The sequence below is a fragment of the Pelobates fuscus genome, chromosome 4 (assembly GCF_036172605.1).
Source record: "Pelobates fuscus isolate aPelFus1 chromosome 4, aPelFus1.pri, whole genome shotgun sequence".
NCBI lineage: Eukaryota > Metazoa > Chordata > Amphibia > Anura > Pelobatidae > Pelobates > Pelobates fuscus.
Genome location: NC_086320.1, coordinates 93515624 through 93583555, shown reverse-complemented (window position 1 = coordinate 93583555; position 67932 = coordinate 93515624). Strand labels below are relative to the sequence as shown.

Genomic DNA, 67932 nt, shown 5'->3' with positions numbered 1-67932 from the left:
GCCCTACTACAGACCCTGGGCCTACCGCAGGACTCACTCGAACAGGGGGGACCCCCTACCCCCATCTCTACCACCTGTAGATGGGACCCAGCGAGGATTACGCCATTCTTCCCCACAGGCGCAACACCGGACTCATATGCTACGGTTACCACCTAAAGGCTGCAGACACCCCTAGCGGCTTGCTGGAGGGCCCCAGGACGCCTCATTTCGTAGGGACACTAGAGACCTATAACAGGACTCACCCACAGATGGACAGTTCAGTCACCCTACAACAGGGAACACGGCCAACCACACACCCACGCCCGGACCATCACAAGGGCATAGGTTGATAACATCAGAACAACTATCCGCAGCTCTGCGATTCACACTGCAAGCCCTCGCATATCAGAGAACTCGGACTAACCCCTGCTGAACTCACTCACCTGTTTTCCAAGTATTGGTTTAAATAGAACTTTCGATACTACCTTTCTCCTCATTATATTATTTTACTAAACTATTTAAGACCTGCCTTCCCTATGGAGCATCTAGGAGGTCCCTGGACCTAAAGAGGTTTAAAATGTTTATTCTTGTGCAAAGCCTTATTAACACATGTGCATACTAGCAATACACCACACTAGGATACGAACCTGCAGGCGATACACTATGCCTACACATATATACCCACCGATGCAACACTGTTAATCTGCCTAGCACGTCCTTTGAATGTTAAATTAGCTTAGAATATTGAAACACTAACGCTCACCCCTTTAACCTGGAAGGAGTTATAATGTAAATTGTAAAAGGTCCTGCTCTAGATGTTAGTGGCCTACCAGCTACTTACTAGAATGTTAAACGTTTACCACACACAAGTGGAAGTTACCAGGTTAGCTTATTGAAACTCACTAATTTGGGCTACGTGAGCCCCCGTATAAAACGTATGTTCCGTTTAGCTTGTTTGTTGGTTGCAATTTCGGCTGTTACGCGGCACATGCGCTCCTCCCACACTTAATTTTTGACACCCCTGATACCACTGAAGTGCTGTATCGCTAACAATCTGTAGTAACCTGGGATAACCAAACCATACTGCAGCAAGCATGTGGTATCTCAACCAGGCTAGCCTGTTTTAACGCAACCCCACCTCATTTCCAACACACATAATCGCGCCTTACTACACTGACATACGGTACTACGCTATATATACGACCTATGCTTACCCGGTCTAACCAAACTATACCACGACACACACGGTATGACCCAACTCATCCTGTGGTTAGCGTAGCATGATAAACCCAGCCCGAGTCTCACTCACAATATTATCATAATGCGCAGTTCTCAACTAACCCACATTAAGGCACATCGATCAATATACATCCCACACGCAAGCCAAATGCATCCACGCAACACAGCGCACCCCAGCGCACCAACTATTTTAACACCGCTTATGTATCGAGCCCAAAGTTAACACATGAGGAACACAGTTCCCTCTTGATTTTCTCTCTTTTTTGTGTAACAGACCTTACTATTTAGCAATAGTGACTATTTAGCGCAGATTACCACAGTAACTTTATCTGCAACGTGTAACACAACGTCGAACCATGCTTGTTCTTACAATCGTATGTAAAAATGTGCACTGTAAATGCTTAGTAACCTCTCTTCTGAGGTCGATTTTTTGGTTATTACTTATTTGGTTTGGTTATTATAGTTATTGCATATTTTAGTTTAGTCACCACTGTACTCTAGCAACTGACAATCTAGCTCGAGCCCTAACCTAGCATAGCCAGCAAACATGTACCGCCTGTTTAGACGGACAAAAGCCAGGCTTAACCAACCCACTAGATTACCTAACAAGTCCCCTAATGTATGGAATCATCTTCATTATGCCTATACATGTCTTGTCTCTCATCTCCATCGAATAAGCTTTCCTGATATACTCTATGCACTCGCTTACTTAAACAAAACGAGAAACCAACCTGTTGAACTACAACTCACCTTAACTTCTAAACTGTGCCTGATCAATGTTTATGAATACTCACTGAACCAACTTGTTAACATAAAAATTGTGCAGAATATTACTCATGCCAGCCAACTGTTGAATGTCTGTCTGTTTGCTTGTCAAAGCTGTTGGGGCATGTCAAGCCCACTTAATGTATTTTCATGCACGCTAAAATAAAGAATTTAAAAAAAAAAAAGCGGAAAGACTGGAAATGATAATTCCCAAGATTATCTATAGAGATCAAACATGATTTGTCGCAGGAAGAGATATAGCTGAGAACACTCGGAAAATTTGAAATATAATAGATCATCTAAAAATTCAAAAAACACATCAGCCTTCATAGCACTTGATGCTGAGAAGGCTTACGACAGGATGAACTGGAAATTCCTGGGTTTGGTGATGGAGAACTTTGTATTAAATCCATTTTTATTGAGGTCGATATAAGGAACAGTTTACCCATGCAGGGGTTGTAATGCATGTTTCACAGGCGACATGAAATGCAGAATCGGTATATCAGTGGCATTTTGACATTTGCCTTCGCAGAGGCTTATAATGTGTGATCTCTGTTATTGTTGAGATCGGCATATTTAACCAGTTTCTCACGCAGGGGAGTGTTCGTATGTCTAGTACTTATTTTAAGGTCCAGTTACAGCTCATTTTTCAACATATTCATGTTGATAATTAGGCTCTTTGTCGATGACGTGGGTTAGGGCGTGCATCAGTTTTTTCGTGTAGTGTTGAGTGGTGTATCAGTCTGTTGTGTGGTTATTCTGGCAGGTGATTAGATTTGGGTGGCATGAGTGTTTGTCGTGTCTCAGGGTTTACTGGGTGTCGCCAGTGGATCATCCTCTGTCTTGTTAGTGTGTGAGGCGTAGGGGTTAAGTCTATGGGGTAGGTCGGTCTGTTCTGTCAGGGGATGTTCTGTGGTATCTTGTGGTTTAAGATAGCAGGCAGGGAGGAGTGGGTATTGAGTGTTAGGGGTGGGTGAGTTAGAAGATGGAGGAAAGGAGGGAAGGGAGGAGGAGGGCAGGGAGTGAGAAAAAGGAAGAGAAAGAGAAGGAAGAAAAAAGAGAAAAAAAAGGTGGGGGGAGAGGGGTCCTGCTTGGGCATAGCCCCCAGTCACTGCCCCAGCTCACCACGCCCCGCGAGCCCCCCGCTGGCGTGGTCCATTGGAGTTCTCCTGTTCTGCTCTCAGGTTGTTTAGCTGGCAGCCAGATGTTGTACGAATTTGTCCAAGGAGATGTATCTCAGCCAGTGGTAACATCGTTGTGTGTATCTTTCTCTATTTTTTGCAGCGGCTGCCTTAAGGTCTTCATATTTTCGTGTGTCCTCCACCCATTGCTTGATGGGGGGGGGGGGGGGGGGGGGATACATGGTTGTCTCCAGTACATGAGTATGGTTGCTTTTGCAGCATTGAGGAGTCTCAGGGTCACTGACCTTTTTATAGGCAGGTGTCAGCGTTGAAGTATGGTGGAGGAAATATGAGGCTGGTGTTTCATGTTCATGTGTTTATCCGTCACCTCTGCTATCACTCGGCTAACTGTCCCCCAGAATGGCCCAATGAGGGCACAGTCCCACCAAATGTGGAGGAAGGTGCGTCTCTCTTCTACGCAGCGCCAACAGGTGTCTGGTATATTATGATTGTGGGTATGTAGGATAGCTGGGGTGATGTACAATCTTGTGAGGACTTTGTATGCGTTTTCTTGTAGTTACTGTGTTCACTCGGCCCAGCCAGGAAATATAATGTCTGTAGTTCTTCTACTGTTGCATTGAGGATGGGAGTGTAATTGTGAGTGTTTAGATCCTTCGGGTCTGGTGTGAGCCATATTCCTAGGTATTTCATCCAGGTGCCACACCAACGAAATGGGAAGCGTTGTTGGATCGTCTGTCGCTGAGTGGGGTTGGTGTTGAGGCTTAGGATTTCTGATTTGGTGTAGTTGATTTGCAAATTGGATATGCGGCCATAGGTTTCAAATTCTGCTGTGATTGCTTGCAGGGTGGCGGTCGGGTCCCTCACTATGAATAGGAGGTCATCTGCATAGGCGACGACTTTGTGGTGCATCTGACTAACTCTAGTCTGCAGATGTGTTTGTTTTTTCTGTTGTTTTTCAGGAAGGGCTCCAGTGTGAGCGCGAAAAGCAGGGGCGAGAGTGGGCAGCCTTGACGGGTTCCATTGTGTATCTGAAACAGGTCGGAGAGAGCACCGTTGATCCGTAGTCGTGCTGTCGGGCAGGTGTATAGCGCCTGTATCCAGGTGATGTATTTTGGCCCAATGCCTAGGTCTCGAAGTGTTCCGAACATAAGGTCCCAATCCATTCGGTCAAATGGAGTTCAGAGCTGTCAGTAATATCGGGAGGAGGTCTGGTGAGAAGGTCTTGTAGTATAGGAGGGGTAGGCCATTGGGTCCTGGCGATTTGCCCGTTTGTGCTTTTTTGATAGCAAGGGCAATTTTGTCTGTCGTGATGGGGACCTCAAGCGTTACGCGTTCATGGTCCTGGATTCGTGGTTGTCTGGATGTTGCAAGATAGGTTTGTATTTCGTCTCGCCTGCGGACTGGTACATCCTCCGGATGTGCTTGGGCCTTGGCGTATGTGGTATAGTTCCTTGTAGTAGCAGAAGAATGTGGCAGAGATTTGTTCCGGGAGGTGGCGAACTTGTTGGGTGTTGTCCTTAATTTTGGGGATGTATAGTTGGGTTTTGCGTCGCTTCAGGAGGTTAGCGAGGAGTCTCACGCATTTGTTTCCGTGTTCATATAGCAGATGTTGGAAATGTTGATATGAGCGTTGTACGGATCTGTTTAGGTGGGTGGTAAGTTGGTTGCGTTTTATGAGGAGGTCGCGGTGCGTGGCGGCTTCCTGCGTTCGTTTGTGTAGATTTTCTAGTACAGCAATTTGTTTGCTCAGGTCCACAACTGTTCGCGTGTTTTCTTTCTTGCGCTTCAAACATATCGCAATAAAATGGCCCTGAATCACCGCCTTGTGGGCCTCCCAGCAGGTCAGGGGTGTCGTGTCTCCTGTCTAGTTTGTGGCGAAGTAGTCTTGTATGGTCTTCCTGGCATTGTTGATGCTGGCTAGGTCGGCTAGGATAGATTCATTTAGGCGCCATGAGGTATGGCGGGGTCAGAACAAGGGTAATTTAAGCCATAGACGAACGGGGTTATGGTCCGACTAGGACATTGGTAGAATTTCTGATTCCACGAGGAGTGTGAGGTGATGATGTGGTAATAAAAAGTAGTCCAGCCTCGAATAAGAGGTGTCTGTTGAGGAGTAGAAGGTATAGTTGCGGGCCGTTGGGTTTAGTGCCCTCCAGCTGTCTGTAAGTTGTTGGTGGTGTAGTGGTTGGAGTGTTTTTGCGTGCCTGTTGTTCGGGGTCGTCGCGGTGTTTGAGGTGGTATCATGTTGGTGTAGCGGCAGGTTGAGGCCTCCGCCTATGATCAGGGTGCCCTCTGCGAATTTTATCAGGCTTGTTAATGTTGTGTGGGACAATTGGTATTGTTTTGTGTTTGAGGCGTAGATGTTCGCAAATGTGCTTTTCTGATCGTGGATGGTGCCATGTTTGCAGCTAAGAGTGTCTAGTTCCGTGTAGAGTATCCATCTGGCGAATAGTATCCCCACCCCGAGGGTGCGGCGAGTCGGGTTATTGCTAAAGAAACCCATTGGATAATTGCGGTCTCTGATGGAAGGTGCTCGGTTCTCTTGGAAGTGCGTCTCTTGTATGAACGCTACAGATGTCCTGTGTCTTTTGAGGTCTCAGAGAGCAGACGGGAGCGTTTTTCGCAAATGTTAATGCCGTGTACATTGTATGTGAGGATGTCTAGGTCCTCCCAGGGGCGGCAAACAGAGGCGGGGTGGGGTCGTGTGGTGGGGTCGACTGGGGTTGTAGTGCATTTGTTGCGTAGGGCTGGATGCGTAGGAATATAGGCATTTGTGTGGTATGTTGGGTCGGATCTGGGGTGGTAATGGGCTCTTGGGCTAAGGTTGCCTGTCGAGCGTCGGTATAAACATCGCATGGTACCATCGTGTCAACAATATCATTTCCCTCCTCCTCCTCCTCCTCCCCCGTCGCGTCTCTCCTGGATCTGAGTTGTCTGCAGGCGGTACATCTGTAGGTGGGGGCGGTAGCAATTACAAATATGCATTGCAGTACAGTAACCATTGCCTGTGAGATTAAGCATTGAAGCTGCGTTAGTTTGCGTATTATGGCCATGTCTCCAGTGTGTTGTTTTTTTTCCCCTCTCCCCTCCTCCACCAATATCTGTGGTCATCTCCTCTTCTCCCTTAGATGTCTTGCTCCCTCCCCACAAGTCCCCTCTCTCTCTCGGTCACCTGTTCCCTGCCTCTGTCCCATGCTCCCCTTCTGTTCTCCCTTGTCCCTACCTTATCCCCCCATCTCACAAACTGCGTTTTTTATTATTTTCATTTTCTATTTATTTTTCCCCTTGCTTTATATCCCCAATCTACCCCCCTCATTCCATGTGGTCTCTCTGTAGTTTATCCCCCCCCCCACCTCCTTATTGGGTATTGTGCAGGATCCCCTGTGTGAGTGTTCATGTGTTACCCAGTTGTGTCTCTCCCTCCCTCTCTCCTCCCCCCCTTGTGTGCCCTGATTTGTTATGCGATAGAGCATGGCGTGATGGATTTCGTGGAGCGTTATTTATTGTTCCAATGTGTAGGGTTTGGTGCGTCTCAGACTGTCCGTTTCCATCAGACAGGGGATGTCTCACAGTGGGTGAGACGTGGTGGGGTTTGAGGTCTGCTGTATTTTAATGGATTTCCACATCCCCCTCTTGATCATTAGCCCCCCTCCCAAATAAAAGTGAGCCCCCCCCATAGCGGTGTTTGCACGTGTCATTTTTTTTACTTGTGACCTCAAATGAAAGACTATCCCTAGGTGAAGTGTAGTGGGGTGTGGCTTCCCAGGTGCTTTGATGAAGTCCCATGTCTCCATTTTGGTCCTTAACCCCCCCTCCGCAACGCGTGCTGGCATCTGTTATAGGTCCCCAAATGGGAAGACGTCACTCACAGGTGTTTTTGTTGCATGCTGTAGCCGGGGTATAGTTCCCCTCTTCGGGTTGCGGTGTTCAGCCTCATCTTTTACTTCTCGTGACTGGTTGGGCTGCGAGAGCCATTGGCGTTGGTTCCGGTTGCGGCCCGGTGGTGGTGGGCCATTGAGTTGCTGAAGGAACTGGTGTGCCAGCCAGCTCAGCACCTGTACAGGAGGAGGGCTTAGCAAGCGTTGAAATCCTGGGACATCGGCTGGGGCCTTGATTGTGTAACGCTGTCTGTCCCTGGCTGGCTGACAGTGAAAACTGGTATCCCAAGCGGTACGGGATTCCGACCACTTTCCGTGCCGTTACCAGGCTCTCCGTGGGAGAGATCCTGGTATATCACCATGTCTTGGCTATGTGTATTGTGCCTAGGCGGTGGGCAGTGCGTAGTATGTACTCTTTCAGGGTGAAATTTTCTAGGCAGCATACTATATATCTGGGGTGGTCTCCCGGTGCAGGTGGCAGGCACAGCGTGCTCTGACTAGGCCCAGTCTGGGGAGCTGTTGGCCTCCCAGCACGTAGCTAAAGATTGTTAGCTAGTATGTTTTCCGCCGGGCCACCCTCTCTCACTCCCCTGACTCGGAGGTTTAATCTGCGGCCCCTGTTATCCAGGTCATCCACCTAGGTGATTAAGTCTGGTGGAGGTGAGCATTTTTGTGCGGTTTTAGCGTGGGCCACAAGGAGCTGAGCCGTTATGCAGCCATCTTCACCGGCAGCCGGACACGCCCCCGTGCTAGAGAACTTTGGCCTGACTGTTTTTTTCAAGGAGAGCACAATGTGACTTTATACAAATCCGCAAGCTAGAGTCATCTGTCCAGGTATGGTGTCAAAATGGTTTGATGTCCGAAATAGCACCAGACAAGGATGCCCCCAGGTGCAACTCCTGTACATATTAATCATAGAATCACTAGCAGCCTTAATTAGACAAAATGGTAAGATTGATGTTATATATGAACAATATAAAATCACTCTATACGCAGATGATGTTTTACTAACCCTATCCAATCCAGTAGAATCCATCGCCCAAGTATTAAACTTAATTTCAGAATATAAATTGAAAGAACCCACATAATACAGTGTTCTTTACATATTGCACTATTGTTTGCTATTTGCTCTTATTTTTGAGGTTCTACAACTTCCCTAAAAATTCCAAGTATTGGCAAGTTATTACAAATGTTTTTGCATTGCTACTTTTATTGGCGATATTTGCACTTTACTGGCACCTTAGTTTGATTAATGTATGCATTATCCTATGTGTAACACGGAATGCACTTTTGGATTAGCACTTCATATATTTAAATCTATTTTGATGCACAAGTCTTTAGAAATTTGTGACAAACTGGAAAAGATTGTATTATTGATTTATGCGCTACACCTTTAAGTTGATAATTCCCTACAATAACTAAAAAAAAAATAATAAAAAAAAACAACACACAGAACTTGCTTGTATGTTTTGAATTAATAGGATCCAAAATATGCAACTGTGACATGTCTCAAATTTAACATGCATTTTTGCCACAAAAAACAACAGTTGTATATGACGGTATTCTTGTGTGGGATGTGGGTAATTCAGAGTAAAGGCTCAAAGTGCATATGTTAAAATAGAATACCACAGTATTTTCCAAATTTTACTGGTAATAAAATAGGCTCATGAAAAGGAGGCATAAAATACCACATATGGCACCCATTGGAATGTTACCTTTGCAAATTATATGTTAATTTTAATTGATTGCCTGCTACATATTTTTTAATCAATTTAAAGCAACCCTGTTGTGATTTTTCATTTAGCCACTTGAACTTAAGTGGAAAAAAACCCCTAGGGTCTAAACAGCTCATATACCCAGGCAATCCCTAATTCCTGGATTGCTAGGTGTGCCTTGAAGAGAGGGTTGAGGAGCACTGCTGCACAGTACAATAAGCAGGGAAGGGGTTAAAAAAATTAAAGCCTGCTGCAGCTGAAAGAAGGGTCCAAAAATATATTTTGGCCCTTTAAAATATATCAATAGTACCAAGGTACTAATCACCATAATCAGATTGATGACAGTTTATATTGCAATCAGCACTGAAAGGGTTACTATACATTTATATTATTTTTAACACTAACATTTTAACATTTAACACTTTGACACAGTTAAGGCCATGTTCTCTGCATCTCTCACCTCAGATCAAAGTAAGGAGAAGAGAGGGGCAGAGAATGTCTCAGCCAATGTTACAAATTATCTTAGCCTATCACCGCGATCACATGCTGTAGATTGCGGTCACTGGCTGCACAGGGCTTGCTTTTTTGATGGAGGCTGTGTAAGTTAGTCACTCAAAGTGCATCTAGGGCTGCATAAACAAATTTAGTTGGTGATTTAACTCCTAAACGGCAGAGAATTGACCAATTGACAACTACACCATAATCTACACACCAACACTGCTTCATAAAGCTAACAGTGTTTTAAATGCTTAGAATATCGCTTCAATTCTGCAAGCATGTGTACAGCACTGTTGGATAAAATATCTAGCGCATCTGGCATGTGTCCATCTGAGGCATCATGGGATTGCAGGAATGTGGAAGTGCAGTGGGTGTTAATGCATGCAATAGTGTTTTAGTGTGGTGAAGAAACAAGGAACTGTCACTTTTTTGGAAGGGAGAGTTCCGCTGTGACATTTATACATACAGTAAAAAAATTTTTACAAATTGGGGGAAAAAAAAATATGACAAACTTCCTTTAAGTACCTTTTTTTATTTTATTTGGACAATGTATAAATGGCTAAAGTAAGTTGGCTCTCAAAAAAAACAAAACATTATTTCACAATATTTTTGAACAAGCTCAAAGCATGGCTTTAATGTTGTCTTGAAACAGGATTTTTCCCCCCTCCACCATAAATGTACCAGTCACTCTAGAGGGAGAAAAAGCACACACAAAGATAGTCTACCATAAATAACTAACAATGTTACAAATAAAAAGTAAATCAAAGTCTCCCATTACCGTTAAAGAATAAACAATTTAAAAAGTAGAAAAGCAACCAAGATGTTAATCATGCAATTGTAAATGTAAAATATGGCTTGATCATAATTTTCGGTCTTGGAATAACCATATGAATAAATACAAGGGGAAAAAACAAAAACGAACAACATTTGATGACATGAACACTAAATTAAAGAAAATTGCTGTTTACTTTCAGGTTAATTACCCCCTGGCATGAAATAAACGAAGAAAGAATGGTTAAAAAGATGATTATCTTTTGTAATATAAAATACAGTTTTCTAAAGAAATGTAGTTTAGCAATTTACTAATAAATGAAAAGGAAAAAGCAGCAAGTTCACAGCCATGCTTCAAATATTCTAAATTGTCGGTGATTGTTATTTGAATAGCAGGTCTACTTGGGATTAAGCAGGGTTTTCATTAACGATAAAGCTATGTGCAATATATGGTCCATGTCTTTTCTCTTCTCTACTTACTGCCTGAGATAACTGGCTCGACTGCCTGTGGTCTTCGTGAGAAAAAAAAAAAAATCTAAAGCAGGGCTGCGTACAGTGTTGACATTCACAAGTTTGCAAAATGCTCTTCTCTTAGGTTTACCATCACGAGAATATTAGAAGTCATTTACAGAGGACTACCACCAAAGTCTTGTGCTTCAAGAATGCAGAACAATCCAGGATTCAAAAGGGATTTTATCATGGAATTATTTTGTACCATAAAGCATAGTCTTGTCACAAAATCCAACTTACGCTTCCAAATAGTGATATTAATCCCTTTTTGTAAAAAGAAACGCTCACCTATCCATCTCCCTACTGAAAGTCCCAGTCTGATAGTTTCTAGTATGTCTTGCACATTTTTGCATGTTATTTTCTGGTACCTACAAAATTAAGAAGCTCATCACAACGAATTATACCCAGCAATGCAGTTAATCACATACCCCTGAGTAATCTTCAGCTTTGAAAGCAGGTAAGCTTGGTCATTATCTAGGCTACTCTGACATACCAATGCTCTAGAAGCAAAATCATTCATAAACCATGCTTCAAGAGGTGTAGTTCTAACCTGCAGTTTAATTGGATTATAATGTCTCACGGTTGAAGGAGACAAGAATGCCTCCTATTTCTCTAGAACATGCTAACTGATATTCCATCAGTGGAAAAGGAATTTTCAAGTAAAGAGTGTGTATGTTTGAAAGAACATATGTTCAAAGAAATATAACAACTGGAGACATAGCACAGAAGCCAAATTTCCAGGGATATTGAGAAAACCTACGACCAATGCAAAACTATATGCTGGACACGTTTTCCAGAAAAAGTAAATATAACATGAGTAAAAGTAATACAAAATGAGCCTTGAACTTCGTTAATGTGCTCATGTACAGCAATATTTTACCATGCTAAGTTAATGATATCTCTGCTATATGGTGCTAAAGGCCTATCTGTAATAAAAGGTTTAGTAGCCCTTGCATTGTAGGGAAGATTTCAACCCATAGATCACTATATTTGATATTACGTGCAGTCAGCGGTCTTGTACAGCCTCTGTTAAACAGATACATCATAATGATGTTCTTATCTCCCCTGTGAATGACTTTCCAATTATTAATATGCTTTCTTGCTTAAGGGTTTAGAGTACAGTGATTGCTGCTGGTGTACTTTTCAGGAAGGCATTTGGGAGGTGGTCAATTGACAGGAGGTAATTGTTTCTCGATAAATTGCTTGATGTCGGACATCTCCTGTTGAAAAACAAGACAGTTTAAATAAACGTGATGCATAAATACAAGTTAATGCATAACATCATTTGCTTAGCAGTTGCAATCATTACTGTTGGGTAGATGTCAATTTGCCTTTGTTATTCCACGGAGTCTGTAGCTGCACTTTTGCAAAAACATGGTACATTTCCATGTAGATCTGTTCATTCATATAACCTGGGGATGGAACAAGATCACTGCTTGACATTTTGTGACCTGTTTATCTACAAGCATTTACTTGACATCCTAAAAACAGCGGAGAAAATAAATGCCTAATTTTACTTTAGCATCCACTGTTCTCTTTACTACTCACTTTATAACTTTGCTAAGAAAATGTGTCCAACTATTACTCTGTTAAATAGCAAGAAAGCCAAGGAAAGCCTTGGTCTTCTGTGCAGTATCTGATAATTACAACAGACCTGATTTTTTTTAAAGGAACAATCCAGGCATCATAACTTTATTGGAACGAATATGTTATGGTGCAAGGAGGCTTACCTCAAGGAGTTGAACTGTTAACGAATATTTTAACCCAAAGACTTGAACATGGCACCAGTCAGCTATTCCTAGCTACTTCTGTTGCAGTCTAAGGCTTTAATAGAGAAGCCACTGAGAATGTCAGCTGATGAATCTGATTTGCATTTAATTATGCTTTTGTTTTCATTGGTGGTATATCAAAAAAACAAGTTGCAAAACCTGCAGCAAGTTGAAGTGCTTTAGGGGATTAAAAGTGTCCCTTTTAGGAAAACTGGAAACACTTTGGAAAAATAAACACAGATGGCATAGAATCAAAAGAGGTCTCTATATGTGACAGTTTGCTTATGTTTTCCTTTGCAAATATTATATGTGGGGGAATCACCCCATCAGCTGAATCATTCTTCTCTGAATGCCTTTTACAAACAAATAGAAAAAGTACTCATGCATTACAGGCTCAAAAACAGGCCAGTGCAATATATTTTTACATAAACAATTCACTGATCTAGATTAAGGTTCCTTAATTATCCGCTGTAGCTTCTCCATAAGGTTTCACAGAGACACTGTTTTTTTATTTGACCCCTGTTTATTTCACAAACAACATAATTTGATAAGGTGGTGATTGTGATTAGCTTGAACTAGCTTTAACTAGTTGCATAATATTACAGTATTAGGTTTGTTGGCAGTACTAACAAAGGTTCATAAAAAAGACTTGATGGCAATTGGCATAATATACAAGCTTAGGCTTAAATACAGTTCATCCTTTCTTTATGCTTATCCTTTCCTTTATCAGCATAAAGAACAAATGGCTCAGACAAGAATAAACATTTTTTTTAAGTGAGGGCTTGACAAATGCATGGAGTTAATGAGCCTTTGTGTTTTGTATTTTTGTTTTTAATAAGATTGACAGTATCTAACAATTTTGATATGGAACAGGACATCTTGCAGAGGACATGTTTGATTTTTTTTAAATTCAGTTTGTGCAAAATTGTAAGAAAACTGGAGAATTAGAATTCAGGTGAAAGTATACCTTAAATTTGTGCACAAAAGTTAGAATGAAATGAACCGAGACACATCGATGGAAAGTCTACAAAATCACTAAAACCTGACCTAGGTGTCTCTCCCAAGTATATAGACTATGAAATACTCAAAGAATTGTGTTGGGGTTATAAAATGAGAACAAATTTCAACACAGGTAGATTGTATTTCTCCATGTGATATTGTTGTGTATTACAATACCCTAGTTTACCAACTGTTGTCAGGTTGATATATTGGTCATAGATCTACATTTCCCAGGAGGGAATAGAAGTTTATCAAGGATAAGAGTTAGAGGTGAACCTCTGAAGCAGAATGAATCTTTGTATTGAAATCATAAAGCTCACCTGGGTGCATGAGCTATGTGTCAATCCTGAATAGGTTTTGAAATTAACATTAACTGGGTTTATTATGGTCTTCAGTTTCTGTGAGGTTAAAGAGCCAAACATGAGGGGAACCAGTGGATCACTTTCTCCGTGACATTGTAAAACAGATGTATCTTTGTTGGCACTATTCACAGCAGCCTTGGAGATAAAAATGAAAATTTACACATTTCAATGAGACAACATTTATGTGTTATGCAGATGCTCAATATTTAAGATTACTATTTTTCCCACACTCAGGTAAATTAAATATCACATAGAATAAACACCACTAAAAAATATATATATTTAGATAATTTGTGATTATACTTTGAAAAACAGTATAATACACAAATAAAATCAGGTGCAATTAGTTTCAGGTTTACATTAGAGTGGATCAATTACCACTGGGTTTGCAATTATTTTTTTTTCTTCTAATGAGGCACAGCACACCCCAAGACTTGTGGTATGCATTTTGTGGGAAAATACTAAGCACAAACATTGCCTCTCGCATTAGAGTAAGAGGGATGAATTTTAATCTACCAATTTGCAGCCTATTAAAACACTGGAAAGTGTTCAAAATACCCCAGTTGGGTTTCCCCATCTGGACCTCCAACGTGATCACATTCTTCCTGTACAAATCAGAGCGGGCTCTGCTTGAACCAAATGACAGACAGACAGACACACTAAATTGGAAACAATGACATTTTGATTGAACAAAATGCCTTATAAATAATAAAAATAACAATATCCTGCTCCTACAATGAAGAATAACCTTGGTTCTTGAGGTGTTACAAAAAGCAGGACTTATCTGAACAAGTTTACATAATAAGGGGAGTGTAGAGACCAAGTGATACAATACACAAAATACAGTGAAAACCATTTAAAACTATCTTTAATCTTCATGAAGCCTATAAAAATACCTGACTTTGGCAAAATAATGGGGTACAATGTTGTTGTGACAGGCCTATCCCAAATATTAATCATATGTATACATCCATATAAGTTTCATTTTCAATCTTGACATTATTACAATAATGTTCAGTTCCATTTAGGAGGAACAAAGAATGTATATTTTACCCTCTCCCCCGCCTCATCCAAATGACAACTATCCCCATTCAGATCACAGATATAAACCCATCATGCACAAATACCTGAGGAAAAGAAGACCTCAATGGAAGCCAACAACTCAGTGCGATAATACCTGCTAACTTCTGCGTTGAAGTAAGAGCAGTGTACAGTGACAATGCTCCTCCCTATTCAAGAAAAAAGTAGTTTTATTCACACAAATATAGGTAATGTATAGTATATCAATGTATCTAAATTAATTAAACATAACTACGGGAGCTTATTATAGGTTACGACGCAAGGAGTCTTTGGGTGCAGTACTAGTATTTCAGCAATCAAAGGCTTCAAAAGCGGAGGTGAATAGAAATATTCAGAGAGACCATTTATTTGTTAAATTACTCAAAAATTGTTACAAACGGGTGAGGCTACAGTGCTTTGTTAACCATTTTAGCCTCATTACACAATGCTAAGCTGTAGTGGTGCACCGAGATTCCTGTAAACAGCAACTAGTAGATAGGAGAGTGCGCTGGATCTTGTGTATTGTATAATATGGCCCCCAGCAGCACCCCATTTAAGCATGTTCAGGTGAGTGCAACCATCCCCCCATGTTTATATAAAAAATTATATATATATATATATATATATATATATATATATATATATATATATATATATATATATATATATATATATATATATATATATATATATATATATATATATATATATATTTGGGAATCTAGCCATCTCCTTGGTTTTGCACCCCTCCCTTTTACAGGTGCCTCATTCCCAGGTCCCTATTTAGCCTTGTACTGCAGAGAGCCTCAGATGGAATTTTTTCCCCAAGTAAGTGGGTTAATCTCATAAGAGCAGACATTAGACTGTGAGAGAAGAACCTGCCAAAGATGGGGTACATTGACGTTGTGGCAGGCTTATGCAATGTATGATCATATAATGTAACTAAATCCCCATTAATTTTTTTGCCTAGATTAGGTGTTTTTAAAAAAAACTTTTAAAAACTAATAAAATCTGTCAACATTGAAGTTGCTGTTTAGTAGATAGGAGAATGCGCTGGATCTTGTGTATTGTTTATTGTATAATATGGCCCCCAGCAGCACCCCATTTAAGCATGTTCAGGTGAGTGCAACCATCCCCCATGATAGATTTTTTATATATATATATATATATATATATATATATATATATATATATATATATATATATATATATATATATATATATATACACATACATATATACACATACACACACACACACACACACACACACACACATACATACACATACGTATACATTTATGTAATATTATGTAACTACGTATATATTTATGTAATATTTTTACATAATTAGGTCATTTTATTAATTACAATTTGCAGGACCTGCCTGACAACCCAAGCAGAAAGTCCAGAGAATTTAATTTGCTAGAACTATATTTAACCCTGTAACTTTCCAAGACACCATAAAACCTGTACATAGGGGGTAATGTTTTACACGTGAGACATCGCTGAATACAAATGTGTTTATTTTATTGCAGTAAAAGCAAACATTATTATGACATTCACAGTTAAAATGCCATGCAGAACTAAAAAAAATTGCTTAAACATTTTTTATATTTTATTCATATTAAATTGTTTCATAGCTAAATATTTGATGTTTATGTTTGATGTTTAATGAAAGCCCTATTTCTCCTGAATAAAATTATATACAATAAGTGTAGGTGCACTTAATATAAAAGAGGTGAATTACGGTTTACCAGACATATAGTCAAATTCCAAGTTTTGTTTACGTTTTATTTTGATCAAAATTACATTTACATTTGGCTCAGTCCTTAAGGGGTTAATTCTTTGCCAACTAGGAGTTCAATCAATTGTTTTTGTTTACGCAGCTCTAACCACATCTGTAGCTGTGACTTACACAGCCTCCATAAAAATAGTTTTTTTTAACCAGATCTTAAAGCACGCTGTGCTTACGTTAAAAGTGATCTCCTGCTCGGTCGTTTGAACTTTAACACACAGGGGAGGTTCCTGCAGGTTAATAACCTAGCAGGAGATAAATTCTAAATAAAACACACTGTGCAATAAAGGAAGTTTAAAAATTAAATCTCTTTACAGGAGTCTTGGTGAGAAGAAGTGTAGTTAGGGATGCATAAACAAAAATTATTTAAGCCCTAAATGGCATGGAATTGAGCAGTGAGGGGGCAGAGGAAAGATCTATACACCCAAACTTCTTAAGTAAGCCAATGTTGTTTGGGTGCTCTGAGTGTTCCTTTAAGGATTTAGCAGCCAACATTGTTATCTGGTTCAAACCTGGCACATCCAGGACACAAATTGCATACACACACACACACAATACTAAATACCACATTCTAAAACGCCTAGAATATAGAGATTTTTACCACTGTGGGTGCCCAAGTATTTGTACTCAGCCCCTACAATTGCAGTTTATAGCTGAAAGTCAACAACGAGTTGCAATTGAAAACAAAACCTGTTCAATATACTTTTCAGAAATGTGACTGACAAGCTGTTTATATCAAAGGTTTTCTAAGGGCCACCACTTTTTATTTATTTTATGCCAGGTGCATGTTAACGCAAATCCACTGACCAAAATCAAAGATTTATTTTCCTTTTTAACTTGTACAGAAAAAGAAAAAAAGATTTAGGGGCAGTCAATATGCCTTTGCAATACTGTATGTAGCAAAGATAATCCACAACCTGCAGGTATCATTAAAAGTAGCAGATTAGAAGAGTAAATCCAACAGAACAACTGACGTGCAGAAAATGAATACGGTTAATTGCAAATCAAACTGTGTGCCTTCATCCATGCCTAGCAAGTCATAAATGCATTTCATGCTCACTGCTTCTGATTATTGAAGCATTAAGTGTGTGTAAAAATCAAATTGTAAAAAAATGCAAATATACAAAAAAAATTATATAAATACAAATCTATTGTAAAGTACTTTCTAATGTAGTACCTTTATCTACCAGCCTGACTACAGTAGGAACAGAGAATACCTCTATCTATTGTCACAGGCTGTCATTAGGAATATTGAGTGTAAGTTAACTATATGGGGTGGTCCTCCAAAGTAAAGTTAAAAAAACAGACACACTATATACTTATTATAAATGTCACTTTCACAGTGTATCACATGCATGTGTCTAAGCAGAGGGCTTTAGAAATCTGTGATGGATCAGATTGATAAATATGAGTTTACATAAGGTATCCCATATAGCTGAAACACACACACACACACACACACATATATATATATATATTCACAAAAAATTGGCTGGACAAAATAAGTCAAACACCACACTAAAAGTAAAATGGAGTTAAAATTTTAAGCATACGCATAAATGATAGCTCACCTGAGAAAAGCCTCCCAAAATGATTCTATCTGAAGGAATCCCATTCCTTACTTCTTGGTCTATTAAAGCTTTAACTAAAAAAAATAAAATATAGTTTGATATGAATGAACAGGCTTAATTTATGCTCTACAAACAATATCATAAAACAATTTTCAGGACAAGATGATGGGGAACCCTTCAACTTCTACATTCCACATCTTTTGATGGAAAATGCTGCGCAGCACCAGTGCAGTGAGGAATCCTTTCTTTCCTATGGGAAAACATTGAATTGGCTGACATCAAGACTGATGATCTCAGCCATTGAGGTGGAGCCAGTCATGCAGAGACCAGTGTGGTGTGAGAAAAAAAAAAAAAAAACACAAGTATAAACTCCTTTTTAGCTCAATCGGAGCGGGGCCAGGGACCTAAACTGCCACACCAGTTTGTATTCCTGAAACTATATTGTTCCTTTAAGTCGTAACAAACATTTCAAACTCTTGCCTTTACTTAAAATTAAAGTGACACTCCAGGCACCCAGACCACTTCTGCCGATTGGAGTGGTCTGGGTGCCAACTCCCATCCCTCTTAATCCTGCAAGTGTAATTATTGCAATTTTTACTGCAATAATTACCTTGCAGGGTTAAGTCCTCCTCTAGTGGCTGTCTAACGAAAGGTGTTTTAAACGATGCTGGACGTACTCACGCTATGCATGAGGACCTCCAGCGTCGCTGGAATCCCCGTAGGGAAGCAATGAATAACGCTTTCCTATGGGGAGGTCTAATGCGCGCGGCCGTTGCCAGTGGGGGAGGAGCGTGGGCGGAGCCTGACCCAGCGCCAAGGGACATTGGCGCTGGATTCAGGTAAGCAACATGGGATTGGGGGGGGGGGGGGGGAGGGGGGGGATAGGGCACTGCAGTGCTTGGAAAACTTTTTTTTTTTCCTGGCACTGGAGAGTCCCTTTAAAGCTTTAGTTGTAAACTACATTTAATAAATAAAATGTAATCAAATGATGCCTACTGTTCTCTGCTGCTTGCTTGATGCCTGCACCATCTTCATGAGAATCTGGAGACAACCCAAATATGTCAAACCTAAAAACATCACAAACACAGTTAATTAAGACATAATGCCCTGAGTAAAAATTGCAGACAGGTACAATTAAGCCATCTTCATCCATACCAGTCTATTACAACAGTGAGCATGTCAACTAACTGAAGCCATAGCATTACCAAACAGAACTGTGTGTGCTTAAAGCCTTAAGGAGCTGTAATTCTAATACTCTAGCGTGAACAGAGAACGCCAAGGCTGCTTTGCCCTGTGGACAGTATGAATTTTTAATTATCAGGTAATTTAAAAATTAATTAGGAGGAAGTAGATATATGCAAGTCTCCTGATAGATTTGCTCTTCCTGCTGCAGCACTACAAGGAAATGAAACAAAATAAAAAAAAAAGCTTTAGAAAACAGTATTATAATAGGCTTTGATTATAATCATGTTTGAGGAGATCTTGTGTCTCTCTCCTATGATAAGTAGGTCACTCCTCATTAGTCAAGAAAACAGACATCACATTTCGTGTATGTCATGTAGAGGTACCGTATTTTTTTTTACCAAAAATATATTCAATCTGTTCCCTCTGACTAACGGGCATTGCATTTTTACATAAAAATACCAAAATAGCTATATAGTAGCAAACAATACTCATTAATAGAAAACAAAAATAAGGTTACATTTACATGTAAGGAAATGGGGGGGTGGGGGGGGTGTAACAAAATACATTTACTGTTAATACATATTCCACATCTGAACCCAATAGGGCCTTTTCAACAGTGTCTGCATTAAGTGTTTAATCCTAGAAGGCTTTACACCAGTGATCTCAAACTCAATTTTCACACATACACAGACACAAACATCCATCCTCCACAGCACACAGAGCCATATAGCCCAGCACTGACTCCACACCTGCACATACAGCATTAACCCTATGCGGTACTTTAATAATTCTGAGCCTAGTGCATTAGCTTTGCACAGACACACAAATCACAGACATACATACTCCCATAAACAGTCACACACATAGTTGTGTAACAGATTTTCAGTTGCCAGTCCTGTAAGGAGAAAGAGCCCTCCATGTCAGGACTCCTGGCTGCTCTACATTAGGGGGCAGCAATGAGCAGCTGATTTATTATCCCCTCCTCCCCCCAATTATTTCCATTTATGAAATAAATGTTTGCTTCGTGAAAATCTCTGGGTACTTTTAAAGCCTCTGAGTAAACATATAAAAGCAATAAACATAAACCAGAGTAAATTTAGTTTACTTTTAGCCTTTTATTGGAAAGGATATTGACAATTACAAACTGCTGATTTAGTTTATTTTACTTTTATATTGCATAAAATGTCTATCGCTTTATTTGTTAAATTCAATGACATATGGCAACTATTAGTAAGCTAGCCAAAAGAAAGGATCACTGGTACTTGGCCTACATTCACTGAGGGATGCTGTAAAATAAGCTCTTACAAAACAGTGCTAAAAGCTACAGCGCTCAGAGTGTTGCTTGAATTCAGTAGCTGTGAAGTTATACACTGCATTAAAGTCCAGTCAGTTCATTGGGAGCATAGGCCATCTCTTAGAAGACAGAAAAAAAAAAAAAGATGCAAATAAATTACATTAAAATATATATATATATATATATATTTAATTTCAGTGCTGCTGAAAAATAGTCTTATCCCCCCCCCCCCCCAAATAACCAGTAGGCATCCACATTACAACAATTATAACCCATTGCAAGTATTAAAATGAAACAGAAATATGTAAATTGAAGGGACACTATAGTCACCTGAACAACTACAGCTTATTGTATTTGTTCTGGTGAGTGGAATCATTCCCTACAGGCTTTTTTCAGTAAACACTGTCTTTTCAGAGAAAATGTAGTGTCTACGTTACAGTCTAGTGATAACTCCACCGGCCACTCCTTAGATGGCTACTAGACTGCAGTCTTGAATACAAGTAAGATTTTAATATATTTAGGGAAGCAAGAGGGGACCAGGGAGATGGTGGTTTTAACACTATAGGGTCAGGAATACATGTTTGTGTTCCTGACCCTATTGTGCTCCTTTAAAAAAATAAAAGGTTAAAAAGAGAAGTGGGAAACAATGATGTGATCATTTAGTCACGATGTCACCAACACATTGCCCTAATTAGAACATCTAAAATGCTCATTTTTAAAACTGTAAAAGGGACAATCTTAGCACCATAACCACTTAATCTAATGCAAGTGTTTATGACACCTGGAGTCATGTTGCACCATCCCATTGTTCAGGGTTAACCCATTTTTGGACACCTCAACACAAAAAGAGGGGACCCAGGGGACTCAAGGAACCACAACAACTTCACTGGGAAAATGAAGCCTACAGTTCCCCCTTTAACTATAATTTTGCATTTTTGATAACCAATCACAACATGGCCACATGACGTGGTGGAATCCATACATATTTTCAGGTAGTCACATTATTTAGCCTTAGAAGTTTTAGAAAAATGCAAATGAGCACCAATGAGATCATAAAGCATGCTATCACAGGGTAAGTCATGAACCTCCGAATTTTAGGGAATTAAATCTGAATGACAAAAGTTTTTGAAAAATGTATCTGTCTTCGCTTTAGTGACATTTTAGCAATTCAGATTTTATCTGCCTCAGTTTGGAGTTTAGTGAATAACCCTATCAGTTTTGAATGTAAAATAGATCTGTACAGGGTACTCGTCATGGCTTGTTATACTTTCCATAACTAGAATCTGCTTTCGATCTCAGCTATATAAAAAAAAACAAAAAAAAAAACTCGCTGATAAAAATCGCACTATCCCTCCCTCACGGCAGACTGTCGGCATCGACTCTAGGTTCAGGTTCACATTAAAAGTATGACAGCACATCAATACTCACCAGGAAGGCATTGCCATGTTCATATTTAGGGAGACTGGCATGACGGGCCTAAAAGGAAAAGAAAAATGTAAAAATGCAAATCATCAAGCACCCATGTAATTTAAAAAAGCACGCAATGGTAATGTGTGTTTTTTAATTTGCTCTTATTATCTATACATGAAAAAGTTTCCTTTTTGTAGAAACAAACAAAACAAATCTTACCATGAGAGGGACAGCTTGATTTACTTATTGGTCAGGAACAAACTGTATAGATTTGTTAACCCATCATACAGAAACTCACACTGGCACTAAATCATTGAGACAAGCAAAACATTCAAAGACTTAAGCAAGCTTGCAAAGAAACATTCCCAGACCCACAGTGCCGTTTTTTCAGCACCCTCGCCTAAGTTAGCTCATACCATTTCAATCTGAATCGTCATATTTTATCTATCCCTTTTATATCACAATTCCATTCACGTCTGCCTCTGAAAAGAGAAAATAGGAGTACAACACATTCACGTCTGCCTCTGAATATAGAAAAAAGGAGTACAATACATTTTGCTGGTCCTTGTATAACTTGATTACTTTCTCTATGAATGCAGAGACTCATAATTAGCGGAGATGAAGAAATGTGAATTCTCTGCTCACCTTAGCTGTGTGCAGTCATTAAGATGGCAGATTCAGAGATTCTGGAAATTTTCTGTCATGATCATCCTTCACTTAAGGAGGCATGACGGAACATTTCTGACAGGCAGTACATTTCCAGCAGGGACTTTTTCCCTGCTGGTAACATGACTATTGATTCCTGGGCCCCTTACTGTCACCTGGGGCCAGAGTTAGCGCTGCAAACAGGCATTTAAACTCCATAGAGAACACTGCAGGTGAGCGATCAAGCTCAGCTACAGTCATATTAGTGGATATGGTGCTTGGGAGACCACCAAGGTCTGAACAAGCCATGGAGGGTCAGCCTCTATGACTCAATGCCATTCTGATCAGTGCTGGGCTATGTCAGTTGCCCAGCACAGATCGCATGCATTGAGCATACTATCAGTATTCGAGATAGAAGACTACCATGTTGATAATAGCCAGTATATGGCAGCTATGTACCACTCTGTTATAATTTAGAATTCCCATTACTAATATCAGTACTAATACTAGCAGAGGGAAACCTTTTTGATTAAATTATAGGATTATGATTCAGTTTAGAATAAGTATTAGGTTTATTATTACGTTCATGTTTAATATTAGCCTTAGAATTAATTGAAGTATTGGGATTATGTTTTAGATTAGGGCTTGCATTATGGTTCAGATTAGGATGAGCACAGCAATACCTCTGCTGGTGTCAGCAGAGGGAATTCTAACACTATTGCAAAGGTTAGGATTAAGGTTATAATTAGGATTAGACATGGGATTAGGTTATGGGACTAGGTTAAGGTGAGGTTTTTCATTAGGTTTAGGGTTAGATTTGGGATTCATACTATGATTAGGAATTTAGATCGGAATTAAGATTGTCATATATACATATGGGGTATTATTCTACTCTGGAAATGTTGTGGCGTATACCTAAATTGATTCTATGACAGTGGGACACGTGAGATTTAAAAAAAAAAAAAAATATAATAATATATATATATATATATATATATATATATATATATATGAATCAATAATACTATGCGCATGTACAAATTGAAAAAAAAAAAACGAATACCAAAAAAAGGTGAACAAATGTCACTACAATAGAAAATATATTATAAGTAAGCGTTCCCATGGTGTCCACTTTTGCAAATGGTATGCATTCATAACATAATTTAAATGTATGAACTACTAAAAACAGACCCATTAAATTCATTTTTAAAAATTCCAATTGTAAAAACTGAAGTGAAAATTGCAGTTAAATACAAACCGCAAAGAATTTAAAATTGCATATGTCCTTAAGTGCAAAATAAGCTTCTGAAGCAGTTTCCTTAAGGGTGTATTCCCCCACATTGCTATAATACTTTTAGATAAACTCCAATATGATCTATTGCCAAAGTCAAGAAATCAGCCAAACACCTATGCTCAAATTAAATACACCATAATAATATCTCAGTTTAAAACACAAACAGCTGTCCCATTCAATTTCACAAGAAGTGACCATAAAATGCACAGGTTTAACATATAGAGACAATTAATCTCACAGACCCCACATTGTACAGATAACTCCGGTATATCCAATAACAAAAAAAATCATACAATTCATCATACAATATAATTTTTTTTTAAACGGCCACCGGTATATGTATCTATGAGAGGTGGGGAGGGTGAAGGGGACAACTGTTACTCTGCTTAGAAAAGTTCAGCCACCAAAACCCTGTGACATGGCAGGAAGAGCATTAGTTAGAGAAGCAGCTATGTGGCCAATAGTAATGTTGGATAGATTTAGAAAGGAAATGAGAGAAATCCTCTATAGCAGTGCACAGTTGACTAATTTTGTCCTGGTGTCATGTTGTTTGTCAGCCCGTTCAACACTGCTTGCACCAATGCCTGCCGTTGCAGTGGTGAAAGTACAGGGTTTGCCAAGACTGTGAATGTGACCGGGTCTTCTTTGTTCCAACTGTCATGGGGGCCCAAGAGCTGGCCACCTTAGGACCCTGTGGCGGGTGGATGTGAGCAATAATCTTCTTGCTTTGCTATGATGTCAGGATCCAGGATATGATGTCACTCTGGCCCCTACATCACTAAACAGCATGAGATGGAACAAAACAAGAAGAGGTTGAAGATTACAGATCATAGCAGTTCCACTGAGCCCCACAGAAAGGATCTACTCAGCTCTCCCAAAGGTAGGGAGACTGGGTGGACCTAAATTAAAATAAAACAAATAATGGGTGAATGTGTGTTAGACAGTCAATGTGTGTGTGTGTGTGTCAATCAGTGAGTATTGGTATTTTAATTAAAAAAAAAAAAAAATTAAAAAAAAAAAATAGAAGGCATGTTCATGGCCACAAAAAGCCAAGTGAAAAAACTGATACATTGCATGAAACACCTGGTGTGTCACATCAGAATATATAAGTTTAATGTCCATGATAATTGGTTCTAGTCTTCTTCATGTGTACATTTAAAGGAACACTATAGTATCAGGAATACAAATATGTATTCCTGGCACTATAGGGTTTAATTATTCAGGTTACTGGCCCCCCTCAGATCACATGGGAAAGGTGTTTTTACTCACCTTTGTTCAAATAACACGTTTGTTTAAAAAAAAAAAAAAAAAAAAAACATGGCTCCTAACTTTTTTAGCTGGCTCCTAAATGCAAAGCAAATTTGTCGATCTCTGATCTATAAGTTAACTATATCCTACTTAGGCACTCCATAAAGACCAAGTTTTATTGATGCATAAGGAAAAAACAAAATACTGTTGAAAGTTGGAAGACAAAGCAAACATGTGGAAAAGGTTCTCTACATAGTGAGAACAAAATTTTACTTTTTGAAATGCAAAAAGCTACATGTGAATAAAAGCCAGTATTGTATTCATTCTAATAGTGAAAAATTGTGTTGGAAGAATTGTTGTGGAGATGATTTTCAGCTGCAAAGTAAATGTTAATCAGCATAAATGTGTAATATGTGCAAAAGAGAGTAGCAGGGAATTATCTATACATGGCATTGTATGTATTCACATGGTTTCTGGTTTAAAATTCTGCACAGCAACACGGAGCAAACAAAACTTACGCATGTGGGCAGATGTACTTGACATGTGGACTTCTGATACTTGCCATCGATTCTGCCCAGCCATGCCTGTTGAATATAAAGATAATGCACACTTAGAACTATGCAAAAATATCAAGACAACAATTTAAGGCTTAATGTTTTGATGAAGTTGATTACACCACAGATCAATGATGGCAAACAAATAGCTCTCCAGCTTCTGTAAGATATGTAGGATTGCAATTCCTTTTACCTTCAGTACGTTACAAACCACTTTTCTTTTAGGCTTATTGTGCGAGTATTAGAAATCTTGTAATTACATCGCTGCTGGAAAGTTGTTATGTATAGACAAATGTGTGAAATATAGGCGCTAATATTGTACATCGCTGCTGGAAAGTTCCCTGAGGAATAAGTAAACGGGCAGTAGATATTTAAACCTACAGCTTTCTCTACAAAATAAAAAAAAATTTACACTTAGGTACCATGAAAAGCTGATAATGGCCTCACATAATTGTCTAAAACATTCCAGGGTGAAGGAGGGACTTGTTCCGCCTAGGCTGAACTGTAGATTCGCTTGCATATAACAATCCCTGTAGAGGAAATGATACTGCCCATTACATTGATACCGGAGAAACTGACGGAAGCCAAGCACAGAGAGATGGACACAGGTTTCTTCAGGAAGGAAGAGATTCTTTATTGGATCACCGATCGGGACTCAGAGGGACTAATGTCACCAAAATACAGCAAGTTCTGAGCCCCGGACAATAGTGCAGGCTCCTTATATAGGCATATAACTCCTCCCATATTAAGCTCCACCCGCACATTCTCTTGACCAATCATTACAATATAAGAATTAACTTCCTGTTTGACCGCATGGCCTGTCCAGCACAATGGAGGAGGGGAATACTACATCCTGTATTCTTGCACATGCTCCGTACACTACTGATCGTATCTTGCCACGTGCAACTAACTGATCGATACGTCAGCATATGCACGTACACATGCCACGTGGTAATCTCGGCCTACTAAATTTATTTTTACCGAGATTCCACCACATTCCCCCCTTTGATGCCTCTTGATATTTTACAATTACTTGAGGCATCACTTAACCTTGGTTTGCTTACACCGCAAGTTACCTTGAACCAGACCAGACTTATCTTATGATGTGAATCTTTTAACACTCATTTTCCTGCATTGGTTCTCCCTGATCTAAAGCCTTATACTTATATATCGCCATTATCTGTGCAGCAGCCTTCCTCTCTGCTATACTTCCTATCAGGCTTTGCACAGACCTGACTACTAAGGGTATAAGACACGGTAGGAGTAGACACAACAGTAAAATCAGTAGGACTCCACCTACCACTGCCTTAAGCCCTCCAAACCACTCATACCAGCTACCAAACCAACTACTTGGATTGTACCCTTTCCATACCTGAGTAGGCACATGCGCTAGTTTAACCATATGGCTAGTAAGCTCAGCTATTGCTTGCCCTTCGTCGTCTATTTGAAGACAGCAATTGCTTAGGTTAAACTTCCCACATACACCTCCCTCTACTGCCAAAAGGTAATCCAAGGCTAATCTATTCTGATATACTGCTGTCCTCATCCTGGTGTTATGCTTCGCTAGAAGATTGAGCGCCTGTGATGTCTCATTTGTGATAATCTCAACCACCGCCTGTAATCTTATAATACGATTAAGCATATAAATAGGGGTTCTATAACCAAAGGTACCATCCTCAGCCCACGTGGCTGGCCCATAATAATCTATGATACGCTGGGGAGGCCATTCATTATCTTCCCAGGTGCCTATCTCTATGGGTCCCCTTTTCTTCCTATGATTCACATCATACACTTTAACACCTAAAGTCTCACCTGTTTCAATCGGTAACAAGAAGAAGGATGGTTTGAGCATACCCAACACACATGCCCCTTCCCAGTCCTGTGGCAGCTCCGAATAGGCTTTCTTACCACAGATCCAGTACAAATTTGCTGGGGCTCTCCAGGTAGATGTGATGGATAGATCAAACCACACATCCTTTAAATTGGCATATCTAGCAAACGGGTTAGATGGTTCTGAGACATTTGAAGCCGACCACCAAGTTGTATTCTTTGTATCATCATCATAAGCCTTTTGCCCTAGACAAGTTAATTCTCCTACAGAAGTATTATACATTATTCCTTTCCTTGCTATGCAAACATACCCTATGATGGAGGTCTTTAATCTCCACTCAGATTTACCTCTAACACTCATATGATAATCGGCTTGTGTAGATATTAGTTGGTCAACTGCCTCAGAACCGGACATTACCTCCTTTGCTTCCCAAGGCCATTGGTCTCCCATGTTAGTACCTCCACACACATAGCAGTTGGTAACATTAAGACTACCGGCAATACTTTCAGCTAGGTCAATGAACAGGTTTTTAGCATTATGGGGGATCCTATTATCTATGCTCATCTCTTCATAAAAGGAATGGTATACTTGATGAGTCTGGGAGGATACCGTATCAGTCTCTATCCCTATAAACAATAATGTCCCAGGATCTAAACCCGTCCCGTATATCTGAAACCCAAATAAATTTCCATACTTATCTAGGAACTTGTCGGGATTATTAATAAGTATATGGACTGGGTTGCATTCCATAGACTTACAATAAGGGCTAGTCGGCAACTTAGTCACTATCATGTCTTTGTCTACTGTCTGTCCCCAAGTCGCCCACCCCACACAAGACCAATATGGGCAAAAGTTATAGTCTTTATTTGGGCATCTAGGACTCACATATTTATTTTTACTACTGGGACAAATATATTTATCATTAGACCCATACGTCCTCTCCCATCTAAGATCCCCACATACATTCCACGGCTTTCTACCACTCGATATCGCTTTACACGCATCAAATAGCAGAACACCCGAAGAATGTACGGATTCTAACACCGTCTTATTAATTAGGGTCCCCTGAGGATCTCCATTCCTGAGAGTCAACCAAATTGTACGAGGCTGATACTCCGGACTGAAGCACTTAGGTTCTCCTACTCCTAAATGGCACACACTATAGTCTATATTTAAGTATCTACATCTCGATACATCTCCTTTACACTCGTATTGTGAATGCCAAATTAGGGTTTGGGAAATATGGTTACCTGTTCTCGTAGTCTTAATGCATACCTCACAGCTAGGAGTGTCGGTACCTCTACCTTCCTGAATATAAAAACACATGTAAATAAACACAATCAAAAGCAGATCTTTCGCCGTCATCCTCAGTCTTCGTCCGTGCGATGGAACCTCAGCTTCCAGGATGTGAGGGCTGCAGGGAATGGAGTTCTGCTCGTCTTCACAGGTGTCCCTTCGGGACTTTCCTGGCTTATACACTATGTGATGGTAAGCGGACAGGCTTTATTATGGCCTTCTCACTCACACCTGTAACAATAAAATTTGTAATCCACAATAATTCCTCGTTACTCCGACTGAGTAGTGCGTTTCAACCGGATCTTGCAGGGATTCTCTGGATCTGTTGTAACTTGCCAAGAATCAACTGCTGCTGGTTTAACCCTGGAGTGATGTATCCACGGAGTCACTTCTGCTACTTTTATCGCTGTAGGGGTAGACAAAAGAACAACATAAGGACCTCTCCACTTAGGCCCTAACGGTACATTATTCCACTCTTTAATCCACACTTGGTCTCCTGGATGATAACTATGAACAGGGGGATAAATATTCACAGGTAATCTATCTTGTACCCATTTCTGTACCTCCTCCATAGTCTTACCCAACTCTACAACCTGCTGCCGGGTAATTCCTTCTCCCAACTGACTCAAATCCCCCCTTAAGTTACCAAGTACGGGAGGTGGTCGCCCATACATAATTTCAAAAGGAGAGAGGCCCATCCTTCTGGTAGGGGTACTGCGGATTCGCAATAGAGCTATAGGTAAGAGAACGTTCCACTTAAGTTGAGTTTCCTGACACATTTTAGCCAACTGGTTCTTTATAGTTCTATTCATTCTCTCTACCTTACCAGAACTCTGGGGTCTATATGCAGTATGAAGCCTCCACTTTATACCAAGCATATGAGTCAGTTGTTGTAGGCACTGGTGAACAAAAGCTGGACCATTGTCCGATCCTATAGAACAGGGTAGTCCATATCGGGGTATTATTTCTCGTAGCAGGAATCTTACAACTTCTCCTGCTTTCTCTGTACGAGTAGGACATGCTTCTACCCAGCCTGAATAGGTGCACACAATTACCAGCAGGTAACGATGTCCACCCGATTTAGGCATCACTGTAAAGTCTATTTGTAGATCGGACATGGGGAGTCCCCCCATAAACTGGACTCCTGGTGGCTTTACTGGTCCTTGTCTTGCATTATTCTTAGCACACGTTACACATCTGCGTACAATGGCCTGAGTCAAGTTGGACAATCTCGGTATGTAGAAATGTTTCCTGAGAGATTCTTCAGTACTGTCTCTCCCAGAATGTGTCCCGTTATGATAATTTTGGACAATTTCTACTGCTAGTGATGCTGGTATAACTATTCTTCCATCTTCTAGCTGATACCACTTGTTCTCCAAATACTTTCCCGGTTCAGTCTTTAACCACTCCTCTTCTTGAGTTGTATAAACTGGAGTCCATTGAGATAGTGGGGTTGGTATTAGAGCAGCTATATGCCCCACATACTCCTGTCTTCCTGATTCAGCAGCACGCTTAGCTGCACTATCTGCCATCCGATTTCCCTTGGTTACATCACCATCTCCTCTCAGATGCGCTCGACAATGAATAATACCGACTTCTTTCGGCTCCCACACTGCTTCCAATAGTTGTAGGATTTCAGCTGCGTACTTGATTTCTTTGCCTTCTGAATTCAGTAGTCCTCTTTCTTTATACAAAGCTCCGTGGGCATGAGTGGTTAAAAACGCATACTTAGAGTCCGTATAGATATTCACTCTTAAACCTTCAGCCAATTGTAACGCTCGTGTTAGTGCTATTAATTCTGCCTTTTGTGCTGATGTTCCTTTCACCAGTGGCCGAGCTTCTATCACCTTGTCTATTGTTGTCACTGCATATCCTGCATAGCGGATCCCTTCTTTCACATAACTACTGCCGTCGGTATAATATTGAACATCGGGGTTCTGGATGGGAAAATCACGAAGATCTGGTCTACTTGAAAATACTTCATCCATTACTTCCAAACAATCATGTTGACTTTCAGTAGGTTGTGGCAAAAGGGTAGCTGGATTTAAGGTGTTTACAGTCTCTAAATGCACTCTTGGGTTTTCACACAACATTGCTTGATACTTGGTCATACGGCTGTTACTAAACCAATGATTTCCTTTGTAATCCAACAACGTCTGTACTGCATGTGGGACTCGTACATAAAGTTCTTGACCCAGAGTGAGTTTATCGGCTTCAGCTACTAGCAGGGCGGCTGCAGCTACGGCTCTTAGACAAGGTGGAAGTCCGCTGGCCACTGCATCCAATTGCTTAGACATGTAGGCAACAGGTCTTTGCCATGATCCCAAGTACTGTGTCAATACTCCCACAGCCATTCTTCTTTGCTCGTGTACATATAAGTAGAATGGTCGTGTGTGATCAGGTAGACCTAATGCTGGGGCACTCATCAAAGCCTTCTTCACATCTTCAAATGCCGTTTGCTGTTCTTGGGTCCATAAGAAGGGGTCGTGCTCTGTACCTTTGATGGCTGCGTACAGAGGTTTTGCTAGTATCGCATAGCTGGGAATCCATATCCTACAGAAGCCTGCTGCCCCCAAGAATTCTCGCACTTGTCTTCTATTCTTGGGTGTTGGTATTTGGCAGACAGCTTCTTTTCTCTCTGGCCCCATAATCCTTTGACCTTCAGAGATATGGAATCCCAGATACTTGACAGTTGGCAAACACAACTGAGCCTTCTTTCTAGACACCTTGTATCCTGCCTTCCAGAGAATGTGCAGTAGATCGTGCGTTGCTTGCTGACAGATTTCTTTTGTAACTGCTGCTATCAACAAGTCATCTACATACTGTAACAATACACACTCTCCTGGGATGGACTCGAAATCCAATAGATCTTGACTTAGGGCTGAACCAAATAGGGTAGGTGAATTTTTAAACCCTTGGGGCAGTCTTGTCCAAGTCATTTGGCGTTTTGAGCCTGTTACAGCGTTCTCCCATTGGAAAGCGAAAATACATTGACTTTCTGCGGCAATTCGGAGGCAAAAGAAGGCATCTTTGAGATCTAAGACTGTGAAGTAAGTAGCCCCGCCCGGAATTAAAGCAAGCAGGTTATATGGATTGGGTACAACTGGATGTATGCTAACAACCGCATCATTGACTGCTCTTAAGTCCTGCACAGGTCGATACTCATCTGTACCGGGCTTTTGAACAGGCAGCAATGGGGTGTTCCAGGGGGAAGTACAGAATTTTAGGATACCATACCGTATGAATTTATCCAGATAGGATTGGATGTTCTTCTTAGCCTTCTGTGGGATGTGGTATTGTCTTAGGCTTACTGGATAAACCCCAAGTTTTAGTTCAATTTTTATAGGTGGAATATTGCGGGCCAGTCCTGGTGGGTTGTTCTCTGCCCAAACTCCTGGTATGTTAAACAATGTCTCATCACTCCTAGGGTTTTGGCTAGTCAACACTGTATAAAGTCGCCACTCTTCTTCCTTTGGTACGGATAAAGTCATAATACCTGAAGGTCCATTAAACTTTAAAGATGTTGTTCCATTTGGTAGGAACGTAATCTGCGCTTGTAATTTTGATAGCATATCACGTCCCAGCAATTGGACTGGACATTCAGGCATATAAAGGAATTGATGTTTTACTACGTGGCCTCCCAATGTACAGAGTCGACTTTTAAGAACCGGTCTTTCAGCACTTCTTCCAGTTGCTCCTATCACAGTAATAGTCCTTCCAGATGGAGGAGCAACTAGATTAGTCACCACTGAATGTTCAGCACCAGTGTCGATCATGAATGCACTCCTTTTTCCCCCTATTGATACATCGACCATAGGCTCCGCTCGACCAAGGGGGATGGAGCCCGGTCGGTATCAATAGTCCTCCATGACCGTGTCAGCCAATCCTACGAAGTCCCTACCTTCTCTATCGCGGGACCTTTGCGCTGCTGGAATATACCTATCTTCCCTAACACTTCCTCTGTTCCCATTACTCCCTCTATAACCATTACTCCCTCCGGGGCCTCCTCTACCTCTCGCTCTGCCTCTAAAGTTTCCGTAACCTGACCTAGGTCTGTCTCTCTCAGACTGTTCTCTTCGCGGACACTCATTTCTCCAATGCCCTTCTTCCCTACAGTAAGCGCACTGATTTCTACTTAGAGGTTCCTCATTCCACTTACTATCGCCTCTATCTGGGCCCCGTCTATCTACGCCTGCGATTGCTACCGCTAGCATATCAGCCTTTTTACGCATCTTGCGCTCTTCCTCTTTCTTATTTTCTGTATCCCTGTTCATATAGACCTTATTTGCTACCTCCATTAGTTGGGTGATGGACATACCTGCAAACCCCTCTAACTTTTGTAGCTTGCGCTTAATATCTCCGTATGCTTGGCTGACAAAGGCGGAGTTAACCATTCGGGAATTGTCTGCGTCTTCCGGATTAAAGGGGGTGTACAAGCGGTACGCCTCCAATAATCGGTCATAAAAGACACTGGGTGCTTCATCGCTTTTCTGGATCACCTCAACTGTCTTCGACATGTTAATGGCTTTCTTTCCTCCTGCTTTCATGCCAGCAATTATAGCGTCTCTATAGGCTCTGAGTTGAACCATATCAGCACCATTTACGTTCCAATCGGGATCAGTATTGGGATAGTGTGTTGCGGCCCATGCTGCTGGATTAGCTTGGTTCAAAGCACGGGCTCTATCTTCTAATGCTTTAATGGCTGCTTGATTTATTCTTGTCCTTTCCTCATTGTTAAATAAAGTCATTAGTAACTGCTGGCAATCAGCCCATGTCGGATTATGCGTCTGTACTATTGAGGTGAACAGATCAGTCATGGCTTGTGGTTTCTCAGTATACGAGGAATTATGGGTCTTCCAGTTTAAAAGGTCGGTAGTGGTAAATGGGACATATACGAAGACTGGGTCAGCGTGTGCCATTTGACCTGCGGCATCGATATAAGCTGACCCGGGATTTAGGCGAAGAGGCATCTGATAGTGCTTTAACTGTTGGGTACCAGTCAACTGTCGGGTTTGGATGGGGCTACGTAGAGAGGCGTCAGTCATGGGTTCCGGTCGGGGAGAGATAGGGTATGGGGATGTGGGAGGTTGGTTTTGGGAAAAGGTCGTAAATAAAACACTTCGGGCCGAGCTAGATGAAGCTTGACCGGAAGTCTGAAGTGGCGCCAAATCAGGATATTCGTTTTTAATGGGGGTGGGTTCTGGTTCCGGAAGGGGAGATTTAGTACGAGGGGGTGTGGATCCTGTACTGGAGGAGGAAGCGGAAGTGGATGAGGGTAATGAGGGGAGGGGTGCAGGACTTCCTGCGTTTGCGTCACTTCCTCTTAACGGAAAGTAAGGGGGCGGCAAAGGGATCTCGGACTCAGGGGGCGTGTCCAAAATGGGCCTAACACCAGTCCTAGTGGACGAACAAGTCCTAGCTACCATGAGGCGACACTGCTCCTCGTGGCATGTCTGGAGCCATTTTGGCGAGTCATTTACGGCCTGTCTCCAACAGTCAATATAAGGAAACTGGCCGTAAAGTTCAGGCCTACCCGATACAGCCACGTGTAAGCGCTGTACCAGAGTTGGATCCAAACTGCCACGTGGCGGCCATGCCGCAACCAAAGTAGGCCACTCCCTAGTGCACAAAGTAACTAAACGCACAGAAGACATCTTAACCCCAAAATCACAAACCTTGAATCCCTTTTTAAAATTCTTAACCATACATCCTAAGGGATCCGGAATCGTTGACTGCGACGCACCCATATTTAACAATGGAACGTCGTCGACAACGATTACTATACACGCGTACTATTCAACAGTCACACCCGTTTCCTCTGGCAACAGCACCACGTGGTACGGTTACCAAGTGAAACGTACACAATAACAATAAACACTCAGGGAATTCCCGTACACACACAGCTGTTACACCAGTCACTATAGAATCAATATTATGCCCTTTGGCGTAACTATACAGTCACCCACGCTATAATTCTCTATATACGAATTACCCGTCTATAACACACCCCAGTAACATCGTCTTTTACAAATAGCGGTTACAGTACGGTTAGCATAGGTCAAAGCACAAGTTAAGGTCACAATACAATTATTAGTGGTTATGGTGTTAAACATGCAATGGACGACAATGATTAGTACTTATTATACAATGTCAGTAAATATACAGGGTTATGGTACCGTGCACTATAATACAGCAACACACTATTAACACTCTCGCTAGACGGCTGAGCTCGCGCTAACAAGATATACACTTTACTAAACAATCGCTAACACATTTACAATTCCCAACTAAACTATTGGCCAGTACCTTGAATGGACTACCTAAAAACAATCTACATACGTTTTGGTTAGCCACACTGCCCAATCACCACATATATAGCGAGCTAGAGAACCGAATTTACACAGACGCCTCTTAGTCGCACTATACAACGAGCTAGAGGACCGAATTTACACAGACGCCTCTTAGTCGTACTATCAAAAGTCTAGTGGGTTCCAAATTTACACGCCTTCCCACTTAGCCCAGATAGGATGAGAACTAGCGAACCGAATTTACACAGACGCCGCTTAGTCTCCCGGTCCCTCCGACCTAGCGAACAAAATATACACCCTAGAACGCTAGTCTAGACAAGACACCGGTGTCCGGCTAGGGCTATTTTACACCAGAGCGCCCCGCCTGACTAACCAAATCAAACGGTCTGACTAAAGAGCGTTCGATCGAGCGGTGCGCCTTCGCTCCTTCCCTCCGACAGAGGGGGCAGATACAGATTCAAAAACCCCTTTGGGCCTACCGCACAATCGGTATACCCCTAGCGGGTCCTGCCGTCTAAAACAGCAGTTGTTTTACCTCCTCGTTCCTGAACCTGAGTTCACACTCATCGACGGGGACACCCCAGCACTTCTCACGTAGAGGCCGATGATCTCCTGGACAACAGACCAGTGGCGCCGAGACGAAGGGAGGTCCACGCAGAAGTTCAGGGGTGCAGCCGTAGAGAACGTGGGCAAAGATAGACCGTCTCACGCCTCTGCCTCTCAGCTACCGTTGAACGATGAGCTTCCCGGCCAATGCACCAAATGATACCGGAGAAACTGACGGAAGCCAAGCACAGAGAGATGGACACAGGTTTCTTCAGGAAGGAAGAGATTCTTTATTGGATCACCGATCGGGACTCAGAGGGACTAATGTCACCAAAATACAGCAAGTTCTGAGCCCCGGACAATAGTGCAGGCTCCTTATATAGGCATATAACTCCTCCCATATTAAGCTCCACCCGCACATTCTCTTGACCAATCATTACAATATAAGAATTAACTTCCTGTTTGACCGCATGGCCTGTCCAGCACAATGGAGGAGGGGAATACTACATCCTGTATTCTTGCACATGCTCCGTACACTACTGATCGTATCTTGCCACGTGCAACTAACTGATCGATACGTCAGCATATGCACGTACACATGCCACGTGGTAATCTCGGCCTACTAAATTTATTTTTACCGAGATTCCACCACAACATTACTGATGTTTAAAAGGCAAGCCATATTTAACTACTGCTGCAAACAATCAGAATTTATTTTCTTAACTATGTTTATTATTAGCATTTATATAGCACTTCAAAAATCCTTAATACTTTACAACTATTGAAACCAGCTTACAACTAATGACACTTTAAGGTAAAAGGATATGTATCGTTAGATGTCTTGCCTATGGAACTTTTACCAGTGAGGTGATCTAACCAGAATAAAGAGTTTGTTCTTTCATAACTTCTAACAAATGAAACAATTTTGTGACAACATAATCCCCCTACTTAATGCCAAGTCACCATGTTGAGTAGGAGGAGCCTGCATGCCTCACCAAAACCTTACAGACCTGTATGGGAGGTAAGAATCCCACCCACCCTTTAATTTGCCATGTGCTGTGCAGAACAGGGGAGGACATTATGTATGGTTTTGCCTGGAGACCTATTATGATTCTCTGTGCAAACAAAGGTCATAATAAAATACTAAAAAGAATGAGAGTATCCACAAGGTTAAACAAAAAACAACAACAACAAAAAACATACCATTGGCTATAAGGCTCCTATATTTTGTGGTTACTTTACACATCTATGTTACAACCACCTTCTTACCGCCTAAGAAAACAGAAGATCAAAATGACAAGAGTTCTACTTAACTGTTTTCCAAAAACAAGTAAACAATCATGAAGATTCAAGTTCTAAGTCAAATACATAACTAAGTCAGGTGTCAGTGATAATATATATATAAGCGCTATTATTTCTTGATGTATTTGTACCTGATTGTATTACATATATAGAATTAAATGACCATAGAAGAAATTAAATATGTTGACTGGTTAAAAAACAAAATACATAAACAAGGCATATTTGCAAATATGTACACACCCAGTATCTCCCAGGCCATGCAGGAATATGACCTAAAAGAGAAACAAAACAAAATATTAAACATCCAGTTTAACAATATACAATACAAATAGCAAGTGGACAACAACTTTTTAACACAAGGAGAAAATCGGAATTGCCATTTTGAGCTCAAGAATTATTGCCCCTCCCCCCCATTTTGTGACAATTATAAATTACATTTTCTGACCCTTTAGGATTAACAGCAGAAACAGATGCGTAAAAAAAAAAGGTTGAGTGGACCCTAGTCTTTTTTTAGTCTATATTAAATATACACACTAGAGTAGCCCCAGCCCCTCTATATGTGTACTCGCATTTTTCCAGCTTAGAGTACTTCTGCCAGTGGCCAATCTAATGCAACTCACAGGAAAACATTGAATCCAGTTTTATTCAGATAGTGAAGCAAAGGTGCCTCTAGTTATTGTCTTTCTGGCTTACTTCCCCCCCCTCCCCTCCCCCCCCGTAGTCTCTGAACAACGAGACTGCTAAATGAGTGCATTACAAATGTAGGCAATTTACATCTCAAATGCTATAAAGATATCTTGAAACCATACGAGCGGTGTTTGTTAAAGGTAATGTATGGGAAAAGATATGCAGTCTCTGGTCATAAACCTGCAGCAACTATAGCACAACATTTATTAATTGATATATTGATATTGTTGCTGGCTTTTGTTTAGAATCGTTTCATATACCATTTTCAAGGTCACAGCGCAACAAAAATGTCATTGGTTAAGACTAAATTATTAAAGGCCTTATAGAATGGAAGAGCAGATGGCTCACAGATTATTAGACTGAGACCGTTCTGATTGTAGAGCTATGCAAGGCATTGCTGTAACTAATATCAAATTACTATAGAACAGTCTTCAGTATACATTTTATTTTGAGTCTACAGTTGCTTTCATAGATTAATGTGAAGAGCAGAATAGACGGCTCATGGAAAAGCAAAACAACATTATAAGAGTTCTGTCGTTATTGAACGCCTGCAGAGAGGTAGAACAAGATAAGCTTCAGACAAACGTGGGAGCAGACATTGGTAGGAGGCTGACTAATGGGTATCTGATTCTGAACAGTAGGTTTAAAATGGGAATAAGATGCTAGGTGGGTGTTCAAAGGGCACAGAATCCAACTATCAGACACTGATCATTCAATGTGAACAAAGAGGTCTGGTAATGTGTTGACAAGTTTTCAAAAAGGTCCAAGAAAAAATGTATTATTTAAATCTGACTTCTATACTAAGTAAATCATCCTGCATAGATGAATCAGCCGAAATACTACCAACATAGATGTTTTTTGGTCGACAGACACAAAACACAAATAAAACTTAAAAAATGATTTAACCAACACTACTGCAATAATCACAAACTTCTTGCCCAGTTGGAATATTGGATCGTCTTGCTGTTAACTTTTAGGTAAATCACATGCTAATCCATTTATGACCTTGTAAGGGACACTCGCTAAATAAAAAGGTATACAATGGTTCTAATCAATGATAGTGGAATTACTGCTGTTGGGGACTACATCCAACCTTAGGAAAGGTTACAGCCTAGAGACAGAGCACCAGAATGAAACCAATATTGCACAAAAAAAACAAAAAAAAAACATACCAATGCAGGAAATATGAAAAAATAAATAAATTGCAGAATGCGCAGACAGAAACAAATATCCAACTTAGATCTTCTGCAGCTAAGAATTTTATATTCCCTTGATAATTCACCAAAACTTCAATTTATATGTATATATTTTTTTACTGCCAAATTACAATATTTAAACCAGTACACTTCAACATTTAACCCAAAAAAGTGACACCACGTGATTTCTTAAATGTAATGCCCTTGCCAGCACTTGTTTCCCCATTTGTATTGTTGTCTAGTTATTGAATAAGTCCTAAGCTGGCCATGGCCCCAATGGGTTAACCTGCCAGGGGTGGGTGACATATTAGCTGTCTGTCTAGTGAGTTATCCAAACACATGACATTGTACACAAAATGTCACCATTGTCACTGCATGAAGAGGACTGTGAACTTTGTCAGGTACTCCTCAAACTTCCCAACCCAAGCTTTGGGTGTGCTGTGGGGAAGGGGGATCCTGGGAGCCATTACTGAGAGGGACACTCGGGATCCTGCAGAAACTAGCAATATCGGGGAGGGGCAATACAGGATATATAATTCCCATTACTGGGGGGGGGGGAGAGATTACTCACCGCGGCCGTGGCCTTCCTGACAGCAGGCACAATGGCAGGCAGGGGTGCGGACATGTTGTTGCCGCACATACACGGGGTGTACCCAGAATCCTCCTCGCACTCCGCGGGTGTCTCGAGCCTGTAACGGTGACTGTGGGCTGAAGGTGCAGGGAGCGAGAGGGGGCGCGCGCGCACAGCAGTGCCTGCCTATCCTTCGATAACCCAAAGCGCGAGCTCGTGAAGGTGAGGGTGGGCGGAGGGCGTGTCCTTGACACGTCAAGCTCGGGGCACGCCCACCAGACCAGCCTATCGCTTTTTTTTATTATTCTTATTTTTTTTTTTTTAACCAGACCTGGGCTTGGGACTGGAAGGTGGTATTGGGGCACCAGAGTATGAAGGGTATGACGTCAAGTCGAGCCGTCAATTGATTGGTCGAGCGGATACAGGAAGGCGGATTCGATCAGTCAAACCAGTGTAACGTTTGAAGGGCTTCGGGTAGAAGGAAAAGCTGCTACGTGACGTCAGTATGGGGTGTGGCATGCTGGGACACACACCCTACTCACATTATGGGTGTGTGAGCCTGGAAGGCATAGCCCTACCTGTCATCATACACACGGAAAAAGTTTAGATCAGTTTATAAAAAACAGAGAATGTTCCCACCCATAACTAGATAATCATAGTGATATATCTACACTTACTAAGGGATATTCAGAGAAAGACCTATATCTCAGATACAGCATGTTATATACTGTGTATAGCACAGATTTAAAGGGACACTCCAGGGACCCAGACCACTTCTGCCCATTGGAGTGGTCTGGGTGCCAACTCCCACTACCCTTAACCCTGCAAGTGTAATTATTGCAGTTTTTTTTATAAACTGCAATAATTACCTTGCAGGGTTAACTCCACCTCTAGTGGCTGTCTACTTCCTGGTTTCTAGCACCTTGAAATGCATTTTCAATGCTTTCCTATGGGGAGCTCTAATGCGGAATGCCGCGCACGTGCATTAGGTTTCCCCAGCCGGTGGGCGGGATCAGTCTCGCCCACCGGCCGACGCAATGCAGAGCAGAAGCGGCGGCAGAGGAGGAAGCAGCGACGTGGGACATCGTCGCTGCCTCAGGTAAGTTACTGAAGGGGTTTTCACCCTTTCAGCAACCAGGGATTGGGGGGTGGGAGGGAGAGGGGACCTGCAGTGCCAGGAAAATGGATTGTTTTCCTGGCACTGGAGTTTCCCTTTAATAATCACAGCTCTCAATACATGCCGGGTGAACATGTAAATAAGAGTAAATTAAAGGGACACTACAGGCGCCCAGTCCATTAATCTCATTGAAGTGTTCTGGGTGCCGTGTCTGTTCCTTTAACCCTGCAATGCAATTTCAGAGAAGCTGTAGTGTGTTTACATTGCTGGGTTAAGACTGTCCACCAGGCAGACCATAGAGGCGATTCCTGCAGCTTTGTAGAGTGTGACTCCGTAAACCGCCGCTTGACGTGCTCACGCTTTGCATGAGGACATCCAGCATGTTGAAAACCCCATAGGAAAGCATTGAGTCAATACTTTCCTATTGGGAAGGACTAATGCTACTAGTTACATGCGCATGTTAATCCCAGATCGCGTGGATGTTGGCGGAGGAGGACCCCGATCCAGCGCCGCTGGAACCAGGTAAGTGTGTAAAAGGTTTTTTATTTTTTAACCCTTTGCATGGATGAAGAGTTGGGGCAGAGGGACATCATAGTGTTAGGAATATAGTTTTGTGTTGTTGTTTTTAAAGGGACACTATAGGCACCCAGACCACTTCATCTCATTAAAGTTGTCTGATTGCAGTGTCCCTGCCCTTTAACCCTCTGGTGTTTACATTAAAGAGAGAAGCAGACCCAGTGGGTCAGAGAGGATAGGGCGCCCCCTAGTGAATATCTATATATACATATGTACAGAGGATAAAATATAACTTTTAATAGTTAATACATAAAAATGCTTAAGGTAAGGACCCGGAAACAGAAATAAAGTGAAAGTGAAAATATCATACAAAAAATAATAATAATAAAGAAAAAATAAATAAAGAAAAAATAATAATAACTAGATGGGAGGATATAAATAGATGTGAGAGCGTGCTGGGTGGGGATAAAGTAACTTGAGGTGATGTCTCAAGAGTTACTGTATGAAAAAACGCACCCCCCAAAAAACAGCTGTCTATCTCACAACTACACAGTAAACTCTTAGTTAACTCGTGCTGTACACCCTCCGTATATTCCCACTGACAGTATCCAGTACGGAATCTGATGGGGTAGAAACAGTGGCACACTGTAGTATGCCTCTAGAGAGGGGTATTGACGCAACAAAAGAGTAACATTAAGAGTAAGTGTATCAAATAGTGGAGATCTGTCTAAGGATTATACTAGTGTATCTACAATTGATACAGTTGTGGGAGCAATGCCTCTGGGGTTGGGGAACAGGGTTCGGTGAGGAGAGGGTAACCAACGCTGTTGAGACAGTGCTAAAAGGCACTAACCACCCGTTTATGCAGTGGTGTCTTGGAAGGAATATCTCTCTATACCCGCCAAACAACCCCCCATTCGTACCCCACTTGAATAGAGATACTGCATCTCTCGGAGATGGCTGCAGGAACAGAGTCTTGGTGTATAGAGAGCGCTCATTAGCTGTCATGCGGGGTTATCTAGGACCAGATGTGGACCAGCCAACTTGCTGGACTTGGAGAATGGTTTTAAACAAATTTGAATTATAAATTTTAAACACTTGGTAAATTCCCCCTGTACCCTTGTCGCATACAGCACCGGCTCACTATATCAAAACACCAATTCCGTCCCCTAGTCGCCACCCCTCTAAGTCTAAGAGAAACTCTGTATCACTTGTGAGGATCAATACCGATTTGCTCAGCTTGCTATCTAGTTATCCAAACAAACAGACTCGTAGCATATCCTCCCTATCTGCCTGCCTGACACGTGTTTCGGCGCCAATACAAGCGCCTTCTTCTGAGGCTAAACGAAAAATGAAGAACGGGATCCCCTTAAGTATCCCTGAAGGTTAAGTCCCGGCTGTGGGCGTGTGTTAACATTTTTGCGCCCAGACACGCCGAGAACAGATTAACTCCGCCCCTTAACTATGTGTCTATAGCTGATTGGGTAGTAGTGCTGGGACTCATCAGGCCTATTAACACCTTGAGTGCCTGTAGTAATTACAGCATCCAGGAGTGTGATGAATCCTGATGTGTATGCACAGAGGGGGCTACTTCCGGTGAACCGTGCCTGTATTAACAGGTGATAAAGTGTCAGACGGTATAGAAGTGCGGGCCCGGGAAAATACAGTGACCGGGGGCCATAGGGTAGCCTCCAGTCATACCGGTCTTCTATTATATGCTACGAGTCTGTTTGTTTGGATAACTAGATAGCAAGCTGAGCAAATCGGTATTGATCCTCACAAGTGATACAGAGTTTCTCTTAGACTTAGAGGGGTGGCGACTAGGGGACGGAATTGGTGTTTTGATATAGTGAGCCGGTGCTGTATGCGACAAGGGTACAGGGGGAATTTACCAAGTGTTTAAAATTTATAATTCAAATTTGTTTAAAACCATTCTCCAAGTCCAGCAAGTTGGCTGGTCCACATCTGGTCCTAGATAACCCCGCATGACAGCTAGTGAGCGCTCTCTATACACCAAGACTCTGTTCCTGCAGCCATCTCCGAGAGATGCAGTATCTCTATTCAAGTGGGGTACGAATGGGGGGTTGTTTGGCGGGTATAGAGAGATATTCCTTCCAAGACACCACTGCATAAACGGGTGGTTAGTGCCTTTTAGCACTGTCTCAACAGCGTTGGTTACCCTCTCCTCACCGAACCCTGTTCCCCAACCCCAGAGGCATTGCTCCCACAACTGTATCAATTGTAGATACACTAGTATAATCCTTAGACAGATCTCCACTATTTGATACACTTACTCTTAATGTTACTCTTTTGTTGCGTCAATACCCCTCTCTAGAGGCATACTACAGTGTGCCACTGTTTCTACCCCATCAGATTCCGTACTGGATACTGTCAGTGGGAATATACGGAGGGTGTACAGCACGAGTTAACTAAGAGTTTACTGTGTAGTTGTGAGATAGACAGCTGTTTTTTGGGGGGTGCGTTTTTTCATACAGTAACTCTTGAGACATCACCTCAAGTTACTTTATCCCCACCCAGCACGCTCTCACATCTATTTATATCCTCCCATCTAGTTATTATTATTTTTTCTTTATTTATTTTTTCTTTATTATTATTATTTTTTGTATGATATTTTCACTTTCACTTTATTTCTGTTTCCGGGTCCTTACCTTAAGCATTTTTATGTATTAACTATTAAAAGTTATATTTTATCCTCTGTACATATGTATATATAGATATTCACTAGGGGGCGCCCTATCCTCTCTGACCCACTGGGTCTGCTTCTCTATCTATACAAATTTGTAAGGGTTAACCCCTAATTGGTCGCCCCGGGACACATCATAAGTTGCTTCCCAGTCTGGGTAGTCAACTTACTTCCTCCTTATTATTAACAAGGTTTCAATACCTACCTGTGTCCCACTACACAATTCATATCCTGGTGTGTATGGTTCTCACAAATAATGGCTAATTTCTTAAACCAACTCAAAGATCCAAACCAATGGTGCCTTGATGCCGAAAATGTCTTTACAGACAAAGAGAGTGTGTTTCTTTCTCAAGATACTAGCATTGAATCTAAATTCAGACTTGTTTCCAATGCTTGCAAACAACAGATTAGACTGGGTTGGGAAATTTCCTCTATCCACAACTACCTTAATAAATCTATGATTCCTAGAGGTCTTAGAATTCAAGTCCTACCTAATATGCAAATGGAGGATACTGCCCTCCTAAAGGAATGGGAGGATGCAGCTAATCTATGCTCCCGCACCTTCATGAATATTATCTGTAAATTTGAGAGTCAAAGATTGGAACTCATAAATAACAATGTTAAAGAAGCAGTAGAAGCTGTTCAAAAACATAAAGATGATCCATCCTTTGACTCACAAGAATTGAAACTCCAGCATAACCTGAACAAGTATAAAGATACCATTAAAAATCGGAAGCACAAAAAGTTTATAAGGGATAATCTAGACTATAAAAATGGTAGAGTCTATAGAAAATTCAACAGAAAAAACATACGTACTGACTCAGATCAATATTCAACATCAGAATACGAAACTTCTGATACAGACACTGAAAGCCCAAACACTAGCTCTACATCCTCTAATGCCCCTCAAACAAAAGGCATACTGAAAAAAGGGGTGGCTTTTTTAGGCCAAAACCCCCGAGAGGGGGAACCACAAGCACAATACAGGCAGACACGGTACAGGGGGAGGTCACGCAAACGCTATTAAACTCTAGCAACAAAGTCATCAACTTCTCAGATGAGGTACTTACAGAAACCCAGGTCCAGGTCCTTGTAAAGGGGTTATCCTTTGTCCCAGTCCCTCTATTCAACAAGTTTGAATGGATAAAGGATATCCACCTTTTTGGACGGAGACTGGCCCTCCATAAATTCTTCCTCATTGAGAAAGAGAAAAAAGCCAGAGACCTGGGTTTCAATATGAGGGAATGTCAGTGCCTCCAAGATCTAGTAACATTGCTGGATGAGAATGATGACTCTGACTTGCAACCCTACACCGACCTTAGAACCAAGAGTAAATTCACCCCGAACATCAGGGACTATAAGAACATTGATATGTTCGTAGAGTCGTCCTGTAAGATGATACAAGACCTAAGACTGGATAACCTCCAACTTCGTCCACACAGTAACCTTTCAAGGACTGAATGGCAAGCCCTCTGTGAACTACCGGAAAACGACGACATTGTCATTAAGCCGGCAGACAAGGGGGGTAACATAGTGGTACAGAATAAAACACAATATGTACAAATGGCCCTAAATATACTCAAGGACAGTACCACCTATAAACACCTACCATCAGACCCCTCGACCAAATTTCTACGAACACTTAAAAACCTCTTGGACAAAGCCTTCGATGAGGGAATCTTGGGTAAAGATGAATATTCATATATATACGTAAAGTGCCCCACTGTGTCCACCTTCTACTGTCTACCAAAGGTGCATAAACAGTATGACGTCCTGTCTGCTAGACCTATAGTGTCGGGGTCTAACAACTTAACTTGTAAAGCCAGTGTCTATATAGACAAAATTCTTCGTCCTTTTGTAGAGCAATTACCCTCCTATCTCAGGGACACCAAGGACACCTTAAAATATCTAGCTTCAATTAATCTCCCTGCAAATGCCATTCTATGCAGCTTGGACGTAGAAGCACTCTATTCATCTATTCCCCACTCCCTGGGTTTAAGACACACCAAGCACTACTTGCAAACACGTGGTCCGAGACATCAGGCCCACACCTCCTTTGTAATAGACCTATTACAGTTTGTCCTGACCCATAATTTTTTCCTTTTCAACGGACAGTACTACCACCAGGTGCAGGGTACAGCTATGGGGACATCTTGTGCCCCATCGTATGCTAACCTGCACCTGGGTTGGTGGGAGGAGCATGTGGTCTTCAGTAACCCTAACATCGAATACACTAAATTCATCTATATGTGGAAACGCTATATAGATGACGTACTAGTGGTATGGACTGGCACGAGGGATCACTTCTCATCTTTTGTAGAGACCTTGAATTCTAATGACCTTAACCTGAAGTTCACAATGGAGATAGGTGGGTCCTCCTTAAACTTCCTGGACTGTACGTTCACGACCACACCTAAACAAACCATAGAGACGACCTTATTCAGGAAACCAACCTCAACCAACACTATGTTGAGGTGGGAGAGCCATCACCCCACTGCACTGAAGAGAGGTATCCCTGTGGGGCAATATCTCCGGCTCAGGAGGAACTGTTCTAACGTGGAGGAATTTACCATCCAAGCCAAACTCCTCAGACAAAGATTTAAAGAGAGGGGTTACCCCAACCGCTGTCTAAAACAAGCGTACCAGAGGGCTCTACATAGTGACAGATCGGAACTCCTCAGCGACACATTGACACCTGCCACACAAACGCCTATTCGCTGCATCGCTAACTTTGACTCAGGCTGGAACCAGGCCAAGAAGATACTAGGCAGGTTCTGGCCACTTATATCACAGGACCCCCACTTCAAGGGGACAGTCACCCCCTACGTATCTCTAACAGCACGGAGAGGTAGAAATTTAAAAGAGACACTAGTACCTAGCCATTTATCTTCCAAAAAATCTGGACACAACTGGCTTTCAGTGCAGGGTACTTACAAGTGTGGTAAATGCGTTGCATGCAATTACATCTACAAAGACTCTAAACATCTTATGGACTCAAGCGATCAGGTGATCTGCAATGTCAAACAATTTTTCAATTGCAGTACCAAAGGTATAGTCTACCTCCTGATCTGCGAATGTGGCCTCAAATATGTTGGCAAAACGATTCGCCCTTTCAAAAGGCGAATCATGGAACATGTACACTCCGTGAGAAACCTGAGGGATACACCCGTGGCGAGACACATCAGAAACCAACACTCTGGTGACCCCAAGGGTGTTAGGTTTGCTGGCATTGAGCGAGTGACTTTAGGTCACAGAGGTGGAGACTTGGACAACACTCTACTCAAAAGAGAGTGTTATTGGATTTATAGGTTTAAAACCTTGGCCCCCAATGGTCTAAATGAGGGATTTACATTTACCCCCTTTATTGAGAAATAATCACACCAGGATTTTAATAACAAAATGATTATATTACATTTGTACATATTTCCTTTAGGGACTGTATATACTTTCGTTACACTTCATTCATCATTTTTCTATTCACTTTGTTTCATTGTATTTTGTTTCATTTTGCATACTTTATTTATTTTCAATCATCACTGTTCTATTCAAGTTTTACTAACGGGGTCCCTATATCCCAGTGCATAATCTAGTGTGCACTAGAACCCCCTCTGTGTCTACTGACTGACCTTCCTGGGAGTGGATCCCAACATTGTTATCCCATGGATCTGTAGTAGTCGTCTCCTAATAGAAGACCGGTATGACTGGAGGCTACCCTATGGCCCCCGGTCACTGTATTTTCCCGGGCCCGCACTTCTATACCGTCTGACACTTTATCACCTGTTAATACAGGCACGGTTCACCGGAAGTAGCCCCCTCTGTGCATACACATCAGGATTCATCACACTCCTGGATGCTGTAATTACTACAGGCACTCAAGGTGTTAATAGGCCTGATGAGTCCCAGCACTACTACCCAATCAGCTATAGACACATAGTTAAGGGGCGGAGTTAATCTGTTCTCGGCGTGTCTGGGCGCAAAAATGTTAACACACGCCCACAGCCGGGACTTAACCTTCAGGGATACTTAAGGGGATCCCGTTCTTCATTTTTCGTTTAGCCTCAGAAGAAGGCGCTTGTATTGGCGCCGAAACACGTGTCAGGCAGGCAGATAGGGAGGATATGCTACGAGTCTGTTTGTTTGGATAACTAGATAGCAAGCTGAGCAAATCGGTATTGATCCTCACAAGTGATACAGAGTTTCTCTTAGACTTAGAGGGGTGGCGACTAGGGGACGGAATTGGTGTTTTGATATAGTGAGCCGGTGCTGTATGCGACAAGGGTACAGGGGGAATTTACCAAGTGTTTAAAATTTATAATTCAAATTTGTTTAAAACCATTCTCCAAGTCCAGCAAGTTGGCTGGTCCACATCTGGTCCTAGATAACCCCGCATGACAGCTAGTGAGCGCTCTCTATACACCAAGACTCTGTTCCTGCAGCCATCTCCGAGAGATGCAGTATCTCTATTCAAGTGGGGTACGAATGGGGGGTTGTTTGGCGGGTATAGAGAGATATTCCTTCCAAGACACCACTGCATAAACGGGTGGTTAGTGCCTTTTAGCACTGTCTCAACAGCGTTGGTTACCCTCTCCTCACCGAACCCTGTTCCCCAACCCCAGAGGCATTGCTCCCACAACTGTATCAATTGTAGATACACTAGTATAATCCTTAGACAGATCTCCACTATTTGATACACTTACTCTTAATGTTACTCTTTTGTTGCGTCAATACCCCTCTCTAGAGGCATACTACAGTGTGCCACTGTTTCTACCCCATCAGATTCCGTACTGGATACTGTCAGTGGGAATATACGGAGGGTGTACAGCACGAGTTAACTAAGAGTTTACTGTGTAGTTGTGAGATAGACAGCTGTTTTTTGGGGGGTGCGTTTTTTCATACAGTAACTCTTGAGACATCACCTCAAGTTACTTTATCCCCACCCAGCACGCTCTCACATCTATTTATATCCTCCCATCTAGTTATTATTATTTTTTCTTTATTTATTTTTTCTTTATTATTATTATTTTTTGTATGATATTTTCACTTTCACTTTATTTCTGTTTCCGGGTCCTTACCTTAAGCATTTTTATGTATTAACTATTAAAAGTTATATTTTATCCTCTGTACATATGTATATATAGATATTCACTAGGGGGCGCCCTATCCTCTCTGACCCACTGGGTCTGCTTCTCTATCTATACAAATTTGTAAGGGTTAACCCCTAATTGGTCGCCCCGGGACACATCATAAGTTGCTTCCCAGTCTGGGTAGTCAACTTACTTCCTGTTTACATTAAAGGGTTAAGTCAGCCTCTAGTGGCTGTTTTTTTTTTTTAACCCTTTACTTGGCAGGGGGGCTCAGACAATCATTTTATTGCATAGGGAAACTATAGCATAAAGAACACACTTTTGTATTCCTAATGCGATAGTGTTCTGTTAATGGGTAACTCCAACCAAAAGTGTAACCTTTTTTCTATCCTGGTACCCCAGAATACGACAAATAAATAAAAGTGCTAAACTCACTTTAAACCAATGTCCAGTTCTCCCTGCAGCCTGATACTCCCACATGCTAAATTGGGACAGAAGTCAGGGAGAGTCAATTGAGAGGAGAACATGGGCAACATGGTGGGGTGGCCGTGCTGCCATTGGCAAATAAGTGGAGTGGTCATGTGCTTGGAGTAATCTCATGTCTCACAACTGTCCCGCTTTCAGCAGGATAGTCCTAATATAAGGCTCCTGTCCTGCTGTTCCCTGGTGCACACCTGAACAGTGCAGTCCTCAAGGCCTTGCATTGTGCAGCAAGGCCATATCAGCAGTGCTCAAGGTCCTCTATGCAGGGGTCAGCCATGAGGCTGTCTGTGCACTTGGCGTGCTTGGTGCCAGGCACTCACACAAAAGTTGTGTCACTAGCTACGTGCCGTCCCCACCAGGTAAGCTGTCTCCTTTTCCGATTCCTTTTCCGATTCCCCACGCCACGAAGTTGGCTGGTATGCAACCCTTTAAGGGTTCAAGCCCATTTTGAGATGCTCTTCATAACTCACTTTACTATGACATAGATATTATTTACTTTCTTATCTCTCTGGGTAGTATTGTTTTGTATTCCTCATTCTCGAGCCCTCTACCAGAGTCCTGGGAGTCTGAGGGTTCTGCGCAGTATCTTAGCTGTTCCTAGAACTGCACTCTTCTGGACAGAGATCTCAGATGTCCCTGAAATCTGCTGACTACACTCTCCCAGCTTGGGGATTACAACCCTGAGTATTCCTATGACAACTGGGACCAATACTGCCTACACTTACCACATGCTTTCCTGCTCCTCTTTCAGTCCTTGGTATTTGTCCACCATCTCATGTTCCTTCTTGATTGTATGGTTATTGGGTATTTCCACATCCACCACCACTGCAGTTTTCGGTTACTTATTTACCACCACGATGTCTGGTTAGTTGGCCAATACCTGACCTCCTTCTTCCGGCTAGTGTAAATTCTCTGAGTACTAGATTTCATTCATTCATCGTGAGGAGTTTCCAGGTCTTGATATTCACGGTGTCAAGCTCTTCTTTTGGCCAGGTTATTATCCCAGCTAGGTACCTGACGGCTAGTAGGGTGTATGTTATGATGGCATGGATCTTGTTCTTGCCATTAAGCTGGTACATCAAGATCTATTTTACTCTCTGGAGATGCTTAGATGTTGCTGTCCTACTTGCCCCTTCCCACAATGAGTATGGGACAACCGCTAGGGGAGGCAACAAATGGGACGAAGAAACTGGGGGTCCCTCTAAACCATACCTCCCAACTATCCCTGAACCAACTGGTCTGTCTCAAATTCGGGTTGTTATCCTGCCATCCTGGGTTTGTTCCCTGTTCACCCACATCTGGGTGCAATATGAAAATGTCACTAGCATATGTTCATGTATCTTCACAGTGTGGGGCACCCACCCTGGAATATGCTGTAACTTTGATCTAATGGGGCCTGACTGTGACAGTGTTTATACACATTATGGCTTTCTTTTGTAGTCAAATAAACCTGTTACTTGGTAATGTATAAAGATACATACTTTTTTCTTTACTAAATTTAGGTATTTGTTTGGGATGTGCATGGGCAAAAAGTTCGGTTCAGCACATTTCCGAAAATGTCAGCACATGTCTTCGAAATTCGAGACTTCGGCACTTCCAAAAAATTCGGCACTTCGGTTTGGCACTTACGAAATTCGGGACTTCAGCAATTCCCTAACCCTACCCCTAACTTAGGGTTGAGGTTAGGTTAGGGGTAGGGTTAGGTTATGGGGTAGGTTTAGGGGTTGGGGTTAGATTCTTGTCATCATTCCCTTAATTTTCTCTCCCTCTCCTGTTTTGCCACTTTTCAGAAATCCGAAGCACTTTGGCACTTCCGAAATTTGGCACTTCGGGGTTTCGGTTCAGCACTTCCGAAATTCGGACCGAAACTAATTGTACATGTCTATTTGCTTAGCTTTTTATTCCAGCAAATTTTAAATGTATTCTTAATTGTTATTTTGTTAAGGTGATTTTTGCAGCACTAGCTACTGCTGCTGAGCCCTTCTTGAGTGAGCTGACTAATACAGATTTGGATTGACCCATGACTTATCCTTACTCAGAATGTAATACTCAATTGGAGGCTCAGGTCACGCAGTGGCAGACATTGCAGAAATCTGGGCTTCTGAAACTTATCTGTCTGTATTGAGATCTGCCAGAGCTCCCCAAGATGCTCGAAGAGAAATGATGATCATAATATTGAGTCATTTTGAGACTGACTCAAAAAACATATTTATTTGTGGAAACCAAGACATATCATTTTAACTTCTTAGTGACTGCTGATGTACGTCTGAGACACTTTTTCTTATGTGTTTAGTGACTGCTGATGTAAACTGCACCCTACTAGATAAGCTAGGGTCATACCTGCAGGGATGTGGAGATCACAAGAAACCCCCAAAAAAGAATGAGTATTATGGCAAAATAGGACCCTGAATATTATTATTAATAATATTATTTATATAGCGCCAGCAAATTCCGTAGTGCTGTACAATGGGTGGGACTGTTCTGTCTAACCTGAGATTTTTGGAAGGTATGCAGATTACACAGTCTCCACATACAGTACATACACACATTACTCACACAGCCTCTCTATTCACACAACATACATATCCCTTCCATAGTTGATTCATATAGAGCCCCTCACCATAGCACATACACAGCATGTCCATTTACAGCAAACATACCGTACATACATCCCTCGTTGGTGGTTGTTAGTAAAAGCTTTGTTGAGAGCAACTACGCTGGTCAAAATCATAGGACATTGGTAAAAATAAATAAATGAATAAAAGTCCTGTTTCAGCACGCTTTATATATGCTTTGTTTTCTTTGAGAAAGGATTTCTGACATTACCTATTTATTTTTACTGAGGATATCTGGACTGTTCAATAGTGGATAGTGACTTATTTTCTAGGGCCTTCATTAGCTCGCTGCATTAGGGTTGCAGGTGGGGCTAAAGTTCCTTGGAGGGAATCCAAAGGAAATCAAAATAGATTAATATATCCTAATTGCTAAATGCCTAACATGTCTAGAATGTAAATACATTTTTGGTAGTTAACACTAACCCTATACCAATCCCCACACTAAGGTTATACCAACCATACTACTTACCCAATGCTTACTCTAACTCTACCCAGCGATGTACCTTACACGAGGCAAACAAGGCATTTGCCTTGGGTGGCACTATGCAGGGGGCGGCAAAAAAAGCCGCCCCAAACACCTAGGTGGATGCCTTGTTTGCCTCGTGTCCTGGGGGGGCTCAAGAGCGGGTCGGCTTGCTACTTTTAAGCCTCCCGAGGTGGGCGGCAGCTTCTTTTGTGGCGGGCAGCGAGGAAGCATGCTCACCTGAGCTCTTCCTGCTCAGCTCCCTCGCACCTCGCTTAATGAAGCTGGGAGCCAGAATATGATGTCACTCCGGCTCCCGGCATCACTAAGCGGCGCGCGAGGGAGCTGAGCAAGAAGATTAGAGCTCCCTCGCTTCCTAATCTGCCTATCCGCCTCCTACCTGCCCGCACAGCAGCCCCTCTGGACCGCAGGTAAGTAATCCACTGCAGCTCTCCCAGGGAGGCTGGGTGGATTTAAAAAAATAATAATAATCATTTGTGAGTGTTGGGGGAAATGTGTGTCTGTGAGTGAATGTGTGTGTGCGTCTGTTAGTGTGCATCTGTCAGCGAGTGTGAGTCTGTCAGTGTGTGTCTGAGAAATAGTATGTGTCTGTCAGTGTGTAAAATCCGTGAGTGTTTGTGTGTCATTGTTTGTCAGTGTATATGAGAGTGTGTGTCTGTCAGTGTGTGTCTGAGTAATAGTGTGTGTGTGTGTGTCTGTCAGAGTATGTGAAATCAGTGTGTGTATGTCATTGTCAGTGTATATGAGAATGTGTGTCTGTCTGTCAGTGAAAGTGTGTTTTGGTTAAAGAATATGTGTGCCAATGACTATATATTCTAGTGAGTGTATGTCAATGAATGCATCAGTAAGAAAGTGTCTGTCAGTCAAAGTGCGGCCTTGACAGGTAGGGGTGAGAAAAATGTAAATATGGCACAAATTTTAAATACACCACTGACTCTACCCCTATACCTACCCTTAATCTTAACCCTACACTATTCATAACCCTTAATCTAAACCCTACACTATTCCCAACCCTTACTCTAACTCTAAACCTACAACTAACCATAACCTTACCCTAACCCTACCCTAAACCCAACACTAAACCTAAGGAAACCTACTGTTTTCCTTTTTTTTTTTATTGTCAATTCTGATATATAAAAATGACCCAATACAAATAAAGATAGATCCAGAAAAAAAGGTACTATAGATATACACTATAGGTGAAAAGATGCCACTCAATAGGCACACCCCAATTAGCCTATAAAGCAAAATAAGAAAAAAGAAGGTGGGTGCAAACCCACCAAATGAGGGCGCTAATCACTACAGACAAGTGTATAGGTTTGTTAAAAAAATCTAAAATGTATTATGTACACTTCTCAATAAATAAAAATAAATATCAAATTAAATATCAAATTAATAGCAATATTTGCCAATAAGAAATACAAAACAGTGCAATTCTAAGACCAGGGAACAAAGCCCGACACCAACCACTTAGCTCACAAGTGAACAGATGCAACATACAGCCCTTGGTCGCGACTCCTAGGGCTGAAATATACTTGCGGCTCACAATACAATACAAACGTGGTGGTGAAATAACGGTCTCTGGACTGCTATGTTCAATGCCTCTGGCTCAACGCGTTTCGTCCCACGTTCTTCGGGATTTCCTCAGGAGCTGTAGATGCTGTAGCTTCTTCTCCGCCGTCGTCTCTTCTTATATCTTCCATTTCTTCAATCTTCGCGCTCAAAACTGCCCTAGCACATGTGCACCCTGACACCAACTTCCTTCCAGCTACGGGTACCCCCATGGACCAGTAGCTATCGGGAAATATTTGACGCGCATGCGTGGCCAGATGAGACCGCACAAAAAATGACCGCCATCTACCAGTGGCTTTCGTAATTACATTCAATGTTATTATGAATGGATCCTGCTTTCCAGACGATCTTTGGTGGGCAGCTGGTAAAGCTGGTAAAGCCTGGCACAGATCTCAATCGACTGGGGACAGGCATGGAGATTCTGTCAGGGTCTATTCAGACCCTGGGTGGTCTCCCTTAACAATCCAGTAGTCCAGAAATACTGTGGCTGACCAATATTGCTCAGTCTCAGCATTATGAATGGAATTAAAGCTCTGCTTAGAGCTGATCTTTCAGCCTGGGGGCACTAAAAATATTCCCAGCTGACAGAGCGAAGCCCCAGTTATCAATTGATATCTGAAGCTCCCTAGTTTGAACAGGGATTTACCAGGTTTTGGTAATCCACTAAATAAACTCTTGTCCTTCAAGTAGCATCATTTGCGATTAAAGGAACACTATAGTAGGGATGTGCATGGGCAAAAAATTTGGCACTTCGGTTCGGCATCTCCGAAATTCGGGACTTCTGCACTTCAGGAATTCGAGACATCAGCAATTCCCTAACCCTCCCCCTAACCCTACCCCATAACACTACCCCTAACCTACTAGAGAAAGGGTTAGGGGTCGGGTTAGAGGAAGGATGGGGTAAGGGTTAGGGGTAGGGTTAGGGTTAGAGGGGGGTAGGGTTAGAGGGGGGTAGGGTTAGGGGTAGGGCTAGGGTTAGATTCCTGTCATAATTTCATTAATTTTCCCTCCCTCTCCTGTTTAGTCACTTTTCAGAAATCCAAAGCACTTCGGCAATTCGGTTCGGCACGTCGGAAATTCTGCAATTCGGAAGTATCCGAATTTAAATTCAGACCGAAACGAATTGCACATGTCTACACTATAGGCACCTAGATGACTTCAGCTCTTTGAAGTGTCTGGGTGTAATGTCTCTCTCCCCCTTAGTCCTGCAATGTCAATCAGACAGCCACTAGAGGCACTTCCTGCATGCTAGGTGACTTTTGTTCTGCATGAGGACATCCAGCATCAGTAAAATGCTTTTCTATGGAGAGGGCCCAATGCCTACAATGCTTTCCTTTGGAGGGGGCCTAATGCCGTTACAGCACTTGCTACATATTAGCCCCCAGTTGGACCTAGAGCCGAGTAGAGAAAGGGGTTTTTAACCCTCTCCATGTTGGGATGGGGGGGCACAAGGATGGGTGGGCCAGAGGGAACTAATGTGTTAAAGGGAAACTCCAGTGCCAGAAAAACGATCCGTTTTTCGGGCACTGGAGGGTCCCTCTCCCTCCTACCCCCCAATCCCCGGTTACTGAAGGGGTGAAAACCTCCGCCTCCGTGACGCTCCTCCCAGTGATTGCGTAGGCCGGTGGCCGAGACTGATCTCGCCCACCGGCCGAGGAGACCTAATGCGCATGCGCCGCGCATGCGCATTACGTCTCCCCATAGGAAAGCATTGAAAAATAATTTCAATGCTTTCCTATGGGGTTTTGAGCGACGCTGGAGGTCCTCACACAGCGTGAGGACGTCCAGCGACGCTCTAGCACAGGAAACCTGTGCTAGAACCCAGGAAGTGACCTCTAGTGGCTGTCTAGTAGACAGCCACTAGAGGTGGAGCTAACCCTGCAAGGTAATTATTGCAGTTTATGAAAAACTGCAATAATTACACTTGCAGGGTTAAGGGTAGTGGGAGTTGGCACCCAGACCACTCCAATGAGCAGAAGTGGTCTGGGTGCCTGGAGTGTCCCTTTAAGTAGTGCTTTCCAAACCTTCACACTTTTCAGACGTGAATCATTTCAAAACACAGTGGTGGTTGAAACAGTGTTCTATTTCTTGAACACGTCACTTCTGGTGACCTGTAACAGCAGTTTTAACCTGATTCCGCATGTTACACATGCACAGTATACATGTATGATCCATCAACCGTCTCTCTAACACTCTGGCCCCTATTCACAATATAGATTTGCAATATAGTAATATAACATACCCAGCCCAAGTTGGCTCTTCTCACCTTATTTACTGTTGGTGGCTGGCTGGTCGACTGTCTGCAGTAGCTGGGAGACTGGTGTGGCTGGCTGGCAGGACTGTTTTTTCCCCAATACACTTTGTGTGTCTGTTTCTTCCTCAACCCCTTTGTGTGTCTTTTCCCCCTCTGTATGTGTCAGGGTTTCTTTGCTGTTTTAAACAGTAATCCTTCCTTTTTCAGTGTCTGAGTTTTCAGCTGAGATTAACGATCAGCTCCTTCAGTATGTTGCCACGGTTACTCACTTGAGAATAGTAATCAACCCTGCTGCTAATCAGTGCAGCCTATTTAAGCAGCAAATCATAGAACCTCCTTGCCCTTGCTTGGTTTCCTGTTCCCCAGAAGTCTCCTTGTTCCTGTGTTTCCTGTTTGTTCCTGGTTCCTGACTCTAGCCTTGTTCCTGACTTTGCTGCTCTCGATTCTCCTGATCCTGGCTCTGGTGACTGCCCTTCTTGCCTCCTGGACTTTGCTTTTGGTTATTTCTTTATTTGTTATTTATTAATAAAGGTTGTCAGGATATTTATATCGGCAGACATTTTGTGCTAAGATAGAAATTAAAAGTGTATATTGCCAGAGTCACTCAGAACAGAGCGGACTCCATTTTGGATTTCAGGCAAGACAGACACAAAAGTTATTTCCTTTCTGTAACTAGCCACTAGCCTGAGCTAAGGAATGCATTATATAAACAAGCCAAGTGATAAGCAATGAAGCAGGGGGATGGAATGCTCTGTTTAAATGTTAATGGAATAGAAATAATTTTAAACACAGACATTAGTGACAGAGAAGACTAAGTAATTCATTTTACTTTCTAAATTTTACAAGGCCCCATTGTAAGTAAGGGGTTAAATTGAGTTTAGAACTGGCAATTTTAGAAATTACAACAGAAATTGTCGAGGCACTGTCTGGAGAAAATCCAAAGAAACGCTTTGAACTGACAGCAAATTTAAGTTATGGTAGTCATTTTAGATAAGCCAAATGACGTCAAAATCGTCATCAGGATAGGAAAGTTTAATTAGGCAATTGCGCCCTCTATGGAACAAATATCTAAATTGCGATCTGCAGGTTGACCACACCTTCAGAATCCTATTGGCTCTACCAACTAATGATGTACAGAGAGTCTGGCCCTTTAAAAGTTAGGACAAAGGGAAGAGAGAGGTTAGTGTAGGCTTTCAGATTCGGACTTTCACAGATATTCAGGACACTCTGGGACTAACACACAACTTAAGAAACACTCCTTTACACTTAGAATTTTACTACTACTTTCTAACCAACATCACTTTTCTCTATTACTTACACACCTCCATACAACCAATCATACTCGCATTCAAGTTCCTGGGACTACCTACTCATCTGATGAGAACATCTACATAACTGGTAATTATGCTGGTTTTATTTAATTAATCTAAATTAATTAAAATCTAATAGCATGATATATGACTGGATAAATCACGGTCAGATTTCAATATTTAGAAATCTTAGTTAACTAAAGAATACATAGTTATAAACATTCTATTCTGCAGGTGGAATTAAGAATAATTATATATTAATGTGATATTATCACGTGTTAGCATACCGCTGTTTTTATCCAGGTGTATTGATTTGCTCTAAAATAAGATAAGATATATTTTTAGGCAAATTAAAATTCGGCTTATAGAAACTGTAGATTTGACTCTTATTGGATGGTTCCAGGAAATGTTTAATGAGCTGGTTTGAATGTTATTTTAATTGAAAATTACACGAGAATAGGATAATATATGCCTAGGAGGATCTAGCCAGCATTGAAAGGGTTACTCAGTTGATCTAACTGTTAGCCAAGGTTTTATGGCTTTTCGCTGGAAGTTTAGCTTTCTGTGTAGTGATGTACCGAACTGTCCGCCGGCGAACTTAGCGTGTTCGCGTTCACCGCGGCGGGCGGACACATGCGCAGTTCGATCCGCCCCCTATTCGTCATCATTGGGCAAACTTTGACCCTGTGCCTCTCGGTCAGCAGACACATTCCAGCCAATCAGCAGCACTCCCTCCCTTCCACACCCTCCAACCTCACTCCCAGCATCCATTTTCGATTCATTCGGAAGATGCATGCTTAGTGAGAGGAGGGAAAGTTTAGCTGCTGCTGATTAGATAGGGAAATTGATAGCTAGGCTAGGGTATTCAGTGTCCACTACAATCCTGAAGGACTCATCTGATCTCTGCTGTAAGGACAGCACCCCAAAAAGCCCTTTTTAGGGCTATAACATCAGGCTGCTTTTTTTTATTTTTTTTCCTGTGTAATGTAATTGCAGGTGCCTGCCTGCCAGCTTCTGTGTGAGGTTCACATTGGATACTGTGCCTATTTGCCCAGTGCCACCACTCATATCTGTTTTAACAATTGGTTAAGCTTTACATTTAAAATAAATATTTTTTTTTCACTGTAATAGAAGAGCAGTTGCCTGCCTGCCAGCTTCTGTGTGAGGTTGGATGCCTTGCCCATTTGCACAGTCAGTGCCACCACTCATATCTGTTTTAACAATTGGTTAAGCTTTAGATTTAAAATAAATAATTTTTTTTCACTGTAATAGAAGAGCAGTTGCCTGCCTGACAGCTTCTGTGTCAGGTTGGATGCCTTGCCCATTTGCACAGTCAGTGCCACCACTCATATCTGTTTTAACAATAGCTTAAGCTTTAGATTTTAAAGAAATCATTTTTTTTCACTGTAATAGAAGATCAGTTAGTTGTCTGCAAGCGTCTGGGTGTCAGGCCTACTTCAGCGTGTGCTCTGCAGACCTGTGCCAGCGTGCTTTGACAATTGCCAATCATATCTGGTGTCTCTTTAGCGTGCTTTTACAAAGAAAAAAGGTTTCCAGTGTAAGCTAATAGCAGACAGTCAGTGTCCTTCAAGCGGCTCTGTCAGGCCTTCCTTCAGCGTGTGCCCTGCACAACCCTGCCAGCGTGCTTTGACAGTTGCCACTCATATCTTGTGTCTCTATAGCGTGCTTTTACAACCAAAATTTTGTTTCCACTGTAATAGAAGAGCAGTTGCCTGCCTGCCAGCTTCTGTGTGAGGTTCACATTGGATACTGTGCCCACTAGCCCAGTGCCACCACTCATATCTGTTTTAACAATTGGTTAAGCTTTAGATTTAAAATAAATATTTTTTTTTTCACTGTAATAGAAGAGCAGTTAGTTGTCTGCAAGCGTCTGTGTTTCAGGCCTACTTCAGCGTGTGCTCTGCAGACCTGTGCCAGCGTGCTTTGACAGTTGCCACTCATATCTTGTGTCTCTATAGCGTGCTTTTACAACCAAAATTTTGTTTCCACTGTAATAGAGCAGTTGCCTGCCAGCTTCTGTGTGAGGTTCACATTGGATACTGTGCCTATTTGCCCAGTGCCACCACTCATATCTGTTTTGACAATTGGTTAAGCTTTACATTTAAAATAAATAATTTTTTTTCACTGTAATAGAAGAGCAGTTGCCTGCCTGGAAAAACACATGAAATGCTCGGATGTTATCCCATAAAAAAGAGAGGGAAACTACCAAGCCGGCTGGTAAACAATGCAATTAGGCGTGCACATTAAATGTTATGCCAAATGAATCTTAGAGTCTGGAGTCCAGTAGATAGGAGAAAAATGGGGATGAGAGGCAGAGAGATGCTAAATATGATGAATACAGTGCGTGATAAGTATCTCTAAATCCACAAAAATATTCAGACTTTAATGTTCTATTAAGAAAAAAGAGATACTATAGCAATTGTGTATCAATGCAAACTCTCTGATTCCTCTAATTACCTATAAAGTTAACCCTTGGTACGGAAAAAGCCAAATCCGTTGTTCGGAGTGCTATTACCAAGGGGGTTATAGGTGATAGTCCCCTAAACAGCGTACTACCTTTAAACAAATCTAAAGTGTAATACATCCATAGCGAGATAAGTAACTCGATATATACACAGTGCAGAGTTATGAAGGGTATTAAACCAAAAGTTTAGATATAGCAGAGGGACAAATAGAGGTAGCAAGTATCTAAATAGATGAGGGAGACAGCTAAGTCGAAAAATAAAAGACTGACATAAAGTCAGAATATCACAGACAGAACGAACAATAAACAGTCTCTTATGCTATTGCTATTTCCCTTACTTCTGCTAATAAACACCTTCGTGGGTGTTCTAAACTAGATGGTTGTACTAAATGCTGTTGTACCTATCAAACAGAATAGGACTCCAGAGGGAGTAATAATGAGAAAACGGAAAGTTAGAAAAAATAATAATAAGTCATAACCAAAAGGTGAACAGAAGAGGGGAGGATTCCCTCAGTGCGTCGTGAGTGGTGCATAGTGCGATGTCCGAGTGCTGTGACTCGGGAATCCCCCCAGAGATAAGATCCGACGCGCGTTTCGGAGTAAGCAACTCCTTCGTCAGGGATCAGAATTGCCGCCCAGAAGTTCCCGGTATTTAAATCACTGTTGGCCAATCAGGGAGAGGTGCCTGACGTCATCATCACTGACGTAGCGCTATGATCCTGTCGACTCTATAGGGGAGGAGTTGCCTGCCTGCCAGCTTCTGTGTGAGGTTGGATGCCTTGCCCATTTGCACAGTCAGTGCTACCACTCATATCTGTTTTAACAATAGCTTAAGCTTTAGATTTTAAAGAAATCATTTTTTTTCACTGTAATAGAAGATCAGTTAGTTGTCTGCAAGCGTCTGGGTGTCAGGCCTACTTCAGCGTGTGCTCTGCAGACCTGTGCCAGCGTGCTTTGACAGTTGCCAATCATATCTGGTGTCTCTTTAGCGTGCTTTTACAAAGAAAAAAGGTTTCCAGTGTAAGCTAATAGCAGACAGTCAGTGTCCTTCAAGCGGCTCTGTCAGGCCTTCCTTCAGCGTGTGCCCTACACAACCCTGCCAGCGTGCTTTGACAGTTGCCACTCATATCTTGTGTCTCTATAGCGTGCTTTTACAACCAAAATTTTGTTTCCACTGTAATAGAAGAGCAGTTGCCTGCCTGCCAGCTTCTGTGTGAGGTTCACATTGGATACTGTGCCTACTTGCCCAGTGCCACCACTCATATCTGTTTTACCAATTGGTTAAGCTTTACATTTAAAATAAATATTTTTTTTCACTGTAATAGAAGAGCAGTTAGTTGTCTGCAAGCGTCTGTGTTTCAGGCCTACTTCAGCGTGTGCTCTGTAGACCTGTTCCAGCGTGCTTTGACAGTTGCCAATCATATTTGGTGTCTCTATAGCGTGCTTTTAAAACCAAAATTTGTTTTTCACTGTTATAGATTGAATAGCAGTTACTTGTCTTCAAGCGGCTCTGTCAGTCCTTCCTTCAGCGTGTGCTCTGCAGAACTGTTCTGTGGTGGAATCTCGGTAAAAATAAATTTAGTAGGCCGAGATTACCACGTGGCATGTGTACGTGCATATGCTGACGTATCGATCAGTTGGTTGCACGAGGCAAGATACGATCAGTAGTGTACGGAGCATGTGCAAGAATACAGGATGTAGTATTCCCCTCCTCCATTGTGCTGGACAGGCCATGCGGTCAAGCAGGAAGTTAATTCTTATTTGTATTGATTGGTCAAGAGAATGTGGAGCTTAATATGGGAGGAGTTATGTGCCTATATAAGGAGCCTGCACTATTGTCCGGGGCTCAGAACTTGCTGTATTTTGGTGACATTAGTCCCTCTGAGTCCCGATCGGTGATCCAATAAAGAATCTCTTCCTTCCTGAAGAAACCTGTGTCCATCTCTCTGTGCTTGGCTTCCGTCAGTTTCTCCGGTATCATTTGGTGCATTGGCCGGGAAGCTCATCGTTCAACGGTAGCTGAGAGGCAGAGGCGTGAGACGGTCTATCTTTGCCCACGTTCTCTACGGCTGCACCCCTGAACTTCTGCGTGGACCTCCCTTCGTCTCGGCGCCACTGGTCTGTTGTCCAGGAGATCATCGGCCTCTACGTAAGAAGTGCTGGGGTGTCCCCGTCGATGAGTGTGAACTCAGGTTCAGGAACGAGGAGGTAAGACAACTGCTGTTTTAGACGGCAGACCCACTAGGGGTATACCGATTGTGCGGTAGGCCCATAAGGGGTTTGAATTGTGTATGGAATATGCCCCCTCTGTCGGAGGGAAGGAGCGAAGGCGCACCGCTCAATCGAACGCTCTTTAGTCAGACCGTTTGATTTGGTTAGTCAGGCGGGGTCCTGTGTAAATAGCCCTAGCCGGACACCGGTGTCTTGTCTAGACTAGCGTTCTAGGGTGTATATTACGTTCGCTAGGCCGGAGGGACCGGGAGACTAAGCGGCGCCTGTGTAAATTCGGTTCGCTAGCTCTCAACCTATCTTGGCTAAGTGGGAAGGCGTGTAAATTTGGAACCCACTAGATTTTTGATAGTAATCGACTAAGAGGCGTCTGTGTAAATTCGGTCCTCTAGCTCGCTATATGTGGTGCTTGGGCAGTGTGGCTAACCAAAACGGGTGTACATAGTTTTAGGTAGTCCATCAAGGTACTGGCCAATAGTTTAGTTGGGAATTGTAAATGTGTTAAAGATTGTTAGTAAAGTGCATATCTTGTTAGATAGCGCGAGCTCAGCCGTCTAGCGAGAGTGTTAATAGTGTGTTGCTGTATCATAGTGCACGGTACCATAACCCTGTATATTTACTGACACTGTATATAAGTACTAATCACTGTCGTCCATTGCATGTTTAACACCATAACCACTAATAATTGTATTGTGACCTTAAATTGTGCTTTGACCTATGCTAAACGTACTGTAATCGCTATTTGTAAAAGACGATGTTACTGGGGTGTGTTATAGACGGGTAATTCATATATAGAGAATTATAGCGTGGGTGACTGTATAGTTTCGCCAAAGGGCATAATATTGATTATCTAGTGACTGGTGTAACAGCTGTGTGTGTACGGGAATTCCCTGAGTGTTTATTGTGTTATTGTGTATGTTTCACTTGGTAACCGTACCACGTGGTGCTGTTGCCAGAGGAAACGGGTGTGACTGTTGAATAGTACGCGTGCATAGTATTCGTTGTCAACGACGTTCCATTGATAAGTATGGGCGCGTCGGAGTCAACGATTTGCACTAGGGAGTGGCCTACTTTGGTTGCGGCATGGCCGCCACGTGGTAGCTTGGATCCAACCCTGATACAGCGTGTACACGTGGCTGTGTCAGGTAGGCCTGAACTTTACGGGCAGTTTCCTTATATTGATTGTTGGAGACAGGCCGTAAATGACTCGCCAAAATGGATTCAGACATGCCACGAGGAGCAATGTCGCCTCATGGTGGCTAGGACTTGTTTGTCCACTAGGACTGGTGTTAGGCCCATTTTGGACACGCCCCCTGAGTCTGAGATCCCTTTGCCGCCCCCTTACTTCCCTACAGGAAGAGGTAACGCGAATGCAGGAAGTCCTGCACCCCTTCCCCCATTGCCCCCATCCACTTCCGCTTCCTCCTCCAGTACAGAACTCACCCCCTCTCGTACTAAATCTCCCCTTCCGGAACCAGAACCAACCCCCATTAGATCTAAATATCCTGATTTGGCGCCACTTCAGACTTCCGGTCAAGCTTCTTCTAGCTCGGCTCGAAGTGTTCTATTTACTAACTTTTCCCAAAACCAAGCTCCCACATCCTCATGCTTTATTACCCCCCGACCGGAACCTCTAACTGACGCCCCTCCACGTAGCCCCATACTAACCCGACAACTGACCGGTACCCAACAATTAAAACATTATCAGATGCCTCTTCGTCTGAATCCCGGGTCAGCCTATATCGATGCCGCAGGTCAAATGGCACATGCTGATCCAGTCTTCGTATATGTCCCGTTCACGACTACCGATCTCTTGAATTGGAAGACCCACAATTCCTCGTACACTGAGAAACCACAAGCTATGACCGATCTGTTCACCTCGATAGTTCAGACACATAATCCGACATGGGCTGATTGCCAGCAGTTATTAATGACTTTGTTTAATAATGAGGAAAGGACAAGGATTAATCAAGCGGCCATTAAAGCGCTAGAGGATAGAGCCCGTGCCTTGAATCAAGCCAATCCAGCAGCATGGGCCGCAACACATTACCCTAATACCGATCCCGACTGGAATGTAAATGGCGCAGATATGGTTCAACTCAGAGCCTATAGAGACGCTATAATTGCTGGCATGAAAGCCGGAGGGAAGAAAGCCATTAATATGTCGAAGACAGTTGAGGTGATTCAGAAAAGTGATGAAGCGCCCAGTGTCTTTTATGACCGATTATTGGAGGCATACCGCTTGTATACCCCCTTTAATCCGGAAGACGCAGATAATTCCCGAATGGTGAACTCCGCCTTTGTCAGCCAAGCTTACGGAGATATTAAGCGCAAGCTACAGAAGTTAGAAGGGTTTGCAGGTATGTCTATCACCCAACTAATGGAGGTAGCGAATAAAGTGTATATGAATAGGGAAACAGAAAGTAAGAAAGAGGAAGAGCGCAAGATGCGTAAAAAGGCTGATATGCTAGCGGTAGCGATCGCAGGCGTAGATAGACGGGGCCCAGATAGAGGCGATAGTAGATGGAATAGGGAGCCTTTGAGTAGGAATCAGTGCGAGTATTGCAAGGAAGAAGGGCATTGGAGGAACGAGTGTCCACAAAGAGAGCAGTACGAGAGAGACCAACCCAGGGCAGGTTACGGAAACTTTAGAGGCAGAGCGAGAGGTAGAGGAGGCCCCGGAGGCAGCAATGGTAATAGAGGGAGCAATGGGAACAGAGGAAGTGTTAGCCAAGATAGGTATTATCCAGCAGCGCAAAGGTCCCGCGATAGAGAAGGTAGGGACTTTGTAGGATTGGCTGACACGGTCATGGAGGACTATTGATACCGACCGGGCTCCATCCCCCTTGGTCGAGCGGAGCCTATGGTCAATGTATCAATAGGGGGAAAAAGGAGTGCGTTCATGATCAACACTGGTGCTGAACATTCGGTGGTGACTGACCTAGTTGCTCCTCCATCTGGAAGAACTATTACTGTAATAGGAGCAACTGGAAGAAGTGCAGCAAAACCGGTTCTTAAAAGTCGACTCTGTACATTGGGAGGCCACGTAGTAAAACATCAATTCCTTTATATGCCTGAATGTCCAGTCCAATTGCTGGGACGTGATATGCTATCTAAGTTACAAGCGCAGATTACGTTCCTACCAAATGGAACAACATCCTTAAAGTTTAATGGACCTTCAGGTATTATGACATTATCCGTACCAAAGGAAGAAGAGTGGCGACTTTATACAGCGTTGACTAGCCAAAACCCTAGGAGTGATGAATCCTTATTCAACATACCAGGAGTTTGGGCAGAGAACAACCCACCAGGACTGGCCCGCAATATTCCACCTATTAAAATCGAACTAAAACTTGGGGTCTATCCAGTGAGCCTAAGACAATATCACATCCCGCAGAAGGCTAAGAAGAACATCCAATCTTATCTGGATAAGTTCATACGGTATGGTATCCTAAAATTCTGTACTTCCCCCTGGAACACCCCATTGCTGCCTGTTCAAAAGCCCGGTACAGATGAGTATCGACCTGTGCAGGACTTGAGAGCAGTCAATGATGCGGTTGTTAGTATACATCCAGTTGTACCCAATCCATATAACCTGCTTGCTTTAATTCCGGGCGGGGCTACTTACTTTACAGTCTTAGATCTCAAAGATGCCTTCTTTTGCCTCCAAATTGCCGCAGAAAGCCAATGTATCTTCGCTTTCCAATGGGAAAACGCTGTAACGGGCTCAAAACGCCAAATGACCTGGACAAGACTGCCCCAAGGGTTTAAAAATTCACCTACCCTATTTGGTTCAGCTCTAAGTCAAGATTTATTGGATTTCGAGTCCATCCCATTTTCGAGTGTGTATTGTTACAGTATGTAGATGACTTGTTGATAGCAGCAGTTACAAAGGAAATATGTCAGCAAGCAACGCACGATCTACTACACATTCTCTGGAAGGCAGGATACAAGGTGTCTAGGAAGAAGGCTCAGTTGTGTTTGCCAACTGTCAAATATCTGGGATTCCATATCTCTGAAGGTCAAAGAATTATGGGGCCAGAGAGAAAAGAAGCTGTGTGCCAAATACCGATACCCAAGAATAGAAGACAAGTGCGAGAATTCTTGGGGGCAGCAGGCTTCTGTAGGATATGGATTCCCAGCTACGCGATACTGGCAAAACCTCTGTATGCAGCTATCAAAGGTACAGAGCACGACCCCTTCTTATGGACTCAAGAACAGCAAACGGCATTTGAAGATGTGAAGAAGGCTTTGATGAGTGCCCCAGCATTAGGTCTACCTGATCACACACGACCATTCTACCTGTATGTACATGAGCAAAGAAGAATGGCTGTGGGAGTATTGACACAGTACTTGGGATCATGGCAAAGACCTGTTGCCTACATGTCTAAGCAACTGGATGCAGTGGCCAGCGGACTTCCACCTTGTCTAAGAGCCGTAGCTGCAGCCGCCCTGCTGGTAGCTGAAGCCGATAAACTCACTCTAGGTCAAGAACTTTATGTACGACATGCAGTACAGACGTTGTTGGATTACAAAGGAAATCATTGGTTTAGTAACAGCCGTATGACCAAGTATCAAGCAATGTTGTGTGAAAACCCAAGAGTGCATTTAGAGACTGTAAATACCTTAAATCCAGCTACCCTTTTGCCACAACCTACTGAAAGTCAACATGATTGTTTGGAAGTAATGGATGAAGTATTTTCAAGTAGACCCGATCTTCGTGATTTTCCCATCCAGAACCCCGATGTTCAATATTACACCGACGGCAGTAGTTATGTGAAAGAAGGGATCCGCTATGCAGGATATGCAGTAACAACAATAGACAAGGTGATAGAAGCTCGGCCACTGGCAAAAGGAACATCAGCACAAAAGGCAGAATTGATAGCACTGACACGAGCGTTACAATTGGCTGAAGGTTTAAGAGTGAACATCTACACGGACTCCAAGTATGCGTTCTTAACCACTCATGCCCACGGAGCTTTGTATAAAGAAAGAGGACTATTGAATTCAGAAGGCCAAGAAATCAAGTATGCAGCTGAAATCCTACAACTATTGGAAGCAGTGTGGGAGCCGAAAGAAGTCGGTATTATTCATTGTCGAGCGCATCTGAGAGGAGATGGTGATGTAACCAAAGGATGTAACCAAAGGAAATCGGATGGCAGATAGTGCAGCTAAGCGTGCCGCTGAATCAGAAAGACAGGAATATGTGGAGCATATAGCTGCTCTTATACCAACTCCACTGTCTCAATGGACTCCAGTTTATACAGCTCAAGAAGAGGAGTGGTTAAAGACTGAACCTGGAAAGTATTTGGAGAACAAATGGTATCAGTTAGAAGACGGAAGAATAGTCATTCCAGCATCACTAGCGGTAGAAATTGTCCAAAACTATCACAACGGGACACATTCTGGGAGAGACAGCACAGAAGAATCTCTCAGAAAACATTTCTACATACCAAGATTGTCCAACTTGACTCAGGCCATTGTACGAAGATGTGTAACGTGTGCTAAGAATAATGCAAGGCAAGGACCAGTAAAGCCACCAGGAGTCCAGTTTATGGGGGGACTCCCCATGTCCGATTTACAAATTAACTATACGGTGATGCCTAAATCGGGTGGACATCGTTACCTGCTGGTAATTGTGTGTACCTATTCAGGCTG

The 67932-nt window shown here is 42.2% G+C and overlaps 1 protein-coding gene across 1 annotated transcript; it reads right to left on the bottom strand.

Annotated features, from left to right (window-relative positions):
- Window positions 1-11050: 11050 nt before the first annotated feature.
- Window positions 11051-39665, bottom strand: LYPLA1 (lysophospholipase 1). Its single transcript, XM_063451394.1, has 9 exons — window positions 39422-39665; window positions 37208-37239; window positions 25649-25714; window positions 21962-22009; window positions 19051-19121; window positions 18055-18128; window positions 14755-14856; window positions 13586-13762; window positions 11051-11717 (listed from the first exon to the last, which is right to left on the bottom strand). Exons 1-9 carry the CDS (start codon window positions 39488-39490, stop codon window positions 11664-11666), a joined length of 693 nt encoding a protein of 230 aa, XP_063307464.1. The 5' UTR covers window positions 39491-39665; the 3' UTR covers window positions 11051-11663.
- Window positions 39666-67932: the final 28267 nt, after the last annotated feature.

What these genes read in the sequence shown, in the direction of transcription:
- LYPLA1 (XM_063451394.1), bottom strand. Translation starts at nt 39,490, where the DNA reads ATGTGCGGCAACAACATGTCCGCACCCCTGCCTGCCATTGTGCCTGCT. An exon ending in TCAGGAAGGCCACGGCCGCG is followed by an intron (nt 37,240 to 39,421) that starts GTGAGTAATCTC and finishes TTTCTCTTTTAG; the next exon opens with GTCATATTCCTGCATGGCCT. An exon ending in CAAGCAAGCAGCAGAGAACA is followed by an intron (nt 18,129 to 19,050) that starts GTAGGCATCATT and finishes TATTTTTTTTAG; the next exon opens with TTAAAGCTTTAATAGACCAA.